This window comes from Cucurbita pepo, chromosome 15 (assembly GCF_057944985.1).
Source record: "Cucurbita pepo subsp. pepo isolate OVF chromosome 15, ASM5794498v1, whole genome shotgun sequence".
In the NCBI taxonomy this organism is placed as follows: Eukaryota; Viridiplantae; Streptophyta; class Magnoliopsida; order Cucurbitales; family Cucurbitaceae; genus Cucurbita; species Cucurbita pepo.
Window position 1 is genome coordinate 3,409,247 of NC_141812.1, and position 71,384 is coordinate 3,480,630.

The 71,384-nt window shown below is 35.6% G+C and overlaps 6 protein-coding genes across 14 annotated transcripts in view; all 6 read right to left on the reverse strand.

Annotated features, from left to right (window-relative positions):
• Positions 1–2,516, reverse strand: part of LOC111811600 (actin-7) — a 4,741-nt gene extending 2,225 nt beyond the window's left edge. The window contains exons 1-2 of one of the 2 annotated variants that reach the window (XM_087117946.1): positions 2,311–2,516; positions 1,001–1,080 (exon numbers count right to left, since the gene is read on the reverse strand). In XM_087117946.1, coding sequence (XP_086974072.1) covers positions 1,001–1,060 — 60 coding nt within the window. In that variant the 5' untranslated portion in view covers positions 1,061–1,080; positions 2,311–2,516. The remainder of the gene's footprint in view (positions 1–1,000; positions 1,081–2,310) is intronic. The other variant, XM_023698530.2, reaches the window with a different exon arrangement.
• A 15,638-nt stretch (positions 2,517–18,154) lies between these two features.
• LOC111776509 (protein SHI RELATED SEQUENCE 1-like) lies at positions 18,155–19,578 on the reverse strand. Its single transcript, XM_023655974.2, has 2 exons — positions 18,878–19,578; positions 18,155–18,731 (listed from the first exon to the last, which is right to left on the reverse strand). The coding sequence occupies exons 1-2, from the start codon at positions 19,308–19,310 to the stop codon at positions 18,361–18,363; spliced, it is 804 nt and encodes a 267-aa protein (XP_023511742.2). The 5' UTR covers positions 19,311–19,578; the 3' UTR covers positions 18,155–18,360.
• An 8,000-nt stretch (positions 19,579–27,578) lies between these two features.
• LOC111811415 (uncharacterized) lies at positions 27,579–34,537 on the reverse strand. 8 transcript variants are annotated; one of them, XR_015411966.1, is made up of 9 exons: positions 33,952–34,537; positions 31,085–33,133; positions 30,935–30,989; positions 29,580–29,728; positions 29,043–29,129; positions 28,797–28,925; positions 28,218–28,410; positions 27,990–28,076; positions 27,579–27,922 (listed from the first exon to the last, which is right to left on the reverse strand). XR_015411966.1 is itself a non-coding variant. In XM_023698251.2 (8 exons), the coding sequence occupies exons 2-8, from the start codon at positions 34,018–34,020 to the stop codon at positions 28,309–28,311; spliced, it is 2,640 nt and encodes an 879-aa protein (XP_023554019.2). In that variant the 5' UTR covers positions 34,021–34,050; positions 34,136–34,537; the 3' UTR covers positions 27,579–28,308. The 8 variants fall into 8 exon arrangements, 3 of the variants coding, with proteins under 3 accessions (XP_023554019.2, XP_023554020.2, XP_023554018.2); XR_015411965.1 differs by having other exon boundaries at positions 27,990–28,096; XR_015411964.1 differs by having other exon boundaries at positions 27,579–28,076.
• A 1,937-nt stretch (positions 34,538–36,474) lies between these two features.
• LOC111776282 (nuclear transcription factor Y subunit C-2) lies at positions 36,475–38,864 on the reverse strand. The gene is made up of 2 exons (XM_023655695.2): positions 38,601–38,864; positions 36,475–37,498 (listed from the first exon to the last, which is right to left on the reverse strand). The coding sequence occupies exon 2, from the start codon at positions 37,467–37,469 to the stop codon at positions 36,714–36,716; it is 756 nt and encodes a 251-aa protein (XP_023511463.2). The 5' UTR covers positions 37,470–37,498; positions 38,601–38,864; the 3' UTR covers positions 36,475–36,713.
• Positions 38,865–47,126: 8,262 nt separating this feature from the next.
• On the reverse strand, positions 47,127–49,232 carry LOC111811159 (UDP-glycosyltransferase 74F2-like). The gene is made up of 2 exons (XM_023697907.2): positions 48,464–49,232; positions 47,127–47,988 (listed from the first exon to the last, which is right to left on the reverse strand). The coding sequence occupies exons 1-2, from the start codon at positions 49,097–49,099 to the stop codon at positions 47,254–47,256; spliced, it is 1,371 nt and encodes a 456-aa protein (XP_023553675.2). The 5' UTR covers positions 49,100–49,232; the 3' UTR covers positions 47,127–47,253.
• A 2,623-nt stretch (positions 49,233–51,855) lies between these two features.
• Positions 51,856–54,431, reverse strand: LOC111811157 (UDP-glycosyltransferase 74F2). The gene is made up of 2 exons (XM_023697906.2): positions 53,741–54,431; positions 51,856–52,707 (listed from the first exon to the last, which is right to left on the reverse strand). The coding sequence occupies exons 1-2, from the start codon at positions 54,386–54,388 to the stop codon at positions 51,970–51,972; spliced, it is 1,386 nt and encodes a 461-aa protein (XP_023553674.2). The 5' UTR covers positions 54,389–54,431; the 3' UTR covers positions 51,856–51,969.
• Between the last annotated feature and the right edge of the window lie 16,953 nt (positions 54,432–71,384).

Here is a 71,384-nt window from a genome sequence, read left to right on the forward strand (position 1 = left end):
TCCCAACAGCTCGACATATATATCACCAACACGAAAATTCATAGACAGTTTGAAGCAATTCTAAAATCGAAAGCTCAAATTCTTGGATTTGGAAGGAAAAAAAAGCTCGCTTTCGATTATGATTCATACAGGCTTAAGTATTCAATTTCATGATTCGGTATGTCTATTGTGAGATCCCACATCTGTTGGAGAGGGGAACGAAACATTCCTTATAAGGGTGTGGAAACCTCTCCGTGGGAGACGCGTTTTAAAATCGTGAGGCTGACAGGATACGTAACGGGCCAAATCGGACAATATCTACTAACGATGGGCTTGGATTATTACAAATGATAGCAGAGCCCCCAGTGAGGACGCTAGGCCCTCAAAGGGGTGAATTGTGAGATCCCACATCGGTTGAGAGGGGAACAAAGCATTCTTTATAAAAGTGTGGAAACCTCTCCCTAGTAGACGGGTTGACGGGATACGTAACAGGCGAAATCGGACAATATCTACTAACAATGGGTTTGGGCTATTAGAAATGGTACCAGAACCAGACACCGAGCGGTGTGTCAGCAAGGACGCTGGCCCCCCAAGGAGGGTGGATTGTGAGATCCCACATTGGTTGGAGATGAGAACAAATCATTCTTTATAAAGATGTGGAAACTTCTCTTTGGTAGACGCATTTTAATATCATGAGGTTGACAGGATACGTAACGGGTCAAATCGGACAATATCCACTAGCGATGAGCTTGGGCTGTTATAAATGGTATCAGAGCCATACACTGGAGGTGTGTCAGGGAGGACGTTGAGCCCCCAAAGGGGGTGGATTGTGAGATCCCACATCGGTTGGAGAGGGGGAACAAAACATTCTTTGTAAGGGTGTGGAAACTTCTCCCTAGTAGACGTGTTTAATATTATAACGTACGATACTTATGTGAACTTGTGTTTTAAGCAGCAAATGTATCAAATTTGATATCAATTAAGAAAACTAAACTCCTAACTAATTCATTACAACACAAACCTTGACCATTCCAGTTCCATTATCACAGACAAGAGGTTGGATATCTTCACCATCTGCCATGTTTCAAACTTCACCCAAAACTGATACAACATAAACCAAATATCATCATGAACAACAAAAAAACACATGAAACAGATTATGAATAATCAAAGCAGCTAATCACTCGATCATATCGAGCCCAATTCCACGGCTGCATATATTTCCTCCATAAACACACAGGATTCTAAATACCCTGTTCATTAGTGAAATCACAAAATCAAGCAAAGCCACCAATCTAATCAGATAAAGACACCACAGATGTAACAACCCAAGTCCACCGCTAGCAGATATTGTCCTTTTTGGGCTTTCCCTTTCGAGTTTTCTCTCAAGGTTTTTAAAATGCTTCTGCTAGAGAGAGGTTCCCACACTCTTATAAAGAATGTTTTGTTCTCCTCCCAACGTCCTCGTTGGCACTTGTCCTCTTCTCTAATCGATGTGGGACCCCTCAATCCACCCCATCGGGGCCTTGCTGGCACACCACCTCATGTCCATCCCCTTTGGGCTCAGCCTCCTCGTCGCTTGTGTCTACCTCTAATACCATTTGTAACAACTCAAGCACACCGCTAGCAAAGATTGTCCTCCTTGAACTTTCCCTTTTGAGTTCCCCTCAAGGTTTTTAAAACGTGTTTACTAGGGAGAGGTTTCCACACCCTTATAAAAATGTTTCATTCTCCTCCCCAACCGATGTGGAATTTCACAATCCACCCCTTTCAGGGCCCAGCGTCCTCGCTGGCACTCGTTCCATTCTCCCATCAATGTGGAACCCCCCCAATCCACCCCCTTCAAGGCCTTACCAGCACACCGCCTCGTGTCCATCCCCTTGAGGCTCAGCCTGCTCACTGACACATCACTTGATGTTTAGCTCTAATACATTTGTAACAACTCAAGTCCACCCCTGGCAGATATATCTCTTTTTGAGCTCTCTTTCAAGCTTCCCCCTGCTAAGGAAATGTTTCTACACCCTTATAAAGAATGTTTCGTTATCCTCGCTCGCCCATCACGTGGGATTTCACAACAGAAATGATCGTGATCATGCACAAATTGATAAAGAGATAGAACAAACAAAGCGCTAAAAAGAGGATCAGATTCGATTACGAAACAAATACCCAATAAAAATCATAAAATTCAATGATCAGAACGGCACATACACAAAGAGAAACAGAATTCCAGATGCAAAAGTAAAAGAAAACGATCAAGAGAAACAAGTAATCAAGAAAAAAACATAAACCCAGATGAAAAAACAGTAAAATCAAGCCATCAGAGACACGCACCTTGACTGCCACCACAGAAACAGAGCAAAGATTGAAGAAGAAGGCAGAGAGAGAGAGAGAGAGAGAGAGAGAAAGGGGTTTTGAGAAAATGGAAAATAGAAAAAAGGGGTAGAAGACAAAGGTTTATAAAGGAGAAAGAAAAGGAAAATGCAAATGCAAATGCAAATGAGACCCAAATACAACAAATTCCATTTATGCAGTTAAAGGGAAAATTCCAAATTGGAGTGAATTGAAGCAGCCGACCATGGCTTGGCTTCAAAAAGATTCGAAGACTTTGGAGGATGTAAGAACAGAAAAGGGTAAAAAGAGAGCGAGAAAGAGTTGATATCACCACATCGGCATGGACGGCGCCACTTTGGCATGCCAGCTGCCACCCCTTCCCTAGACTTATGTCCGACTGGCTCTTCCCTACTTTTCTAACCAGACTTAGAAAATATAATATTTGGAGAATATAAAAATGAGTTATGGAACAGATATTTTAAATTTATAATTTGATTATTTTATTTTATTCTCAATATTCAATTAGTTTATATTTTCTTTATTTCTAGGGATTAATTCTTAGCTTGCATCCTATTTAAAGGTTATGAATATCAATAAATACATACCTTCGATCTCAATTCTATTTCTCATTTTTTACATGGTATTGAGCACTGATCTTGATATTCTTAAATATCAAAATTTCCTCTTAAGTTAGAGTTTGGTATTCCTAATACTCCCGGGAGTATTAGATCTAAAGCCAAACCCCAACTCAATCAACCTTTACAGTGGCAGATCATCGACTAACTCAATCAATGAAGCCTTTACCGCCACAGATCATCCAATATCAAGAATAAGTTATAAGCATCTCCAAATTTCTCATTCTTAACATAACTATTTATAATTTTAAGAAATTATTAATTGTATATGGAATGGATAAAAAATGTATGTACAATATAAAAGGTAAAAAATTATAAATATTTTTTTTAATAAGGATGCTCATATGACTCGATAATTCCAAATACCCATCCCAAACCATAAATTTTGGGTTAGGTTATATTTTTTTTGTTTGCAGGTTGACATTTTTTTGATCCAGTCAACTTGACCAAATTGAAAATATAGTTACAACCCAACGTAATTCTACGGGACTTTTCAAAAGATTTAATTATTTTTACCAATTTATATTTATATTTGATATAAAATAAAATTTAATGGAGAAAATAAAACAAAATTATAATATTGGATTCTGATTGGGTTGGAACCATTATTTAATAAATATGGTATGGGTTGAAAAAATAAAAAATATAAATTTAATTGGGTTGAGTGGTATGAATTAAGTAAATAAAATTTTGGTAGAAACAATTAAATTTAGTAGCGTATGAATTAAGTAACGTAATTAAAAATTAAAAAATGATGTTGATATGGATATTGTTTATTTATTTATTATTATTATTATTTTGTAGGGATGAATGCGAGTTGCAATTTATCTAATTCAATAATTGCCATTGTCCTACATCAATAATTAAAAATAAATTTAAAAAATTAACATTTATTTATTAAAAGAAATATTATAGATTAATAAGAATCCACCAACCCTTGATAATTTTTCTTTTTTTTGGTAAAATTTCGAACTAAAAATACTACGTACTTGAGTTGTTCATATGACTCGATAACTTATCAATTCAAGCAACAAATCAAAAAGATTGGGTTGGGTTGGATTTTTTTTTTTTTTTTTTTTCATCTGAATTGGATTGGGTTGGGTTGGGTTGGGTTGAGTTTTTGAAAAATAGAATTTGGTTCGGTTTGCGGGTTGACATTTGTTTTGTTAGGTCAACCTAACCAACCTGAAAATAGAGTTAAAATCCAATCCAACCCTACCATAATTTTTAAGATTATTACGAATATTTAACATTTGTAACCGATTTTAGTGACAGACTCCTAAATGTTTGATATTTAAATTCTATAAAATTTTAGTTATTAATATAACATGTATGATAGATAATTATGATTTTTAAAATAATTAAAAAAAACTAACCCGATAACCCAACCAAAAAATAGAGGACTGGGTTGAGTTGGGTTGGGTTTCGCTGAATATAGGGTTACAACCCAACCCATTCATACCCTACTTTTAAGATTATTGTGATACCTAACATTTTGTAACCGATTTTAGTGACGTGTTGTGACAGGTAAATGTTTGATATTTAAATTTTATGAAATTTTAGTTATTAATATAATGTACGGTGGATAAATATGATTTTTTAAAATAATTTGAAAAAACAACCCGATAACCCAATTCGAAAATAGAGAATTATGTTGGGTTGTAAAGTCTAATTGTATTGTTCGAGTCACCAATCTAAGCAACTCGAAATTTCGAGGTGGTTCAAAAGATTTTTCCAGCTCAACTCAATTCAAAACTTAAACGAAAATATAATCTTAGTGTGGTTTTTTTCTTAAATATTATTAAGTCCAAATGAATTTAGAAGTCAAGAAGTTTGTTAAATTGAGGAATAAAAATTCAATCCTTCTAAAAAGAATTAAATAATTTAAGATATTTAATTCATTGGTATCCAACATGGCGAATACTATGATTAATCAAGTCAAATTTCTTTAAAAGTTCTTGAATTTAAATTAATTCTTCAAACGAAATACTTTTCTTTTCATTTTTTTTTTATAATAATTATTTGAATTGAATATATATGATGGAAGATTAGGAAGATTCAAAGAACTTTATAATATATAAATGAAACGATCGAATCATAATCTAAATTTTAATTTTCAAACGATCTATCATTCATTCAAACACGTACCATAAACTTGTCAAATAAGAACGAAGCCACCAAAATGGACCTTGATTATCAGTTGAAGTGACAACTTAAAGCTTTTATAACACTATAGGTTAAAATACTTTATTTTAATATTTCATAATGTCTTATGCTTCGAAGATGAATAAACAATGTTAAATTACTAGTGGTCGAGCCCGGGTACATCCATTTATTAAACCCATTTAATATGTTTTTGGGATGGTTCAACATTGCTTACCTCAAAGCTCGATTTAGGTTAGTTTCTCTTTAAATTTGGTTATTTTAGAACGTATATTTTAAGGAAGTCAAATAAGTTGAGGGTCATGAAGTATGCTCAAATGAGAAATAATATTAATAGGACGTTTATGAATGTTCCTATGATAGTTGTGAGTGACTTGGAAGGTGGTTGAAGTACGTGAAGTACTCGAATGGTTTCAGATCAAGATTTTAGTGAAATTGATCGAGGTAAGTGAAGTTACTCTCGGAAGCTATAAACTAGGTTGAAGACTTGTGATATTATTTATGCATTGTGATGAGCATAATATGTATTATGACCCTGAGATTTTAATAGAATAGTGACGTTGGTTATGTATATATGTGATTCATGTCATGATATAGTGTATGATTGATGTTAACTAAGAGACATAAATCCTACAATATACTTCAATGATGGGAAGAAAATGCTATTGAAATTATCAAAAGATATTTTAATTCATGTCACATGAAGAAGAATGAAGTTTCATTATTATAAATTTTTTATAGATTACAATTTAGAGGTATTGTATTTCATTAATATATTTTAAGACTTTTTATTTCCTCTAAGTACATTTACATAATGGTTAATTAGGGTCCTAAAGTAGGAATGATAAACTCTTGGAATATCTGTAGTTTCATTTTGAGGTATATAAAGATGTATTTGTAAGTAGACTTGGAAAATATAGTAAAGGAGCATTTGTGCTTACTTCTATAAAAATTTAGTGCAACTTATTGTTAGTTTGAATTAATTATGAAATATATCTTAGATATTCGTAATCAGTTAATATTTGAGGAATATATTCATTATAAAATATATCTTAGATATTTGTAATCTGTTAATATTTTTTTTTTATGATTTGATTAGTAGTATATTTTATTTTATTCTCAAGATTTAGTTAGTTTATATTTTCCTTATTTGTAGGTATTAGTTGGTAGCTCGTATCCTATTTAAAACGTTGTTGTGAATATTAATGAAGATTGAACCTTCGATCCCAATTCTATTTCTCATTCTTAACTCTATTTCCTTGAGTAATAATATTTTCAAATCTACTCACACCATTCACACTTTTGAGTGGTAGATATTGTGTTGGTTGGTATCAGAGTCAAGTTGGTAACCAAGAGTCTGATATTATTACTTAACCATATGAATGATGGAAGTGCTTCTGTTAAAATATCACAACTAGCCCAATAGGGAAGTGCTTCTAGTTAAAATATCACAACTAGCGTACAACCCAACAATTGTATGAGTAATTATATTAAGAAAAATGATTTAGGAATTTTAGGAATAAATTTAGGAAAATGATTTAAGAATTTTAGGAATAAATTTAGGAAAATGATTTAGGTATTTTAGAAAAAAAGTTTACAAATTTTAGGAATAGGTTGACTAACATCGAGTATAAATACCTCTACCCTACTTAATTCATCATCCCAAGAAATCTCTTCTCGATTGGTCTTAATAAAGTGTGCGAGTGTTTTCGAGTTGTGTTCAACAATCTGGTATCAGAGCGAGATTAGTGTAAATTGTCGATCTCTTGGAATTCTTAGTATGCTCTGTGGTTGCAGCTCTGTCTGATCTTCCACATCAGAAACGATTTCTTGAGATTATAAGTATGTGAGTTTCTTTTGTGTCGTGAGTAGTCCGTGACTCTACAAGTCTTGTGTCGAAAGAGCTTGTTTGGTATTACTGAGGTATAGCCAACACAATGGGTGATTTTTCAAATCATTGGAGAAATCAAGAAACTCAATAACAACAACTACAACACGTGGGCAACATGCATGATGTCCTATTTACAAGGACATGATCTTTGGAGATTGTTGGCAGGTGCGAAACTACGCCGCCAGATGATGATTCTAACGTCGCCTTGCGCAAATGGAGAATCAAAGCAGGCAAAGCAATGTTTGCCTCAAAGACTACAATCAGAGAAGAGATGTTAGAGCATATTTGGGATGACAAGACACCGAAAGAAGCATGGGACATGTTCGGGATGTTCTAAAAGAAGAATGATACAAGGCTACAACTTCTAGAGAATGAGTTGTTGTCAATTTCACAACATGACATGACGATTGCTCAGTACTTCCACAAGGTCAAGTCGATCTGTCGGGAGATTACTGAACTAGACCCGAAGTCCGCCATTGTAGAATCTCGAATGAAGAAGATTATAATCCACGGATTGCGACCAGAATATAGAAGCTTTATTATTGCTGTACAAGGATGGCCCACTCAACCATCACTTGTAGAGTTCGAAATTTTTTAGCCAGCCAAGAAGCCATGGCTAAACAAATAGAAGGCATCACATTGAAGGGTGAAGAAGAAGCACTCTACACAAGTGAAAGCCGGAGCAATAATAGGTCGTCTACCAAATATGGATACAATGGTGACAAAAGAAGAAGTCACCAAGGAACTGTACAACCAGGGAGAGCTCAGAAGAACGATAACAATAACTCTCAAGGGAAGAGATTTGAAGGCATCTGCTACAATTGCGAGAAAAAATGCCACATGTTCTGAGATTGTTGGTCCAAGAAAAAAAATCTGTCGAAAGCAATGTGGCATCCTCCAACATGAAGATGGAGGAGGAATGGGATGTAGAGGAACTCTATGTCATAGAAGAAGATGAGCTAGCACTCATGGCGATGATGAGAAACCATATCGATTATGAGAATGATTTGATCATTGATTCAGGATACTCAAACCACATGATTGACGATCAAAGTGGTGCAATGGAAGAGGGGTGATCCTCAGAGAAGGAAGTATTACCAGGCTTTGAGCAAATTGAAGAAATTCTTTTGACGGGAGAGAAAATTGAAGAGATTCTTTCACAGAAGACGGGGGAGCAAGCTGTACACATTTGCTTAAGTGCTGATGTGCCTGAAGATTCAAGTGACACTAGTGTTGGTGAACAAGAAGTGACTCAACCAAGCGAATCTAGTGAAAAACAAATGGCACCTCAACAACTAAGACAGTTAGAAATAATCCAAAAGCCAAGTCTAGAGTATGCCAACGCAACTCTTGTAGAAGACAGAGTTAATAAGCTAGAGATATATGAGGATGTATCACAAAACTCAGTTTGGCAGAAAGCGATGGAGGAAGAAATTATAGCTCTGGAGCAAAATCATATTTGAGAACTAGTGCCAAGATCAAGAGATATTAATTCTATCTTTTGCAAATGGATTTACAAAATAAAGTGTACCTCTGATGAATCAATCGTGAGATACAAAACTCAAACTGTAGATCCAGGGTTCTCTCAAGAATATGGACTAAACTATGATGAAACGTTTTGTCTAGTGACGAAGATAACAATCATACAGGTTCCTACAGTACTTGCAGTAAATAAATATTGGATATTATGGCAGATGGATATAAATAATGCTTTCTTACATGGAGAGTTGGACTGGGAGTTCTACCTGAACCAACCAAATGGATTTGAGAATGAAGTTGGAGTCATTAGTCTGTACATGCGAAGTTTGAAGAAGCTTCCTTTGGATGCGGCTCGACGAACCTTAAGATATATCAAACAATATCACCATACTCGAAGGTCAAGTATCGGGTACGTGTTCAAGCTCAGTTCAAGAACAATCTTTTGTGTAGGAAAAGACAACCAACAGTATCATTGTCTATTAGAGAAATAAAGTACAAAGCAGCGACTGGAGCAGCTCAGGAAAGTACATTACTGAAACTCTTGATGGAAGATTGGCACCAGAAAATTGACTATCCAATATTACTTCATTGCGATAACCAATCTGTGATTCGCCTAGCAGAAAATTCGGTGTTTCATGCTAGAACAAAGTATGTGGAGGTACACTACCATTTCATTAGAGAAAAAGTCCTGAAGGAAGAAATCGAGATGCAGCAGATCAAGACGGATGACCAAGTGACAGACTTGTTTACAAAAAGACTGAACACTAGCAAACATGAGAGTTTTCATTGTCAGCTCAACATGGTGCAACGAATGAGGACTAGTGTTGAGGGGGATTGTTAAAATATCACCACTAGTCCAACAGGGTTAAGCCCAACCATTGCGTGAGTAATTATATTTATGTTAAGAAAATGATTTAGGGATTTTATGAATAAATTTAGAAAAATGAATTAGGTATTTTAGGAAAAACGTTGAGAAATTTTAGGAATAGATTGACTACCATCTAGTATAAATACCCCTCCACCCTACTTAGTTCATCTTCCCAAGCAATACAAAGTAGTAGTTTCTACAGAGTGTTTTGTAAATCTCTTCTCGATTAGTCTTAACAAAGTGTGCGAGTGTTTCCCACAAAGAGTTGTGTTCAACACTTCTATGGGTATAGCTATGGAAAAGCTTGTTGGCAATAATTATAATTATTGGAAGTTATGTATGGAAGCTTATCTACTCGGGCAAGATTTGTGGGATTTAATTGAAAGTGATGACACAGAAATTGCAGCAGAAACTCCCCAAAATGCTAAATTACGCCAAAAATGGAAGATCTAATGTGAAAAAACTTTATTTACCTTGCGAACTTTGATTAGCAAGGAATATATTGATCATGTTCGTGATTTAAAGTCACCAAAGCAAGTGTGGGAAACACTTCAAAGCTGTTCACTAAAAAAAATACTACTCGATTGTAATTTCTAGATGATGAACTAGTTGTGGTAACTCAAAGTAATTTTTCTGTTGAAGAATATTTCTTGAAAGTGAAAAATCTGTGTTCTGAAATTTCAGAATTAGATGCTAAGGAGCTACAAGGATGTGCAAATCAACCTACATGGTCGATTATGGCATTATCTTATCGTGGATTACGAAAAGACTTTATGCCCTTTGTTTTCTCAATACAAGGATGTGCAAATCAACCTACAATTATTGAATTGTTGAATTTGTTTTCTAATCAAGAAGTTTTGATTAAGCAAATGACAAACAGCAACGAGCTTTCCCCAAAGTCAGAAGATGTGTTGTATGTCAAAGATCAGAGGAGACAGAATTTTTATTTAAAGCCTTCATCAAGCAACGGGAATCAATTGAGAAGTGAGGAGTCGTCAAAGAAGCCATTTAAAGCTTGTTACAAGTGTGGAAAACCTGGCCATTTTAAACGAGATTGTTGGGTGAAAGTGGTGTGTCATCGTTGCGGAAAGTCAGGCCATATTAAGCCAAATTGCTGAATTAAAATGCATGAATCAGAAGCAAATGTTGTACATGAAAGTAAAAATCCTTCAGATCCATTTTGGGAACACTGTTTAACTATTGAGGTTCTTGACTAGCCAAAAAATGTGACTTCAACTGTACATCAAGATGATGTCCCTCCAGATGCTCATGCCTTTATAGACTACAATGAAGAATGGATTGTTGATTCTGGTTGTTCTCATCATGCAACTTGAAACGAAACTTTTCTATCAGATGTTCGTCCACATTGTCAAAAGAAGAGTAAAGAACCCAGTAAAGTGGCTGAATTGGAATCACGGCTTTCTCAACTCCAAGAGGAACTAAAGAAAACAAGTGATCAGCTGAATGCATCTGAATCACACAAAAAGCAAGCCCAATAGGAAGCAGAAGAAGCAAAGAAACAACTATCAGATATGTCTAACAAAGCTTGAAGAATTCCTACCGCAGGTGCTTGAGCTCTCAGCTTCTAAGGAAGATCGTGTTCAAGAACTGCACAAACTTTCTCAAGATCGCGATCGAGCATAGGAGTCTGAACTCAAAGCTATCAGAAGGAGAATGCAATGGATGTTGCTGCATTGGCCTCCACCATGAATGAAGTTTAGAGGCTCAAGGTCTAGCTGAACATGGTGTTTGAATCCGACCAAACCCTTGGTTACCAACTTGGTTCTGATACCAATTGAAGAAATGCATCCTGTGACGAAAGAAGGAGATTTGAATGATGGGAGTGTTCTACTCAAGGACGTTTATCTCATCATGCTGAATATGTTCTTTTTTGTCCTAAAGATGTTCAAATACTTTCTAATGTGAAACATGTTGCTGCTGAAATCCTGTTATGTGGAAAAAGCAAAGAATCTTTGTATGTTTTATCAACTAGTGATGAATATATCAAGAAAGTTGGTCATAATGCAAGCTCAACTCTTTGGCATGCTCGTTTGAGTCATGTGAGTTTTCAGTTGTTGCAGAAAATATCCACAAAACAACTTCTTCATGGTGTCCCTGTCTTTAATGATATTCAACATGATGAGATTTGTCCAGGCTGCCAATATGGCAAGTCTCATCGTCTTCCTTTCACAAGCTCAAAGAGTAGAGCTTCAACAGTATTGGAATTGATTCATTCTGATCTTCTGGGACCAACGTGAACAGCAAGCTATACTGGCCTTCATTACGTGATGGTGTTTGTGGATGATTTCTCTCGCTTCAGTTGGGTATATTTCTTAGAACACAAAAGTGAAACTTTTTCAAAGTTTATTCAGTTTAAGCATGTTGTAGAAAAAGAATTTGAATTGAAAATCAAGTGCTTGAGCACTAATAATGGAGGAGAATTTCTTTCAAATGATTTTATGGAATACTGTAAGGAGCATGAAATTCAGCGTCAACTGACTTGTCTAGAAACCCCGCAACAAAATGGGGTGGTTGAGCGCAAGTTAGCTCATCTTACATCAGTTTGCTTGTCTTGGTTGCATGCGAGGAGACTTCCAAGAGAGTTAGGGACATCAGCTTTTCAAACAGCTTGCCATGTTGTAAATCGACTGCCTCCATGGCCAGGGACAGAATCATCACCATTCGAGCTGATTTATCATCGTAAACCTAATGTGAATTATTTTCGTATTTTTGGGTCTATTCGTTATGTTCATGTACTGAAACATAATCGAACTAAACTTGACCCAAAAGCCAAGAAATGCATTTTTGTTGGCTATGATACTCATAGAAAGGGTTGGAGGTGTATGGATCTGGAAACAAAGAAGGTGATTGTGTCTCGTGATGTTGTGTTTGATGAAATTTCAAGTTACAAAGATGATGCAGATGGCAGCAAAAGTACAACTACTCTTGCACTCTCTCCTGATGATTCTACATTAGGGAGAAAAGATTTTTCAATTGTGACAGACATTCAAACTGAAGAGAATACAGTAGCCACCACAAATATTGAAGTTGCCACAAGAAAAAATACTCAAAGACAGAAAAAGTTACCCGGTCATTTGTCTGATTTTGTAGTTGACATTAATCAATTTTCTGTTCTGTCTTGTTTTTTTTATGGGAGATATAAGTGAAAATGAGCCGAAGTTGTATAGTAAGCTAAAGGAATTTCAGAATGGGAAAATGCAATCATGGAAGAAATTTCAGCACTTGAAAAAAATGACACCTGGGAGCTTGTACCAAAGCCTCGTGATGTCGATTTAATTACTTGTAAGTGGGTTTACAAGTTGAAAAAAAAAACCCTGATAGTAGAATTCATAGACACAAAGCTCATCTTGTTGCTCGTGGGTTCTCTCAGCAATATGGTCGAGACTATGATGAGACTTTTAGTCCGATCGCAAGGATGGTAACATTACGGACAATCATCTCTTTAGCTGCTAGTAAAGGCTAGAAATTATGGCAGCTTGATGTGAAAAATGTTTTTCTTTACTAAGAGTTGGATCGTGATATTTTTATGGAGCAGTCGTAAGGATTTACCTCTAAGGAATATCCTGATTATGTGTGCAGACTTAGAAGGCATTGTACAGACTCAAGCAAGCTCTTCGTGCTTGGTTTGGTAAGATTGCTCGATATCTTAATTTTTGTGGTTTTAAGTCTTCATGTGCTGATCCGAGCTTATTTGTTAAGAAAACAACAACTGTATGCACCTTGCTCTTACTTTACGTTGATGACATGATTATTATTGGTGATGATATTGTTGAAATTAGTAGTCTTCGAGATGCCTTGTCTGTTCGTTTTGAAATGAAAAGATTAGGTGAAGCTGATTGTTTTCTGGGTTTGGAAATTAAGAAATGTGATGTTATTTTCTCTCTAAAAAAGGATATGCATCGAGTTTATTGCAACGGTTTTGTATAGAGAATTCAAGAGAAAAAACTACTCCTATGGAACTAAATCTCAAATTAGCTAGAAATGAAGGGAAGTCATTAGTAGATGTTACATTCTTTCGTCATCTTGTTGGTAGTTTATTCTATTTAACTATCACAAAGCCAGACGTTGCTTTTTCAGTAGGAGTTGTGTAGGAGTTGTGTCTCAATTTATGGATCAACCACATCAGACTCATTTAACTGCAGCAAAAAGGATTCTTTGTTACATCAAGGACACTCTAAATTATGAACTAATGTATGAGAAATCAAAGTCATTTGTCTTGAGTGGTTTTGTGGATGCTGATTGAGTTGGTGACGTGAACGATAGACGCTCCACAACAGGTTTTTGTTTTACAGCAGGCTCTACTGCAATTTCATGGTGCAGTAAAAAGCAAAGCATCGTTGCTTTGTCAAATTGTGAAGCAGAATATGTAGCTGCTACATGGCTACTCAAGAATGTTTGTGGCTCAGGAGGCTTATTCTCGAAATGGTGACTACTCTCAATCAGCCAATTCAAATTAATTGTGATAATAAAAGTGCAATAAAACTTGCTGGAAATCCGGTGCTTCATGCTCATTCGAAACATATTGAAACTCATTATCATTTTGTTGGAGAGAAAGTGTTATCGCAGTATGTTGAATTGCAGAAAATACATACTAATGAGCAAGTTGTAGACATATTTACTAAGGCACTTGCCAATGTGAAGTTTGAAGTTTTTCATAAGATTCTCGGAGCTATTGAGAAATAAACTTGCACTAAGGGAGACTGTCAGAATTTAGTGCAACTTATTGCTAGTTTGAATTAGTTATGAAATATATATTAGATATTTGTAATCGGTTAATATTTAGAGAATATACTTTCCTTATTTGTAGATATTAGTTGGTAGTTTGTATCCTATTTAAACGTTATGAATATCAATAAAGATTGAACCTTCGATCCCAATTTTATTTCTCATTCTTAACTCTATATTGTTTACTTGAGTAATAATATTTTTAGATCTATTCACACTTGTGAATGGTAGATATTGATATTGTGTCATCTTCAACGAATGGCTAAGTTTCTTTGCAATTTTATGTAGTTTAGGTTGCATATAGAATCATTCAAGCTCGACATGATCAATCTTGCTTGTGGAGTGATTCGAATCTCAAACAAGTGTTATTGCATTGAGATATTTGATCAACAATAATCATTCAAGCTAGACATGATCGATGTTGCTTATGGAGTGATTCGAATCTCAAACAATGTTCTTGCCTTGAGATATTCGATCAACAAGGAAATCTGAATCTTACTCCCCTTGTAGTGATTCCATATCATTTGGTATCCGAGCTTCAGGCTCAAGATCGGATATGTGTTTCCTTTGCGTTTTTTTTTCTCAATATGATTTTTTTTTTTTTTTTTTTTTTTTAGTTTTTAATCGACCCAGAGTTAAAAATTCAATCTTGGCTCTATTTAAAATTTTGAGAGGTGAGAATGAGAGCTTCATCCGTGTAAATGAGTGCAATGTGGCTTAAAATTCTTTGAGCGTATACACGTGAGAGAGTGTTGTGAGGTTCTTTATATTTCCATAACTTATTTTTGCAGCAAAGTTTCATAAATAGATTCGAGGACGAATCCTCTTTAAGAAGTGGAGAATGATATGAACCAAGAAACATCAATCATACAATATATTTCAATGAAGATGTGAAAAAAATGCGGTTGAAATTATTAAAAGATTTTTCAATTCATGCCACATTGAACAAGAACGAAGTTTCATGTTATAAATCTTGGGTAGATTACAATTTAGAGTAATTTAGAGTTATTGTATTTCATTAATATATTTTACTTTTTATTTACTTTAAGTTACAATTACATAATGGTTAATTATGGTCATAAAGTATGAATTTACTACTTGGAATGCCATAATTCATTTTGAAGCTATATAAAGCCATGTATGTTGTATTTGTAAGGCGCATTAAAAAATATAGTAAAAGAAGTATTTGTGCTTTCCTTTAGCTAATAGCTAAGTTTCTTTGCAATTCTATGTAGTTTAGGTTGCATGTAGAATCATTCAAGCTCGTCATGACCAATTTTGCTTGTGGAGTGATTTGAATATCAAACAAGCGTTCTTGCCTTGAGATATTTGATCAATAAGAATCATTCAAGCTAGACATGATCGATCTTCCTTGTGAAGTAATTCGAATCTCAAACAAATGTTTTTGTCTTAAATATTCGATCAACAAGGTAATCTGGATCTTACTCCCTTTGTAGTGATTTCTATATCAATGATGTTGGTCATACGGTTGGGAATGTCGGCCATGGAAAAAATGATAACATTACATAGTCATAACGACATATCATGAGTTAGATTATACGTTCTTGTTTTATGGGAACTCACGTATGTGTGTATTCACGAGCAATGATCACGTAAGTTGAGCATAGTTCAAGGAGGCCATCTAGAAGAAGTACTACCCTATCGTCATCCGACACATGATATAGTCATAATTCGTGAAGCTTCAATAGGGAGGTCGACCAGTGGAGGTTTCTAAGCAAGAGTTCATGAGATTGTAAAGGTTCGCCTGAGAACTTGTTGACACGGAGACCAAGAAAGCCAAGAGATTTATCACGAGCCTAGATGAGTCTTGTCACCACTAGACTATGCTATTGCAATGAGAATTGTGAACTCATAAGATAAAACATGCTAGACATACAAGGGACTTTCGTTGCACTTGGTTTTTATACCGGTCAGAAGAAGAGCTACCTCGATGAGAAATTCAAATTTGTGTTTTTTATTCAGCCAAAATTGGTGTCTTTCTTATTCCAATAATTCCAATAAATTGTAGAGCTCGAGTATGATATTTTTCATGAAGATCTTAAAGAGAAGTAACCATAGAAAGACCCTCAATTTCTCCATAGAACAATCTAATTCGTGCCGTTCGTGCGGTTCGGTTTTGTCCTTGAAAAACTCATTTTAAAGGAAGTCAACCGAGACACTCGTCATCACTGTGACACACGCATGTGCATAGGGTAGCTCGCTTAGGCCACATGACCTAGGGGTGGTAGAGAGCTAACATCACGCCTCCCTCTAAGGTACATTTTGAGGCATTTTCAATCCTTCTTGAGTAGACGTCATTTTGGCGAACGGTCATACAGTGTCGTGGAGTGTCCGTTCAATGTTCGATTGACACCAAATTTGGTAAGGATTCATACTTCATATGGATGGACTTGACTCTAGAATTGCATGCTCAAATTCCTTTTAGAACCCCGACTATCAAGGTTAAGGCCTAGGGTCCTACCCAGCCCTTCAACAAGTCAATCTTTGACGCTCTGTCTACTCAGGGTCCTTATCTTGCTTATATCTCGTCTTCTCTTCAATGCCCCACTCGGTGTGATGTGCTAAATAATACATCATCCTCCTTAGTCGCATCATGACACTCGTCTAGACTCTCGCGTAGTCGGATGGACGCCACTTGAAGGAAACCATTTTGCTTGTCACAACGTGAGAGTCACAATCTACTCTCTTCACAGTACAGTAATTTAGGACAATACGTGAGTTTGGATAATGAGGTACCTAGCAATATGAGTATCATGGTAAGCTCAGGGTTCCGAACAATACGAACCAACCTAATCCAAAAACTTCATGGCTCGATTTGGTTCGGTTGTGTTTAGGTCGAAAAATTTACCATCCAAACAATTGAGTTGAACCCGATAAATGGGCCTTGTGAATAGTAGACCTTGGGCCTATAAATGGGCTTTTGTGAGTGTACAATAGAAGCCCATTTCTCATACTCTCAGCCCAAAAGAACCATCTCTAATCATTTCATGGATGTCTATTTATTATTTTATTACTATTATTAGAATTAGAATTAAATTGAGTGTGTGTGTTTTTTTATAGGCCTTTTGGAATTGTAAGCTAAAAGGGAAACAACAATGGGGAACATGCATGTGTGGGATAAAAGCAAAGGCTAATTAAAAAATTAAAAAAAAAAGTTAGTAGGGGTTAGCAAATAATTAAGCAATAATCATACATCTTAATTACTCTCACCTTTTGTCTCCATTCAAATCTTTCAATAATCCAAAATAAAATAACAATACCAAATTAGAATCTTCATGATCCAAAATAAATAAATAAATAAATAAAATACACATGTCATAAATACCCCATTCAATTTTTATTTTTAAAGGGAAGCTTAAATAGATAATGGATTGTTCGGTTGTACACTGGTTAGGTTAGGAAGAACTAACCAACCTGAACAGAGTTCACAATCCAACCCAATTCAAGCTTGATTTTCGAGTTTGTTAGGTGTATTCGATGAAAGTGGCTAATCTAGTGAATGATCATGGGTTTATAATCAACGAATATTATCTCTATTGGTACGAAGTCTTTTGGGAAACCCAAAGCAAACCCATGAGAGCTTATGCTCGAAGTGGACAATATCAAACATTGGCTAGTCAAAACACATCACTAACAACAGTAACAAATATTAAATATTCTTAATTTTCGTAATAATTTTAAAAGTAGAGTTGGATTGTAATCTTAATTTTTGCATGATCAAACAAGTGTCAACCTGCAAACTGATCCAAATTTTTAAGTTTTCTAAAAATTCAACTCTAACTGAATTTGGACAAAAAAATTCTATCTCAATCCAACTTTTTATGATTTCAGTTGGATAGTTCATATCAGTTGGATCCTTTTAGGTCTAAAAAAAATGATGCCCGACTCAATACAACCTATGGATACTCCAAGGAACCTACTCAAAGATCTATAGAAAAAAAAGTACGAACGTCCATAGTCTTCTATTAGATAATGAAAAACACAACATAAAATCGGAGAAGCACGAAAACAGTGAGATCTTGGAGTGTTCGTGAGTTGAGTTATGATATGAGAATGCAAATAGACATAAGGTTGAAATTCAATACAATTATCATAATCATACTCATTACATAAACTAAATTAAAATAAAAACAGCTTGTGTTTTTTGTTCCATTCCAATGTCTTCATTTCACACATCATAAGATCAATGAGCTTTTTTTTCTTCTAGTTCATGAATTCAACACAATCAACTTCAACCCTTTTTTCTTTTAAGTTCTAGAGGAAGGGAAATTTTGCGTACCCGTGTTGAATGTGTTGATTGAGATGGGATATAGAGAAGACTCCATAAATGGGGTTGATTTGTTACTCCTCCACTCGCCGTTCGACGCTCCGATCACCAGCTCGAGCGCTTGACTATCGTCTTCTCCGCCGTAGCAATACGAGCTCTCGCCGCCCGTGCTCAAATTCGGAGTGCTTTCAGGACCTTGGTCGTAAAGAATCCCTTTGAACATACGCCCACCAATGTTCACTGACGTTTGATATGCGAATTGTTCTTCGACATCGTCGATGGCACTGACTTTCACGCACCGAAAAACGGCTGAGGAGTTGAATTCAGCTGGAAAATTCGCAACTTCTAACCCTAATTCCAAATCAAATCGATTAGAAGAACAAAAATAATTGTAATTCTAATGAAACACTACACCCATCTCACCCTAGGGTTTGAATCATCCATCATCATCGTAATTTTTCGACTTAAGCTTATGAATTTCATCGAAAATTAATCACCTGGAGTGTCGACTGGAGCGGTCTGATCGGGTCGATCTAGTCGGGATTGTTGCCGAACAATTTGGTGACGTTGTAGCTGCCGTTCCCGGCGCTTGGTAGCCGGAACCCAAGTACTTTTGACATGAGTTTGGCAATGAAACCCTCGGCTCTTACAACAAGTTCTACATCTCAAATGGGAACAATCTTTCTTAGCTTGATTACCACAATCTTGACAATTGATCGAAAACCCTAATCTCGGGACAAACTGATTGTGACGATCGGAGGCGTTGATCATGAAGTTCCTCCGACTCGGACCCACTCCAAATGAAATGTAATTCTCTAGATTTTGTTGTGGCCATATCTCCAAGCCCTTGGACAAGAACAATTGCTGTTCTCTTCCTCTTTGTTCTTGATTTTCCTCTTGTTTTTCACTTAAATAGAACAAACCCGTCATGATCTCTACAACCCAATATTATTTAGGTCATTCACGAAGGCTTTTAGGGTTTTTAGGGTTTAGAGAGAGAGAGAGAAGGAGGGTACCGGAGGAATTTGGAAGGTGGATTGCAAACGCCGCCGTGTTAAGTACTGAGAATCGTTACAGCTAAACCAAAACTGTCTCTGTCTCTTGTCTCTGGTCTCTTGTCTCTTGTCTCTCTCACTCACTCACCCATACTCGATATAATACGATGGTTTTTTTTTTAATAATAAAAAAAAAAACATGTTTTTGGGTTTTAGAGAGAGGATAGAAGGAGTCATTGGATCTCTACGTAATCCAATTGACTGCAAATTGCTCAAGATCTTCTACAGGGAGATCGGACGGCGGTGGATTGTAAGGGCACAATGGTCATTTAAATTTAATAGTGTCAACGAGAATGTTGGGCTATGAAGGGGGTGGATTGTGAGATCCCATGTCGATAGGAGAGAGGAACGAGTGTCAGTGAGGACGCTGGGTCGGGTGAATTGTGGATTCCACGATGATTGGAGAGAGGAATGAGTGTCAGCGAGAACGCTGGGACCTGAAGGAGGGTGGATTATGAGATTTCACGACGATTGGAGAGAGAAACGAGTGTCAGCGAGGATGCTGGGTTATAAAAGGGGTGGATTGTGAGATCCCACGTCAATTAGAGAGAGGAACGAGTGTCAGTAAGAACACTAGACCCTGAAGGGGGTGAATTGTGAGATTCCACATCGGAGTTGGAGAATGAAGCATTCTTCATAAAAATGTGGAAACTTCTCCCTAGCATACGCATTTTAAGAACCTCGAGGAGAAGTTCGAAAGGGAAAATCCAAAAAAAGACAATATCTACTAGCGGTGAACTTAAACTGTTACAGTGCCAATATAGTTCTTTTTACTCAGGAAAATTTTTAGAACATTTTCTAGAATTATATTCTATGAGTTTTATATTGAAAGTGTTCTTCAAACATCCAGATCTTTGATCCACGATGATTTCCAGATACATTACGTTAATGTGTTACCACACTATGATAACTTCTCGATGCACCATTTGAATGTGTGTTTTGTAGTGTATTTGACACATAGGTTTTGGACCCTGTGTCGGGGTGCATAACCCTTTGAACGCAACTTTACGTACATGTGTAACCATATTTTGGTCTACTATGTATCTTATGATTACCCAATGCATAGTATGACTAGAGATTACTCTCTTGTACATATTAAGATTACTCTACACCAATATGACCCGAGATTTGAATACAGGTATGATGACTGTTTTTACTCGTTAATTTTATGATTTTTTAAATAGATACGGATATTATACAAAGATTTGAACAAATTTATTTAATTATATTTAAAGAGATTTGGATTTTTTTTTTTTTTTTTTTTTTTTTTTTTTTTTAATTTATAGTTGGGGATTAATTAATGATGAGCGGCGCTAGTTGTACATGTGACTTAGAATATGAATGGATATTAGTTGGTCAAACGGAAAGTCTTTGCAGAATTCCCGGCTAATAAACGCGTTCTTCCCTTTATCTTTATCTAATCATGCCTGCTTCCTTTCAACATTTTTGACCAAACAAACCCTAATACTTCAACCCGTTGCTCGACCATACACGTCGCTCTTAGTCCAACGTATACTCGTTCAATAAGGTTGGATCTTTAAGAAAAAAACGAGGAGGGTTCATATGACTCGATTGGGTTAAATATTTGAAAAACTGACATTTTGATTTAGTTCACGGGGTTGACATTTTTTTTGTTGGATCAACCCGACCAACCCAAAAGTAGGTTTATAGTCTAGTTCAACCCAACCTTACCCTATTTTTATAAATATTAAGAATATTTAACATATGTAACTGATGTTAGTGATGTGTTGTGACTTGTAAATGTTTTATATTTGAATTTTATGATAATTTATTTATTAATATAACATGTATCGTGGATAAATAGGATTTTTAAATATAATTAAAAAAAAAACCCTAATTGTTAGGATCGTACAACTCACACGGGATTTTGATAAAGAACAATAGAGAGAAAATAAAGAGAAATATATGTGAAGACACCGACTAGGGTTTAGATTATGAAAAATTAAATAGGAGAATAAATAAGATTTTATCTTAAAAACTAAGTACGAGAATATATAAGATTTCTCCAATTACTTGAGTATTAAGTTTTCTTACGTCTTATGTCAACCTAATTCATAAATAGACATCAGACTCTACAACCGAACATCGACAATCCAACTCGGGTTAAGTTGAGTTGAGTTGTGAACTTTATTTAGATTATTCGGGTCACTCATCCAATCAATCCAAAATTTCAAGTGAGTTCAAAAGATTTTTTTTCAGCTCAACCCGCATACATCCCTAGAAAAAGCGTCACATAAAGCAACATTTTTTTAGTATATGATTAAGTATACAATAATCAACCCGAACATAACTCTTTTCAAAACCACCATTTAAAATGTTTTTCTTTCAAAAGTGGTTTCACAAAATATAAGATTAGAAAATACTTTTGAAAAAAGCATGTGATTAAAGAATTTGTACTCTATAAATAGAATTGTAATGAAAGAATAAAAGAAAAATAAAGTGATAATTGAAAAATATAAATAAAGTTTAAATTAAAGGGAGACTAATTAATAATGGGTTTTTTCTTTTTCTAAAAAAATATTAGAGGTTGAGTTGTCAAAATAATAATAATTATTATTTTTTAAAAAATATTAATTATCTATGATACATATAATATTAATAATTAAAATTTTATAAAATTCAAATATCGAAAATTTACAAGTCACAGCTCATCACTAGCGTCGGTTATAAATGTTAAATATTCTTACTTTTTTTTTAAAGTAGAGTTGACTTGGATTGTAACCCTATTTCAACCCGACTCAAAAAGTCAACCTGCAAACGAACCGAATTCTCAATTGTTTAAAAATTCAATTCAACCCAAATAAAAAAATATATAATCCAATTAAACTTTTATAGTTTTGACGGGATAATTTGAATTGATCAGATTATTGGCGTGGTAATTAAATAATCGAATAAATTTTAATTTACTTTAAATTTAAATATATGTAGAAATTATGATTTTTCAAAGTTTTTTTGTTTAATTTAGTAGGCTATTTGTGGTTACAAGAAGTTACTTTATCTTTTCAAAAAAACAAAAGAAGAAAACAAGGTACTTTATCTTTTAAGTCTTTATTTGGTTAAGTTTTGTGATTTTCTTTGTTTGAAACCAAGTTAGTTGTCGAGAGAGAGAGAAAAGGAGGATTTTCAAGAAAGCCCACGACGTTAAAGATTCAAAGGATAAACTCTTGTAAAAGTGGACAACGATTGTGTTGCACTCGTTCTAACCCGGCGAACAAGTCAGTCATATGGAAATTGTTAGTCACAGATAGTTTGAATGTATGATCGAGTCTCGTTCATGTTTGAGAGAAAGTATTTTAGAGGACATGAGCGAAGAAATGCGTTAAAAACAATTGGTAAGAAAGCCATGTTATAGGCTAAAAGTAAACAAGCAACATCTACAACTTTGATGACATATGACCTAGATATGAAGAATTGACAATAGTCATATCCCACATTTTAGCCCTAGTGGGTGTAGACATGATTTTGTGAACAATCATATAACCCGTATTGACACGAAAGAAATAGTAAAGACCTAACTAGATATGAAAGCAAGTAAAAGGGATTACACTCTATGGTCCATGTGAACTAACTCTTCATAAACTCAGCGATATAGGATGAGGTTGACTTTAGGTCTATTGACGCACTTCCAACTTATCTCTATTTTGAGGAGTCTCTTCAAATCTATTAGGAATTGTTGAAAATCACTTCTCTATTCGTTGATTCTTCGCGTCTTCTCTATTACAATCTCTCCTACATTTATGCAGTGGAATTCTTCTTCGTGGCATGAGGTCGTATCACCACTTTGTGACGGGTGTCTTCTTAGTCAGAATAATAATGTTTCAAGTTATTGGTGTGGACAACAGAACTAGTCTGTATCCATAGGAGTAATTAGATACTATATGATGTCTTCCCGACATTCTGAGTGACTTTGACTAGTCCATAGTATTTTCGCACCAGTCATGGGTTCTTGCTACTTTGTAATTGGAGTTGGGTTGATCTCAGCTTGATCAGAACTCTTTCTCCATTTTGAAATTTTCGTGGCCGACACTTCCGACCGACTCTTCTCTTCATTTGTATAGATGATCTTCCTAAGTAAACATGAGGTGTTTGGGAGGTTTGTCTCTGCCTCCCCCTTTAACGAAGGTGTTGGCTTGGGGTCTCTCCCAGTAATTAGGTGACCACTAACAAGAGTCTCTATCGATCTAATGGACTCGACTTTTAACAGGTCATTTAGCTGTTGGTGAAACTCAGCTAGCTCAGGTGGAGTCGTATGACACACATTTATGGCAAAGGATCTCGCCCCCGACATAAAAGCAATCTAGTGATCTGTCTACCCAAGTAGAGATAAATCCTTTGTCTGACTTTTTGGTCTTGTGTTGTGGTGTTTCTGTAGCGACTAAGAGATTTCTATTGGAGTTAGCTCACTCGAGCTCTCCTCTTCAACTATGGCAATGCCAGCGATCGTAGGTTCATCATGGCTAAGATCTCTTCTCAACGTAGTGTCGACATCATTTTCACCCCTTTTGGTTGACAGCTGTTGGTAAGAAATCAGTCCAAGGAAAAGCTCTGATACCAAATGATATGGTAATCAGCCCAAGGGAGAGCTCTGATACCAAATGATATGGAATCGCTACAAGGGGAATAAGATTTGGATTACCTTGTTGATCGAATATCTCAAGGTAAGAACACTTGTTTGAGATTGAATCACTCCACAAGCAAGATCGATCATGTCTAGCTTGAATGATTCTTGTTGATCAAATATCTTAAGGCAAGAACACTTGTTTGATATTCGAATCACTCCACAAGCAAGATTGATCATGTCAAGTTTGAATGATTCTAAATGCAACCTAAACTACTTAGAATTGCAAAGAAACTTAGTCATTGGCTAAAGAAAGCACAAATGCTTCTTTTACTATATTTTCCAAGTCTATTTACAAATACAACATATATGATTTTATATAGCCTCAAAATGAAAACTGTTAACCTTCCATGAATCTTTACAAGAGCCGCAACTTTCATACTTTATGACCATAATTAATATGAACCAAGAGACATCAATCATACAATATGCATCAATGAAGATGTGAAAAAAGTGTTGTTGGAATTATCAAAAAAATATTTCAATTCATGTCACATTGAAGAAGAACAAATATTCATTGTTATAAATTTTTTGTGGATCATAATTTAGAATAATTTAGAGTTATGATGTTTATTTAATGTATTTTAAGGCTTATTTACATAGTGGCTAATTATGACCATAAGTATACATAGTGGTTAATTATGGTCATAAAGTATGAAAGTTACACCTCTTGGAAAGCTAGAAGGTTAAGAGTTTTCATTTTGAGACTATATAAAGCCATGTATGTTGTATTTGTGAGTACACTTTGAAAATATAGTAAAAGAAGCATTTGTGCTTTCTTTAGCGATTGACTAAGTTTCTTTGCAATTCTACATAGTTTAGGTTGCATGTAGAATCATTCAAGCTCGACATGATCAATCTTGCTTGTAGAGTGATTTGAATATCAAACTTCTTGCCTTGAGATATTTTATCAACAAGAATCATTCAAGCTAGACGTGATCGATCTAGCTTGTGGAGTGATTTGAATCTTAAACAAGTGTTCTTGCCTTGAGATATTCGATCAACAAGGTACTCTGAATCTTACTCCCTTGTAGCAATTCTATATCATTTTGTATCAGAGTATTCCCTTGGACTGATTTCCATATCATTTGGTGTCAGAGCCTTCCACCCACTGGGCTGATTTCATATCATCAAACCTACCCAGAATAGAAATCTACCTAAGTTGTTTTTAAAAGAATAGGTTCTATCATACTGCAACTGTTTGCATTTTTCGATCTCAACAATAGGGTTAGTTACTAAAATACTCAAGTCACGTGCAACTCTTATTTTTCAAGTAAAGGTAAGGCACCCATGTACGAATGACAACGTCACAATAAAAGACATGGAACTAATATTAGGGTAGTCGCATTTATATTTGTTAATCGACTCTTAGGTTAGTTCAAGCTTTGTTTGTTTAATTTAATTTATGACATTCATTGGTTTTAAGGTATTTATTTTGAATGTTCCGTCCGTGACACCTTTCATGAAATATTTTAAATGTAAGTTTTCCCTACACATTATGCGTTACAAAGAGATCGTATGTCCCTCCATAAATTATTTTTAAATGATTGATAAAATTATTTTTTTACCATGAAAAATAAAATTTTAAAAATAACGAAAAGGAAATCAAACCACAAATAAAATACAAATAATCGAAGAAAAAAAAACAAACAAACAAACAAAGAATCTTTGTAAGCTAAATGAGGATAGGGACAACCTGCTCCATGTACCTTGTAATATTTTTTTTATTGTCTTTATTATTATAATAATTATAGCTACATAATATTTAAATTTTAAGTTTTATTTTTTTAATTACGGGATAATTTTATATGTTTGAACCATTCAATATTTTAATTTTAGGCATAAAATTTCTCTTTTTTCCGTAGGAAATTAACCATTTAAATTATTTTTCGATGCAAAACTAAGTATTTAATTTATTTAGAAACCCATCCATTAGAATTTATTGAATCGAATTTATTTTTGTTTTTTTTTTTTAAACTAAATTAGGATTAATTCTCTCGAGAAAAAAAGAAGTGATTCGTGTGAGTTTTTATTCCGATTAGTATAAAAATTAATCTAGAATTTTGCAATAATGGAAAATGAAATAAGAAGAGATAAGGATGATGAAGTCATCTCCGACTCTACTTCACCTATGAACATCCTTAGGTCTGTATTTATAGATTTAAATTTTAGGCTAAATGGATAAAAAAATATCCTTCCACCTTTCGAAAGTTTCAATAATACTTTTAATTTTTTTTAAAAAAATATCTCAAAAATACCATTAAAATTTTAATATTAAAAATATTTGTATCATTAGTTTTGGACGAAAACGTTGCTTCAAAAATATTTTTTAAATTTTTAAAAGGGTTTTAAATGAAAATCATTAATATTTTGTTTCAAAAATATCCTTAAACTTTTAAAAGAGTTTTGGAGAGACTCTTTTAAGTTTGAAAAGTGTTTCAAAAATACATTTGCCTTTTCAAAAGTTTCTTAATACTCTTAAAAAAAAATTAAAAACTTCAAAAACTTTGACAGTTTTAAACATTTTTAAAAAATTTCAAAATATATTTTTCATTAGTCACTTTCAAAGATACTCATGAACTTTCAAAAGTAATATTAAAAAGTTCGGAAATAACTTATGAGGTGTCGATATATGTTTTTTGTCCATAAAAAGACGGTAAGAATTTTTTAAGCTTCGTTTTTATAAAAGTAAATCGTGTTAATGCTACCTCTCAAATTTCTTAGGTACTTCTTAAACACAATACCAATGATAAGAGTAATTTTAAACCTTTTAACGGGATTTTTTAAACAGTATTAAAAGTCTAAAGGTATCGAAAAGTAAGAAAATTATTTAAGTTTACCAATATTATTAAAATAATTTAAGTTGGGAATATTTTATTAATTGAGCATAACTTTTAATAGAAATAAAGACAAAATTTTGAGTTAACTCATTGAAAATAAAACCAGTTATATATTACTTAAACCTGATTATTAAAAGTAAAATTGGAATATAATGGTCTAAGCCAAATTTAAGAAAGCTTAAACGTTTTAGTAAGTTTAAAATATTAAAAGTATCTAATAAATTTTTAAATTCTTTATTTTGCATCTAATTGGATCGATATACAACGTATTTGAAATAAATTTGAATTTTAGGTTAATAAAATCCTAAACTTTTAATTTCGTGTCAAATAAATTAATAACTTTGTAGAAATATTGGTTACGTCAATGTTCTATTAAACACAAAATTTTATAAAAAAAAATACAATAAAGCTTGGCAGGTCGAGTTTGACCTTAACACATTACCGAATCATTTTTGGCCAATTCCCGATTGTTTTGAAGCTTGAAAGCTACGAGTTTGATCTTTTAACACATTCGAAGAACCTCTTGCCAACATTCATCCTTTCATTAAAGCTTGGCTGGTCGATCTTCATATGAAACTCCGAGTTTTCTTGACCAAACGAACCATTTCGATTCTTCCCTCGTGTTCTTGTTGGTCGTCTCGAACGATTCATGCTTTATCGGTCATTTTTGCATGTCAAACACTAAAGACACTTCTATTTTGATTTGCAATGAGCTAAAATAGCTTGTGAATACACATTTATAGGCCTTTAGGAAGCCATAACAAACCAAATAGTCAAATCCTAAGATCTAAACTTGGACTGCGGTTAAATAACATTTAACCACGCCTAGACTTCAAAAGAAATATAAGAAAGTCTCAAAGACTTCCTACATCAATTACCTCCAATTTGACCTCAAGCTCTATCCAAGAAAATAGCAACTTTAGCTGCTGGGCTACGAAGTGCAACGATGGGAACAGTACGGTGACACTGGAGGGCCTACCGAAACCACTCAATCGTATATCCAAAGGGCTAACCAGAGTGAAGGTTCGAGTCAAGTGTGGTAGCCAGGATGGGTAGAGAATGAGAATCGATTTACCTATATCTTCGCACTTTCGTTGGACAGTTCCTTGCTGAGGTTACTGGTCGAAACGATCACCGCGAAAGTGTTGCTATTGTTTCTGATCTTTAGCAGTCCAAGGAAACCTCATTGAGAAGAAAGACGTTGAATCACAAAGCAATATATGAAATAGTTACTGGAATTACCAAAACAAATAGAATTTGAATTTCTAATCGCATACCAAAAAAACAACTTAACACAGCATACCTAAAGAACCCATGAAGTGCAGAAAAAACGAGCACCTTCGAATAAATCGAGGTATGTTTCTCTGTTCATGCCACTAGGGTGTCGTCTATCATCATGATTGATACTCCTGTTTGTGAGATATCTTGCCTACGTTATCCACATACTGCTTCATTCGAGTTGGGTTTGACTCAAATATAAATGGCATTCCCCTTATCTACAAATGAACAAGATGAAAAGGAGAAAACATTCAATTCTCAAGCATAGACGTACAGTCCAACATGATCGTGTCGAAAATCCAGAGCTCCAACACTTCCAAGACTTCAGACCCCATAAAAATAGTAATGTAACAGATACAAAATATGGAACCGCTGTATCTTCTACACACTATTTTAAGCACAATGTCTAGCTTTCAATAAGTAATAGATGGGGAGAGTGCATGCATTCTCTTTACATATCTAAGGTCATTTTTCTCGATTGTACCAAAATCATTAAACAAAAAAATACATCACGACCAGTAAATCATGAGATGTGAACCGTTCTCACGAAAAGCAAACCAGAAACATTAGGCATTATTCCTTTGTAGTAACTAGAGCAACATACCTCAATCAAGCAGCCAGAATTAAGTCGCAGGCAGTGACCAGGGGCTACATCCTTGTTATTTATAGAGATTGAGCATTTACCAAGATTCTTCAGGGAGAAAAATCCATCCTGATCTAATTTTATAATTGCCTGGAAAGAGAATATGGGTGGTTCATTTCGATAAGGACACTATTTGAACAGGAGACGAATAAACGTGCAAAAGATATGATAACAATATAATCTGAAAAAAGATTGAATCAACTCTACCTGCCGCCGAGATATTTTGTTACCACTTCCCTCCCTTCCCAAGTCAATGTCCACAATGACATCCTCAGTTGCTCTACCTAATAGAACCTGCAAACAAATGACACTTAATATGCAAAACCAGATAATTTTCCTTTAAGAACAAACCCACTTGCAGTGCTTGCCTTCAGTGCATTTAAACTAGCCGGCTCTAAATCATCGCCAAAGTTATTATATTGAACTCAAGCACATCCTTCTCAATTAACAAGTCTGTTCAAGACACTAAGGAAATCCTCTAGTGGGAATCACAAGGACAGCAGGACAATGGAGCACAGGGAAGGGAATTCAAAAGAGAGAACAAACTGCCAAAGGAAATTGACCTAATACTCATATGCTTACTGGACAAAACCATCATATCAGTGTTCTTTGTGGTGGCAAACATCTTAAATTTTATCCAATTGAAGTCATCCAAGAACCTCATAAACTACCCCCCAAACAAGAGATCAGCGATTAATCCACCCGATAAATTGGCTTAGTTGAAATTATAAATCATTGAAATACCTCTGATTTCTTAATGTAATGCTTCGAATATCGGCCATATAGAACTGCTAATGCCCCATGAGAAGCAGTAGATCTTTGCATGTAAGCATTAGCCCCTTGCTCCAGTCGTATGATTCTCTTCTTTGTGTCCACATGTTGATATTTTAAGACTACAAATTAAACAAGAATATAAGAATATTGCATGGCGAACGCCACATTTAACCAAAACAACATTGGAAATATCATATAAGCATTTACATACAAGGATAAAAAAAAAAAAAAATGTTATTCAAGGGGAGATAGAACTGAAAAGCTAAACTTGGATATCAACCACGTGTAACATATGCAACAGTGTGGTCGAGTAATGTCAGAATAATATTCAGCCAATTGTACGCACACTATGGCTGGACAGCAGATTATCAGCTAGTTCTTGCCAAAATGCATTAAGAGCACTTACAGGCTATCAAAAGCCAGCTACGATTCAATATCAATACTAAATATGGAGACGTGGCTTCTTTCAAAAACCAAGTTTGGAATATATAGTAGCTTCTGTACAGGGGATATCAACTTTCCATACAATATTTTTTATATTGTAACAATTTATAGTCTCTTTTATGAATAAATGGACTTTCATTAAGAAAAAAAATGAAAGAATACGAAGGCAAACAATATATTTTTTATATTGTCACAATTTATAGCTAGTTCGCACATTACACTCATGCATGCCTAAATACATTTCTTTCCAAACATTTAAAAGACTGAATAGAAACAGTTCGATGATGCAATCCATTGATGGCAGAGCACCAACCAATATAGAACCAAGAAAGTACCAGAATAGATATTAAATGAAAGGGTTTAGAAACTATGACGTTCATTATTTCATTTCAAAGAAGATAACAAGGAATAATGCAATTAGAAGTTTTGTTAGAATGTTTACTAAAAGTGACAAGAAATTGCATAAATTGTCATTTTATCCTTTTGATTATAACCTGAGAAGGAAAGCTAAAATATAATGATTTCAATGTATAATTCACACTTGAACCATGCAAAATCTAATAATATCAATTTGGTAAACTTTAAACCAAAAACCGAATTTAGAAGCACTTCTGATTTCAATCTATTTAAATTAAATGATCACAAACAAAGAGTGCTTCAATCCTACATATGATACCAGATCTTCTGAAATCCCATGTGCAACATTCAAACACACACCCATGCACAAAGGTAAATAATAATCTATTGATACTTCATCCTCACAAGGCAAGCACCATAGGATTTCTATTAGCAAGGCCGCAACATAATTAAGAATTGATTTAACCAGAAAATACATTGATCAAAATTACGCATTCAATAATAATAAGTCATCTATATGTTACCTTCTTCACTTGAATACAAATCCTGATCTTCTGGATCCAAGTCCATATCAAGTATCTGAAAGAGAAAGTTTTAAGAAACTGTAAGAGACAAATAGAGCAAGAGATACAAATAACTATCTGTCACTCAACTATTTATCATAGAAATCTTACCATTGCTTCAATATCTGAAAAATGAGGTACATCATCTTCACTGTCAATAGATAACTCTTCTTGATCAGATGTCGAAGATAGTCCACCTTGTTCAACACCAAAAGTACCTCTAGTACCCCCTTCCTGTGATAAACGATGATCTTTCAAAGAAGCCAATATATCTGGTTCCTGTTTAATGTCACAGGCAGCACTTGGTGGATACATTCTAACATTGTCAGAATCAAAGCCTGGCTTATCTGCATGAGCATTCAAAAAATTCTCACCAAGATGATTTACCCGGGAAATTTCATTGTTCTCTTCCTTGAGCACAGCTGGAAGGGCAGCATCACTATTTCCATTTATGGAGCCAACATTACTCACAGATGGCAAGTGTCTGGCGTTGCTATGGGATGATCTATAATTAACACCAGCTCCACCAACTGGATGCTTTTCACCTCTTTCAGAAAAACCATGCAATCCCGATAGAACACGAGGTTGTCCATGATTTTTCCTCTCCCTAACAAGGTTTTGAGTCTCACCAGATTTCTCATTATAAGTGAAATCCTTGGTAGATGAAAAGGTAGTATTGATGCAATCTTGAAAATTGTATCCCATCGTAGCCATTGTTGACAATGGAGGTAGGAAAACATCATCATTGCTCGGGATGTCTGGGTCTTCTGTGTTCAAAGTACAAAAAAGAGGTTCATCACCTTTTACAGGACACTGACTGTTCAAAGATGCAGATGGCGAAGAATGAGCTTCAGAAGTACAATCCAAATGTCCAACACCACAGTCGGATCCTTTTTCATATAACCCTCCAGAACATGCTGTGGGGGGATCTACCATTGTATCAGTTGGTAACACTGTTTCTGCATTAATTGCATTAGTTGTTTGATCATGATTGATTTCATTTGGTGAATTCAACAAAAGCGAGCTCAAACCATCATAATATGACTTATCAAGCGCATCCTTTCCATCAACATCCATGAAAAGTAGCTCGTCCTCATTGCTCATGTTCATAAGAGAATTGGACAGTTCTGCAAGATAAACTTCAGCAGTGGCATTTGGACTTTTCAAATGATCTTGCTCAACTTCAATCTTCAACTTTAAGTCAGAGTAAGCATCATAGCCTGCTACTCTTGCATTTTGAATGTTTTTGTTCCCATCATCATCAGGTAGTTCAAAAGAGTTACTTGTAGGTATATCCTTATCTGCAAAGCCAACATCAATTGGCAAGGCTGGTACTGAGGCATTTCTCCATATTGGCATACCAGGAAGCGGAGATGAGTACTCAACATTGTGAAATGATGCACCAGATTCAGAAACAGGAGAGTTAAAGACATTGTTATCCTCTAGTTCAGAGCCCATCACTCTCTGATCATTGCTCAGTTGCCCAAAAGTAGAAGGTCTTGCCTCCAAATCATTTTCAAAGATACTATGGACTGGAAAACCAGTCGATGGAGCCAATTCCTCAACATGAGAATCAATTGCAGAAGGAGGCAGACTCTCTCTCATACTGTGAGAAATTCCCTCCTGTCCATTATCCAGATTCCTGGGAAAATGCTTTTCAACTGTACCTTGACATCCAGATTGAAAAGTGTGCTCCACATCATCAGTATTCATCACATTCTGAGAGAAATCACATGGCAAGATCCCCATCTCTGAGCTCTGAAGTCCAAAATCATCAGATATTGGAGGGATACAATTTCCGGACATAGGCTCTTCAACAACATAGTTACTATTACTGGGTCCAACAAGAAAATTCAGGTCCATAGGGTTATTAAATGGTTCATTGCAAACTCTTTTACGCAAAGCATAGTAGCAATGGCGTACACTCCCAGATTTTCTCTTCCCACCAATATATTTGGTTTCTTTTGGATTCCCAAATTTGTTGAACTTTGACGGAAGAATGGAAGAAGAACGCTCGAAGTCAATCATGGACATAGATGCATCTTCGGATACAATTGGATCATAAAGTAAAGAATGCCATCGTTCTTGCAATTCTCTTACTGTGTATCTTCGAGAAAACTGCACAGCACCTTTGGCAAGGGACTCCAAGGAAGCACCTGCCTAGATGTTTAAACAATTAAAATGTGTACCAAGAAGCACCAATACACTAGTTCTCTTGACAGAAAAAAAAGCATTGGAATTCGTCCAAAATAACTAGCACGTATACAAAAAACCTGAAGCACAGTCCCTTCAGCGACATTAGATAAAATAGGAAAGAACCTGTAGCATAATCCATGGTCTACTAATTTGTGGCTCACGAAGAAGAAGAGAATTCACCACTTATGAATCAAGGTGCAAGAAACGAAATCCTATCAAACCTCTTGCTTGCTTTTAAGAACACTGACAATTCAATTGTTCTCTTACATCCTCGACTCGAGAAAATGAAAGTTACATAACATAGCATGCCTTAAGAGTGCTTTAAAATCGTAGACGCATCTTCGGTAATTAAACCTGTTCTTCATATATAAATTTTGAATTATAACTTCCAGACAGATAAGGCAGTTAAAGGCTTTCTAGTTATAAAAATGAAAGTTCCTATTTGAACAATCCCATGGATTTTCTAGCACAAACATCCCGCCTACCATAACTTGAACCTCAAGTGATAGAGACTACGCAGTGAAGGAGATGGTCCCACAGTTTAACACAAATTTTCAACAAGAACAATACAATATCATAATCACCATGAGGAAGAAAAAATTTAAGGCATTCAACAGTAAGGAACAAAACGGCAATCAAATTTATAACAATTCAGCAGTAAGAAATTCAATTCGCCCGATTGACTTAGACGGCCACAATTGAGACAATCAACCGCGAGTAATCGAAAGTAACAGTCTACGGATGAATCTTAAAAATGGCTCAAAAGAGGGAAATAGTTTTACCTCAACTGCGTTCTTGAGCAGAATATCATCTTCAGGAGTCCAAGGCGCGACGGGGGCAAGAGCTCCCATCTCCCTAAAGCAACAATTCCTTACCAGACCCTCTATAGAAAGCGTGGACTGTTGAAACTAACCGTAACAGCGAGAGAAGGAAGACGAAAGGTATGAAAATCGCCACTAGTTCTACCCGGCAGCAAGTTGTTCCACCGTGGCAGTCAAAACGCACAATCCCTGGTTGTGAAGAGGTCCGTCGCACACACCGCCATCAGAAAATCGTGTCGATCGCAGCAGTATGCTCGTGGTGGCAGCACACTGCCCGTCGCGTCACTACGTACGGTACCGCCTTACGCCGCGTGTAATCAAAATGACGTGGCGGTTAGTGAATTTAGGCTCGCCGGTGAAGAAAACAAAAACGCTGGTCAGAGTAATCGAGGGCCTTCCCACGCCTGAGACTGCAGCGATAGCGTCGGAGAGGAGGCGCAGTCGCCGGAAATGAAGAAGACGAGGGCGAGTGTTTGGCGGCTCGAACACACGTGAGAGGGAGCTGGAAGAAAGAGGATGGGGCTCATGGGCCTTAGGGTTTTCTTTAATTTCCTTCCCTTTTAATTTATTTATTTATTTATTTATTTTATTTATTTCATAGGGAAAATGGCACATAAATAAAAGAAAAAAAAAACTGACAGTTATTGTTTTTATATTAGTTTAAAATTTTCACTAATTAATTATTTTAACATATTTTTAACAAAATTAATTTAATATAGTTAAATTAAAATGGAATATTTTTTCTCATAACTCAAATGTATAACTAAATTAAAAATAAAAAATTGTATTTCTCCTCCGATATAATATTTGGAGAATATATTATAATAATTAGTTATGAAATATATCTTAGATATTTATAATAAGTTAATAGTATATTTTCTCTTTATTTTTAAGTATTAGTTGGTAGCTTGTATCCTATTTAAAACGTTACAAACAGATCGCACTTTCGATCCCACCCCTATTTCTCGTTCTTAATATTACTTTGTAAAAAAGTTTTTAAAAAATTTTAAATTGAGAACATTTTAAAAAAAATTGTACCTAGATAGTCTATCGGCATTTGATAGATTATCTCTTTTTAATATTACTTTTTAAAATTTATGAGTATTTTTTAAAAGTTGTATTAACGGTAAGAGTATTCTTAAACTTTAAACACAAATATCAATGGTCATAGCTTCCTTAGGCTCGGGTTTCAGCAAAAGATTAGAATTCACCTTTCTCAGGAAGATGAATTTGGTGAATATTGATTATGAACATGTTTTCGTCGAAACTAAAGGGTGGAGGAATTAGTTTGTGTTGATGCGAAAATCTGGTAAAAAAAAATCTCACCTGAACATTCACCTACTTCAATGGTAAATTTATAATTTGAAAAAAAAAATAAGTGACGTGAAAAATAGAGTAGAGGTGTGCACGGGTATGATGCTTGCTACACCGACTCTAATACTTTAGCTAGAGAGGTTGACTGTAGCAAACTTAGCTTTTAGAGAACTTTTAAAGAATGAAAAAGAAATCGAAAGATCAAGCTATCTGATATCGGTTAAAATGATGTATTTATAAGAAAAATAACCTAGGGTTTCTCTTTCCCTCTTAGGATTAAGATGCGAGTTTTACGCTCAATAATGAGTTGACCCATAAGTCTACTTTCGTTCGGGATTTATTTACTAGTCTTTTCCTAGCTTTTGACCTATTTGTCGGACCCAATTTTACCAACAATAGTAGTTCCCAATCCCAAGTTGGGGTTTATGGTTTAACTCGGGATTGTCATAGTGCAAAATTTATGGTGTACTCTTCTCTTTAACGACATGTGTAACATATCAAATTAAGCCCTTCGATGATTCGAGGAAGGGCCCAAATCATGAATTCTAATGGAAAATATAATCAAATCATCTGTGGATTTAACTAATTTATAGATTTAAACCCAAATCATTGAAGTCGAGTTAGGCATGACTTATACCGTGCTTATCTTCTACGACGACCTTAGGCATATGTTCTTAGTTCGACTTGGGATGGTCTCTAGATTTTGGACGTTGATTCTGGAGTTGACTTTACCTTAAATTCAATTATAGGGTGACCAATCTCAAGTGGTTGACCAAATATTTTCATTTGGAAAACTATCGAGTTCCGACTTGATTTTCCAATGACAATTTTCTTTCATCTCCTCATCTTTGAAAGTTTAATACTCCGCTCATCACGTTCGGGATCAATTCCTACCATGTCTTCATGTCACCTATGTCATTGGTTCTGAAAATACTCTACCCATCCTCTAATTTGATCTCGATATTCCTACCATGTCTTCATGCCACCTATGTTATTGTCGTGTAGAACTATTTCACGTGTCGTTGACATCACAATTCACCAAACCCTAAACCCGCTTCATCTTCTTTCAAGAAAGCTTTTTAGCAAGGGATTTTTAGCTCAAAATCTTCATCCTTTCTGCTTTGAACCTAAAATTACAATTAAAGTTGTTTTTTTGGCAAAGTTGGATCCTCTTCTTCCACATGCATTGTTGTACATTACAGTAATAGACAGTCAGAGTAATAAGAGATGAACACCCTCTCATCATACAAACTCAACTGCCCAACTTCTCCTCATTCACAAGTCCTCTACTAAGAGATCTTCTTTTATGAACTAATCTACACAGTCGACATCGCCTCTCTATCGATATATCACGACTGTCCTGAAAACACGTACTACTTTTTTACCTACATGTCGCTTTGCTGCTGAGTTCATTGCTGCTGCTGCTGCTGCTGCTGCTGCTGAGGTTGAGTGTGCGGCCATGGCATGAACGGCATAGGTGGTCGTGGCTGTTGCGCAGTGGCACCGTACACGTTCGCTTGATCCAATTGCTTCCCCATGATCATCCCCGTCGCACCAACTGGATGCTGCGAGGGAACATAGTAATAAGGAATATCAGCTGGGGAACCAACTACAGGAATAGAGGCTTTAGTGATTCCGAGGCCTTCCTCTTTCAGTTCGTCTCTAGGAATAATATCAACCAAGAAATCGAAGACATCGGTCCTCGAAATTGCAGCTGCGATATCGTTCTTCTGTAAAGTTCTCCTTTTGTTCTCTTCTGTATGAATCCAGGATCGTAGAGTCAATTCCAAGATGAACATTTCACACGCCTTTGCGAATACAACGGGTGCTTCAGCTGAAATCATTCGAACGTCTTCATCCGCTTTCATTATCTTCTTGATTCGAGCAAGGGGGAGACTATGGTTCTTGAAGTCAGTTGTTTGTTCAATCTCTTGCATTTGGTTTGCCCAAAACATTTGGTGTTGTTGTTGCTGGTGGTGGTGGAAGTGCTGAGCCTGCTGAAAGGCAAGCTGAGTTGGGGGAACTGTAATAGCGGGTGTTCCGGAAGCCACCAACGGAGCTGTTTGGTAAGGATTAGAATATGTGCCTGCACCGCCCGCACCGCCCACACCGCCTGCAGGCTGCTGTGATTGTTGCTGATGCTGTGAACGCTCTGATTGATCCATGGCTCACAATACTTGGTGTATATTCCACACTGTTCATCAAAACACAATTTCTATCATGCTTAAAGAACATCATAGCTTTAATCATCGATCTAGGTAACCGCTCAACCTCACCGCCAGCAGATATTGTCCTTTTTTAAATTTTCCTTTTGGGTTTCCCCTCAAGGTTTTTAAAACACGTCTGCTAGGGAGCGGTTTACACGCCCTAATAAATGGTGTTTCATTCTCCTCCCCAACCGATGTAGGATCTCACAATCCACCCCTTCAGAACCCAGCGTCCTCGCTAGCACTCGTTCCCTTCTCTAATCGATGTGGACCCCCCAATCCACCCCCTTCAGGGCCTAGCATCTTTGCTGGCACACTACCTCGTGTCTTCCCCTTTGGGACTAAGCCTCGTCGCTGGCACATCGCCTAGTGTCTGGCTCTAATACCATTTGTAACTGCCCAAGCTCACCACTAGCCGATATTGTCCTCTTTGGGCTTTCCCTTTCGGGCTTCCTCTCAAGGTTTTTCCTCTTTGGGCTTTCCCTTTCCTCTCAAGGTTTTTCAAACACGTCTAATAAAGAGAGGTTTCCACACCCTTATAAACGGTGTTTCGTTCTCCTCCACAACCGATATGGATCTCACAATCTTTTCCCAAGCAATTAAAAAGAATTGGGGCGTGGCTCCATGCCCCAAAATAGAACCTAGAAAACACTCATATATCCACTCACAGAAAGAATTTGTTCAAGCTAAAAAAGTTCATCAGGAGTGAAACAGAGAGTAATCATTCAGAGAAAAAGAATCATCAAAAGAGTAATTATTAAAGAACTTCTCAGCTCTCCAATCTGCCCTAACTTCAAACTCAATTGAATCCTACTGGATCTCCAACAGAACGCCATCGAAAACAGGAATTCATATCCAGAGCTTCGATTGTATGAATTGCTTAGCCATGGATTTCAATTTCAAAAGCATAAAATTAACACAAACGAAACAGTATTGAAATCGTTATCATGCAGCAGAGAAAAACAAAACTCGATCAAGGCAGAATCAAACGAAAAGAGGGAGTGAGTACCAAATAATCGATGGCCATAATCCAAAACACTAAATAAAAAGCAAAATAAGAAGAAAAAGAAGAAGAAGAAAGAAGATCACCTATGATTTTGAAATCCGAAACCGAACTCCACCAAAGTTCTTCAGTAGCAGAGAAGAAAACCTAAGAGAGAAGGATTAACAGAGGTTGAAAAGAAGGTGTTGAGAGGGAGAGGGATGATATAGAAGAGAAACGTGTCGAGGCGTGAGAGCTATGGCGGAGGGCAAGTGGCGGAGAGAGAGTGGGCGGGGGAGACGGAAGATGGTGAAAGGGATGTTTTTCTGTAGAAAACAATGGCGTATCTGTGCTCTCTCTGTCTTTCCTGAATGGCCCATTTTCCTTTTTCTTTTCTTCTTGGTCCAAATGGGTTTTTTTTTTTGCGTTGCTCCTACGTCAATAACAACGCACCACGTGTCTACATGGTCGAGTCGGGTTGGGTTGAGTATTTTTTTTTGACCCAATCTAAAAATTTAGGTTAGTTGTATGGATAACCCAACCTAACCCAACCCAACCCGAAAATTTTCATAACCCGAATTTGGGTTGAGTTAAGGTTCATAACTAACTTCTGTAAAAAAAATGTCACGAACCAACTTTGGTAAAAAACAATGCCACAAAATTGCCATTTGTTAAAAAAAAAAAAAAAATGTCACCTGACATAATTAATGGAGTGCAGAGCACAGACTGGAGAGATGCAGAGATAGTATTAGTGGAGAGTGTAAAAAATGTCATCAAAATACTTTCTCATCCACTGCTTTTCAAATCAAAATTTCCTTACTTCAGTCTAAATCCGAGAGATGAGAAGGAGAGATCAATGACGAGAAGGCGTGACAAACCCAATGAGAAGGAGAAATCAATGACCAGAAGGCGTGACAGCCCAGCCCAACCCAACCCAACCCAATCCAACCAGAAAATTTTCACAACCCAACCCAACCCTCTATTTTTAGGTTGGATTAAGGTTGTTCCAATTTTCTTTTTTAAATTTAAAAAACTCTCCTTAAAAAAATGTCACATAACCAACGTAACCAATCATCTATCATAAACAAGGCCACATAATTGCCCTTTGTCAAAAAAAAAAAACGTCACGTTTCTGGCCATAATTAATGGAGTGCAGAACACAGACTCAAAAGATGCAGAGATAGTATCGATGGAGAGTATAAAAAATGTAATCAAAATACTTTTCTTTCACAGTATTTCAGTTTTATTAAATCAAAATTTCTTACCACTTCGGTCTAAATCTAAGAGATCGAGAGACAAAAAGGAGAGACCAACAATGAGAAAGAGATGATATTCGTGGAGAGTGCAAAAAATGTCATCAAAATACTTGCTTCATCCACCGCGTTTCAATTTTATTTAACCAAAATTTCCTTACCACTTCCGTCTGAATCCGAGAGATCGAGAGATGAGAAGGAGAGACCAATGACAAGGAGGCGTGACAACCCAACCCAACCCAACCCAACCCAACCCAAAAATTTTCATAACCTAATCCAACCTAACCCTCAAATCCTCTATTTGAAAGTTGGGTTAAGGTTGTTCCAATTTTTTTTTTTTTTAATTAAAAAAACTCTCTTTAAAAAAAATGCCACGTAACTAACCTCTGCCAAAGAAAATGCCACATAACCCAACTTTGGTAAAAAAAACAATGCCACATAACTGCCCTTGTCAGAAGAAAAAAAAAACTGACATAATTAATGGAGTGCAGAGCACAGATAACCCCAACTTTCGTCAAAAACAATGCCACATAACTGCCCTTTGTCAAAAAAAAAAAAAAATGCCACCTGACATAATTAATGGAGTGCAGAGCACAGACTGAGAGATACAGAGATAGGATTCGTGGAGAGTGTAAAAAATGCCATAAAAAATACTTCTCATCCACTTTATTAAATCAAAATTTCGTTACCACTTCAATCCGAGAGATCAAGAGACGAGAAGGAGAGATCAACGATGAGAAAGAGATGGTATTTATTCGTGGAGAGTGCAAAGAATGCCATCAAAATACTAACCTCGTGTTTCACTTTTATTAAGTCAAAATTTCCTTAGCACTTTGGTCTGAATCCAAGAGATCGAGAGATGAGAAGGAGAGACCAACGACGAGGGGGTGACAACCCAACCCAACCCAAAAATTTTCACAACCCAACTCAACTCTCTATTTTTTGGTTTGATTAAGGTTGTTCCAAATTTTTTTTTTTAAATTTAAAAAACTCTGCTTAAAAAAATGTCACATAACCAACAAATAAAATGCCACTTAACCAATCATCTATCATAAACATTGCCACATTATTGCCCTTTGTAAAAAAAAAAAAAAAAATGCCACCTTTCTGAACATAATTAATGGAGTGCTGAGCACAGATTGGAGAGATGCAGAAATAGTATTTGTGAGAGTGTAAAAAATGTCATCAAAATACTTCTCATCCACAACATTTTAGTTTTATTAAATCAAACTTTTCTTACCACTTCCGTCTAAATCCAAGAGATTGAGAGACGAGAAGGAGAGACCAACGATGATAAAAAGATGGTATTCGTAGAGAGTGCAAAAAATGTCATCAAAATACTTACCTCATCCACCGTGTTTCAGTTTTATTAAATCAAAATTTCCTTACCACTTCAGTCTAAATTCGAGAGATCAAGAGATGAGAAGGAGAGACCAACGATGAGAAGGCGTGACAACCCAACCCAACCCTCTCCTTTTGGGTTGAGTTAAGGTTGTTCTAATTTTCTTTTTTAAATTTAGAAAACTCTCCTTAAAAAAAATGCCACAGAACTAACATCTGTCAAAGAAAATTTCAGGTAACCAACCTCAGTACAAAGAAATGTCATATAACTGCCTTTTGTAAAAAAAAATGTCACCTGCCATAATTAATGGAGTGCAGAGCAGAGACGGGAGAGATGTAGAGACAGTATTCCGTGGAGAGTGTAAAAAATGTCACCAAAATACTTCTCATCCACACCGTTTCAGTTTTATTAAATCAAAATTTCTTTAGCACTTCGGTCTGAATACGAAAGATCGAGAGATGAGAAGGAGTGACCAATTACAAGAAGGCATGACAACCCAACCTAACCCAAAAATTTTCACAACCCAATAAAAACTCTCCTTAAAAAAATGACACATAACTAACCTCTGTCAAAGAAAACCAACCTCAGTAAAAACAATGCCACATAACTACCCTAGAAAAAAATGCCACCCGCCATAATTAATGGAGTGCAGAATAAAGGCAGGAGAGATGCAGAGATAGTATTCTGGGAGAGTGCAAAAAATGCCATAAAAAAACTTACCTCATCTACAGCGTTTTAGTTTTATTAAATCAAAATTTCCTTACCACTTCAGTTTGAATCCGAGAAATCGAGCGATGAGAAGGAGAGACCAACAACGAGAAGGCGTGACAATCGAACCCAACCCAAAATTTTGATAACCCAACCCAACCCAACCCTCTATTTTTGGGTTGGGGTAGGGAGAGAGTTGGGTTAAGGTTGTTCCAATTTCTTTTTTTAAATTTAAAAAACTCTCCTTAAAAAAATGATACATAACCAACAAAGAAAATGCCACGTTAACGAACCATCTATCATAAACAATACCACATAATTGCCCTTTGTCAAAAAAAATAAAAAAATAAAAAATGTCATCTATCTGGCCATAATTAATGGAGTGCAAAGTCGGGAGAGATCTCTGCAGAGATAATATTCGTGGAGTGTAAAAAATGTCATCAAAATACTTCTCATCCACCGCTTTTCAAATCAAAATTTCCTTACCACTTCAGTCTAAATCCAAGAGATGAGAAGGAGAGATCAATGACAAGAAGGCATGACAACCCAATGAGAAGGAGAGATCAATGACCAGAAGGCGTGACAGCCCAACCCAACCCAACCTGAAAATTTTCACAACCCAACCCAACCCTCTATTTTTGGGTTGGATTAAGGTTGTTCCAATTTTTCTTTTTTAAATTTAAAAAACTCTCCTAAAAAAAATGTCATATAACCAACAAAGAAAATGTCACATAACCAATCATCTATCATAAACAATGCCACGTAATTGCCCTTTGTCAAAAAAAAAAAAAATACCACCTTTCTGGCCATAATTAATGGAGTGCAGAACACAGACTCAAGAGAGGCAGAGATAGTATCTGTGGAGAGTGTAAAAAATGCCATCAAAATACTTCTCATTCACAGTATTTCAGTTTTATTAAATTTCCTTACCACTTCCGTCTAAATCTAAGAGATTGAGAGACGAGAAGGAGAGACCAACGATGAGGAAGAGATGGTATTCGTGGAGAGTGTAAAAAAATGACATCAAAATACTTGCCTCATCCACCGCGTTTCAATTTTATTTAACCAAAATTTCCTTACCACTTCAGTCTAAATCCGAGAGATTGAGAGATGAGTAGGAGAGACTAACCAACTACCAGAAGGCGTGACAACCCAACCTAACCCAAAATTTTTCACTAACTCAACCCCAAATTTTCACCGGCCAACTCAATCCTCTATTTAAGGGGTTGGGTTAAGGTTGTTCCCATTTTTTTTTGTTTTTAATTTAAAAAACTCTCTTTAAAAAAATGTCACGTAACTAACCTCTTCCAAAGAAGCCAAGTAACCCCAACTTTCCTAAAAAAACAATGTCACATAACTACCCTTTGTCAAAAAAAAAAAAAAAAAAAAAAAAAAAAAAAAAAAACTCCTGACATAATTAATGGAGTGCAGAGCACAGACGGTAGAAATGCAGAGATAGTATTTCGTGGAGTGTAAATAATGGCATTAAAATACTTCTCATCCACAGCGTTTTTAGGTTTATTAAATCAAAATTTCCTTACCACTTCAGTCTGAATCCGAGAGATCGAGAGACGAGATGGAGAGACCAATGACGAGAAAGAGATGGTATTCGTGGAGAGTGCCAAAAATGTCATCAAAATATCTGCCTCATCTACAGCGTTTTAGTTTTATTAAATCAAAATTTCCTTACCACTTCAGTCTGAATCGGAGAGATCGAGAGATGAGAAGGAGAGACCAACTACGAGAAGGCATGACAATCCAACCCAACCCAACCCAACTCAACAACTCGAAAATTTTCACAACCCAACTCAACCCAACCCGTAAATTTTCACAACCCAACAAACCCAACCCTCTCTTTTTGGGTGGGTTAAAGGTTGTTCCAATTTTCTTTTTTAAATTTAAAAAACTCTCCTTAAAAAAATGACACATAACTAACCTCCATCAAAGAAAAAGCCAGGTAACTAACCTCTGAAAACAATGCCACATAACTGCCCTTTATAGAAAAAAATGTCACCTATCCTAATTAATGGAGTGTAGAGTACTGGAGAGATAGTATTCATGGAGAGTGTAAAAAATAGCGGTGTACACTGCCCGGGTTGGGTTGGGTTGAGGGATTTTTTTTGACCCAACCCAACCCAAAACTTTTCACAACCCAACCCAACCCTCTATTCTCGGGTTGGGTTTGGGTTGGGTTGTCAATTTTTTTTTTTTTAAGTTTTATTAATCCACAATTTATAATCATTCTGATCGAATCTTCGATAAAATATATTAAAAGTTCACAAACAAACACAAATCAATTTATAATTATTCACAAAAAAAAAAAAAAAAAAAAAAAAAAAAAATTCAGTAAAAAACAATGAGCGAAAATTCTAACGTATTAACATAGTCCAACATTGTCATCAAACTAAATACAACTAAATACCGATAATTTTTTTAGGATGGGTTAAAATAACAAAAATACAAGATAGATCATAAAATTAAAAAAACAATAAAAATGATTAATTTAAAATTATTGTATATAACAAAAATAAAAAATATATAAAAATATTTGAATTGAAATATGATTTATACATAACCTAAGTCCTAAACTATTAGAAAAATAAAAATATATATTAATTGGTATATAATAATGTTACAACAAATAGATAGTAAATACATTTTATTTATATATATATAACAAAATAATAAAAATAATAAAAATAATATATATTAGACTGGAGTTGAACACAGGCTGGCTCAGCCTAGACCAGCCAAAGTACAACTCTGGCAAACCCATTAATACTCTAGGCTTTTTAATATAGTTTATATATTTTATTTCAATCGGGTCGCTCGGGTCAACCCGAGGGTTTTGTCTCACGAACCTGAAACCGAACCGATTCAATTCGGGTTCAGAAAAATCAACCTAACCCTACCCGAAATGCTAATCCAACCCAACCCAACCCAACCCTTATAGTTCGGGTTGGGTTGGTCCGGGTTGTCGGGTTGAATGTACACCCCTAGTAAAAAATGCCATCAAAATACTTCTCATCCACAGTGTCTCAGGTTTATTAAATCAAAATTTCCTTACCACTTCCGTCTGAATCCAAGAGATCGAGAGACGAGAAGGAGAAACTAACGATGAGAAAAAGATGGTATTCATGGAGAGTGCAAAAAATGTCATCAAAATACTTGCCTCATCCACAGCGTTTCAGTTTTATTAAATCAAAATTTCCTTACCACTTCAATTTGAATACGAGAGATCGAGAGATGAGAAGGAGAGACCAACTAAGAGAAGGCGTGACAACCCAACTCAACCTCAAAATTTTCACAACTCAACTCCCCTCTATTTTTGGGTTAGGTCAAGGTTCTTCCAATTTTTTTTCTTTTTTTTTTTAAATTAAAAAAACTCTCCTTAAAAAAAATGCCACGTAACTAACCTATATCAAAGAAAATGTCAGGTAACAAACCTCCCTAAAAAATCATAATTAACGGAGTGCAGAGCACAGACTGGAGAGATGCAGAGATAGTATTATGTGGAAAGTGTAAAAAATGCCATCAAAATACTTCTCATCCACATCGTTTCAGTTTTAATAAATAAAAATTTACTTAGCACTTCAGTCTGAATCCGAGAGATCGAGAGATGAGAAGGAGTGACCAACTACAAGAGGGCGTGACAACCCAACCCAACTCAAAAATTTTCACAACCCAAAAATTTTCACAATCCAACCTAACCCAACCCAACCCTCTCCTTTTGGTTTGGGTTAAGGTTAAGGTTGTTCCAACTAACCTCTATCAAAGAAAATGCCTAATCCAAAACAATGCCACATAACTGCCATTTTTAGAAAAAAAATGCCACCGGCCATAATTAATGGAGTGCATAGTACATACTGAAGATGCAGAGATAGTATTCTTGGAGAGTGCAAAAAAAAATGTCAACAAAATACTTATCTCATACCCACACCTTTCAGTTTTAGTAAATCAAAATTTCCTTACCACTTTAGTCTGAATCCGAGAAATCGAAAGCAAAAAATGTCAACAAAATACTTACCTCATCCATAGCGTTTCAGTTTTATTAAATCAAAATTTTCTTACCACTTTAGTCTGAATTCGAGAGAATGAGAGATGAGAAGGAGAGACCAACAACGAGAAGGCTTGACAACCCAACCCGAAAATTTTTACAGCCCAACCCAACCCAACTCTCTCTTTTTGGGTTGGGTTAAGGTTGTTCCAATTTTCTTTTTTAAATTAAAAAAACTCTCCTTTAAAAAAATGCTACATAACTAACCTCGGACAAAGAAAATGCCACCTAACTGTCAAAGAAAATGCCACATAACTGCCCTGTAAAAAAAAAATGCCACTTGCCATAATTAATGGAGTGCAGAGTAGGGACGGGAGAGATGCGGTGATAGTATTCTTGGAGAGTGCAAAAAATGCCATCAAAATACTTCTCATCCACGACGTTTCAGTTTTACTAAATCAAAATTTCGTTACCACTTCAGTTTGAATTCGAGAGACGAGAAGGAGAGATCAACGATGAGAAGGCTTGACGACTGCCGAGTGCCAGTGACGAGAAGAGATCGAGATCGAAACTGAGACAGAGAGGAGAGTTGAGACCACAGCGTCGCGGCGTCGCAGAGAGGAGAGTCGAAGAGTGAGACTATGAGAGGTTGAGAGCTGAGAGACTCAAAGTGAAAGACTAAGAAAGAGATAAAGAGTAAAATGTTAGAGAAGTTGAGTCAAAGTCTCGGACTCATGGTCAAACAACAGACGCCAGACGCTGTTAGAGAGAGATAGTACGACGTGGACTTCAGTTTTTGGGTTTTGGCCCCGTTCAATCGTTTGGTTGGGGCTGTTGGGCTCTTTTTTCTTTTTCTTTTTTTTTTCTTTTTTTTTTTATTTTTATATGTTTAGGGGTTGGGTCAAGTTGACCCAATCAATTTCTTTTGGAACCCAAACCGGATCGAGTTCAAAAATTTGAACCTAACCCAAACCCGACATCCAATTCAACCCGACCCACCCTATAATTCGGGTTGGATCAGGTTGAGTTCTCGTGTTGGGTGTACACCCCTACAACGCACCACTCTTCCTAAGTGTGCTTTCTTTTCCTCACTTGCTAACCATCCAATCAACACCCAAACCTCCATCGACCTAGCAATTTAGAGTAACTATATGCATTAACTTACACGAAACATGTCGTTCTTGTCACACAAACGACTGGAGTTCGACTCGACGAGTAAGATCAAACTAATACTGACCAAGGATATGTAGTGACTTCAGCTTACACCAATGAGATAAGTGATCTTACTGTTAGAACGCGTTCGATCTAGGTTAAATGAATTGAATGTTGCATGAACTAATGATGACTTCGTATCATATTTTCCAACCGAATTGTTTTCAACTACATGCATAATAATATCAATACATTTTGGACACCAATGTTGAATGACAAAGACATAGACAAACATAATTAAAAGTCTATTAATCAGCTGATATCTTCTCCCTCAAGCTGGAAACGAGTTGATCAATGTTCTTCATAGAGCTGCCACCTTGTTGAAGAGCTTCCAAGCCAAGCTGTTTCCATTTCAAAGCATTTTGTTTGAATTCAATGGCTCTATCTCCCTCCATCACTGTTCTTATACAAGCTTTGATCTCATCTTTCCTCACAATCCCATCCTCACCTACCTTCACTCTCACGCCCACCTTCCAAACATCCTTCACATACTTAGCGATCGTTGGCTGATCGGTCCACTGCGGCATGCCCAACATCGGCACGCCCAAGCACAAGGCCTCGAGCGTCGAGTTCCAACCGCAGTGCGTGAAGAAGCAACCAATTGCTTTATTCGAAAGCACTTCTAGTTGGGAGCACCACTTCAATGTTAGTCCCTTCTCGGGCGCGAAGCCTTTAGGAAGTTTTGCTTCTTCCGATGCCCTAATCACCCAGATGAAGTAGTAGTTACTTTCGACTAATCCACTAGCAAACTCTGCCATTTGAGTTATATTTAAGTTGGCCATGCTACCAAATGACACGTAAACAACCAAGCCATTTGGTTTGGTTTCTAGCCATGTTCTTGTTAAATATGCCTCATCTGCCTCGACTTTGAAGAGATCCAACTCGTATTTCTTGTCGTTTTCATTAGGATTCCCTAGGTAGAAAGATGGAATAGTTGGCCCTATTGTCAGTGTTGGACCAATTTTCGATAGTTCGTCTCCCTCCTGTAATATACATTAAAAAACATTGGTTTTGACCTTCGATCAAACCACACCAAGACAAATAACCAAAACATAACGAAACATTCACAAAACACGCGGTAATACTTGTAATGCTCTACAATTAATAACTTCTCATAGAAATGCTCTACGATTAATAACTTCTCAATGCATGACTGTCACATCCCCTGATTCCAATGTTCGATTTTGAACAAATCGAGCTTAGTTTGCCCGCTAGTGTTGACCAATTTTTAATAGTTCATCCCGTTCCTATAATATATATTAAAAAAATTATTTTTTTTCTAGTGAATTGTTAGGCCTCTTGGCTCTAATTTGACAAAATAATGCTATTACTATTTATTTTTACTTAAAAAATATACAATACGACCAACAATATTTGAAATTATATATAATTTGAATTTTGAATTATTTAAGGTGGTCGAAAATAGTCCAACTGTGGATAAGAGACAAAAACAAGAACCTCAGCCTCAAATTCATGGATAGAGTTGACTAGGATCCAATCAGCTCCCTCTGTGTTGGACCACTGATTCAACACCAATTGGAAGTACTGTGGGTAGCAATCAGGAGCTGAGAAGAAGGACGGCAAATCCTGCAGCTGAAGCGGCGGCAGCCCGGGGATAGTCACCGGCGATGAGGGCAGACTCAGCCACCCCACGTGTGAATAATAGTAAATAAAGTTGACGGAGCAAGGCTGAGTGAAGAACGCCGCCGCCATAAGGCCGAAGCCCTTGGCGACGTCGAGAGCCCAAGGCATGAACGAGTCATACACGACACCGTGGATTGGATGATCGGAGCTTTGGCGGCGGCGTATGAGGTCTATTAGGGTTTTGGTGCCGTTTGTTTTGATTTGAAAGAGATAGTCGTCGATGTTTCTCGCTGCAGCGAACCCGCCGTCGTCGAAGCCATCGGAGATGGTGTCCCACTCGAACGACGTAGTCGTCGATGGTTTGAAAGTGTTGAAGATGAAGGTGGTGAGGGCTACCGTGGTATGAATTCCTTTGGAGGATAAGGTGTTGGAGAATTGGAGCATAGGGTTTACATGGCCTTGGGATGGATAGGGAATTACCAATACATGGGGTTTCTTTGTTCTCTCCATCTCTCTCTCTCAAATGAACAAATGGAATCAACTAGTTAGAACCACCATCAATTTGAGAATATCTAACCTTAAAAAGATGAATAATTCGTGTCCAAATCTATGTTCACCCTGTTTAGAGCACTTCTACGAGCGTAGGTTGCCACGTCGTGCTCACTCCTCTCATATCACTTCCATCTTCTTAATTAATTGATGGGTAAGACTCTTCTCGAGCCTTGGTTCTGTTGGATGATGAAAGTCCCACATCGGCTAATTTAGGGAATGGTCATGGGTTTATAAACAAAAAATACTCTCTCCATTGGTATGAGGTTTTTTGGGGAGCCCAAAGCAAAACATGAGAGCTTATGCTCAAAGTGGACAATATCATACCACTGTGGCGAGTCGTGTTCATCTAACATGGTATCAAAGCAGAGCCATGTCCTAAACTTAGTCATGCCAATAGAGCGAGCCTCCTTGAAGGCATAGTAAAAAATGACTAAGACTCACATAATCAATTGGATCAACCCTAGAGCCTACTGACGGATCCTTGAACTTCCATTGTGTTTTTGGACAACCTTAGCTAAATCAAACGTAGAGCCTAGTGATCCTTGAGCTTCCACTGCGTTTTACTTTACTTAGATTTCTTGAGATTGCTTCGAATGAAAAACTTAATAAGTGAAAGGGGATTTGTAGCCATTGAAATCCTTTATTTAAGAAAAAACAAAACCAAGAATTAGAATTTTCAAAGTGAATAAGATGAAGAAAGCGACACGAGGACGTATTGCAACTTTTCTTGAATGGTTAGAAGGTGTAGCAAGTTTCTTGAAATATATGAACAGCCATCGGAAAACGAAGGTGTACCAACTTTTCTTCTCGATGGGATCGGTTGGAAACTAATAGACAAAGATATGGAAATCAAGACTTCTAACCATTATAGTCATTGGATGTAGGTGTATGTGGTCAGAGGAAAAGGAGAGACATGATGTGCGTTCAAGAAATTCAAAAGACGCGTTGAATACGGGTCTTATCACAAGTTAAAGTTTTTGGGAAGAAGAAGGTATCAAGCATCAACTCATCGAACCATACACTCCACAAAAAACGGTGGGGTCGAGCGAATAAACCACACCATAATGAACACTATAAGAAGTTTACTCAAGAGCATGCAAGTCCCAGCGATTTTCTAAGGCGTGGCAATACGACATGTGGTTTATTTTCTAAATTATTTACCGACAAAGACGTTGTGCACTCACACCCCCTATGAAACATGGTTTGATAAGACACCACACTTCAACTATCTAAGAGTCTTTGGTTGTACAACACATGTTAAGAGTGCAAAGTCAGATATCAAAACACTTGATGACAAATGCCAAAAGATGTATTTTGGCATAGAGGATGGGACGAAGGCACACAGGTTGTATGATCTGCAACATGAGAAAATTCATGTAAGTAAAAATATAACATTTGAAAAAGAGAAGAAGTGAGATTGGTGCAGCATCGGTAAAGAAAAACAGACTGTTACGGAGTTTACTGTTCTAGAAGAAGATGGAGATGCGACTGACCTAAAAAGTACACCGACAACGACATCAACAAATCAAGGCGTGATGAATTCTCTAGAGCAAAAGAGCTCATGCGAGAGTACATGTGGATCCACAACAGAAGGTAGACAAAAAAAGTTTCGTTCTCTAGCTGAAATTTATGCAAATACACTTCAAGAACAATTGAATCCCAATGAGTTAGTGTTGGTCGCAGTCGAAGAGCCAACAACTCAATTAAATTAAGTTATGTTTAAAACATTTAAATTTTTAAAAATTAATAATCTAATAAACATAAAATTTGAATTCTTTACAAATGAAAAATGGTTTGATAATTTGAATTCAATAAATAAAATTACTTAGGAAAGAAGGTGATTGGAAAGTTGGCGAAGGGTAAAATAGACCTTTCCTTTCAGCTCATTAAGTGCCTTTTGTCCTTATGTTCCTCTTTCATAATCAATTCTCCGACACATTTCCCATCCACTTGGACATTTTTGTCCAATAAATTTGATTTTTTTTTTTATTATATGTATTTAATTTCAAACGTTTTATGTTTTTTTTTTTTTCTATTTGAGTTGGGTTTGCATTCTTTAAAAATTGAAGATTCAGTTTGATTTGCAAGTTGGATTGCATTGACAGATCCAACGGTGAACAACGGACCAAAAAAATGACCTAGAAATCTAAGGACCTTTAGTACCCTATCTTACCCTCAGGGTAGAATCTCCCCGGAGAATATAAGGTTTTATGAGGCTGAACTTGAGCCACCGTTCAAGCACGAATATCTTCGTTTAAGAGTTTTTTTTTTTTTTTTTTTTTTTTTTTTTTTTAATCTCAATTCTACGATCTTTTCCATTGCACTAATTTCCAAAAAAACGAAATTTTTTTTATCAGGTTAACTTGACCAACCTGAAAATAGTGTTATTTACCGACTTAAGCCTATCTTACCTCTAAAAAAATCAAGATTATTAAACGTCTTTAAATATAAAAGATTTTATAAAATTTTAGTTATTAATATAACTCTATTTGAGTTGTTCAGGTCATTAACCCAACTAATCCGAAATTTCTGAATTTCTAATTCTATTCAGGTCATCAACCCAGCTAATCCGAAAATCCGAAATTTCTAGTTCTATTCAGGTCATCAACCCAACTAATCCGAAATTTTCGAAACTTAATCTAATCGGTGTACCCGTGAATCGATTTTCTTTTTTCTTAAGGTATAATTATTCTGTTACTACTGAAACAAAGGGCTAAGATTAAGATATTTATTAAGATATAAGACAACTCCTCGAAATATTAGAAAGAAGCATTACAAAATATAGAAACTTTTAAACCAAAAACAAAGTAAATAGACGCTAATGTGTCTTAAACAACCGCTATTTTATCCATCACACCGGCAATAAATTCTTCGATGTGGTTCGAGGAACTGCCACCTTGTTGAAGAGCTTCCAACCCAAGCTGCTTCCATTTCAAAGCATTTTGTTTGAATTCAATGGCTCTATCTCCCTCCATCACTGCCTCTATACAAGCTTTGATCTCATCCTTCCTCACAATCCCATCCTCTCCCACCTTCACTCTCACGCCTACCTTCCACACATCGGCTACGTACTTCCCCGTCGTCGGCTGGTCGGTCCATTGCGGCATCGCCACCATCGGCACGCCCAAGCACAACGACTCGAGCGTCGAGTTCCAACCGCTATGCGTAAAGAAGCTCCCAATCGCTTCGCTCGAAAGCACTTCTAGTTGGGAGCTCCATCGTAAGATCAAACCCTTTTCGGGTGCGAATCCTTTTGGAAGCTTTTCCTCTTCGGAGGCCCTAACTACCCATATGAAGTAGTAGTTGCTTTCGATTAGCCCGGCTGCTAGTTCCGCCATTTGGGTTGTGTTTAGCTTCGCCATGCTACCAAATGAGACGTAAATGACTGAGCCTTTTGGTTTGGTTTTTAGCCATGTTCTTGTTGATGATGCCTCCTTTGGCTCGATTTTGAATAGATCTAGCTCGTATTTTTTGTCGTTTACGTTGTTTTTGTCGATGTAGAAAGATGGAATCGTTGGTCCTATTGTTAACAATTTTGGGCCGATTTTTGACATTTCATCCGTTTCCTGTGAAAAAATTTAAACTTCGTCAAATAATTCAGATCCGATCCGTACGTTCAAAATGAATAATTTCGTGACAAAATTTATTGGGGGTGAATTATTTATGATCAATACTTAAATTTCATTCAATTAAAAAATGGAGCCGTTGGACCTAACCAAGGAGGCTCAATAAACAATGTTGGATTGTTTCAAAAGAAATAATAAAAAAAAAGGTAACTACTGTTGTACGTTTTATTAATTATTAGGTTAGGTAACCCGACCCGCAAAATATCTGTAGCAGATATTGTCTTATTTGAGTTTTTTCTTTCGGGCTTCCCCTTAAGGTTTTTTAAAACATGTCTGTCAGAGATGTTTTCTCTTTCGAGCTTTCCAACAAGTTTTTAAAACGTGTCTACTGGGGAGATTTTTCCTTTCGAGCTTCTGCTCAAGGTTTTTAAAACTTGTCTACTAGTGAAATTTTCCTTTTTCGAGCTTCCCCCAAGGTTTTTAAAACATGTCTGTTTGGGAAATTTTCCCTTTCTCTCAAGGTTTTTAAAACGTGTCTGCCAGGGAAATTTTCCCTTTTGAGCTTTCCCAAAAACTTACAACGTGTCCGCTAGGGAGATTTTCCCTTTCGAGCTTCCCGTCAAAGTTTTCAAAACGTGTCTGCTAGGGGAATTTTCCCTTTCGAACTTTCCCTTAAGGTTTTTAAAACATGTCTACTAGTGAGATTTTCCCTTTCGAGCTTCCCCTCAAGATTTTTAAAATGTGTATGCTAAAGAGATTTTCCCTCTCGAGCTTCCCCTCAAGATTTTTAAAACGTGTCTACCAGTAACAGATCTCTACACCCTTACAAAGAATAAGAATGTTTCGATCCCCTCCCTAACCCAAGTGGGATCTCACAATTCCCATCCATAAATCAATTCAACTTTTCGATTTCATCAAATCCAATCCATCTTCTACGACTCGAGTTAAATTATATGAATACCCACCGATTAAAAATCATTTAAAACATTTAAAAAACAACGAAACAAAGAAACACGAGAAGAGAGAATAATACCAGAGGTTCAAACTCCCGAACCGAGTTGACAAGAATATAGTCGGCTCCCTGAATATTGGGCATCTGATTCAACAGCAAATACAAATACTGAGGGTAAGAATCCGGCACATAGATGAACGACGGCATATCCGGCGGCATAAGCGGCGGCAGGCTAGGCAGGCACACAGGATACGACCCTTCAGCCACCGGCAACCTAAGCAGCCCTTTATCAACATAGTAATAAATAAGGTTAACAGAGCAAGGCATAGTAAAAAACGTAGCCGCCACAAGCCCAAACCCTTTGGCAACATCCAGCGCCCACGGCATGAGCGCATCATACACAATAGCGTCAATGGGCCGCCCGGACTCCCGGTGGCGCTGGATGAGCTCCGTCAGAGTCCTCGACCCAGCCGCCTTGAATGTCTCGAGGTAGTGCTCAATGCCAGTGGCTGCAGCGAACCCACCATCGTCGAAGCCGTCGGAGATGGTGTCCCAGTGGATGGAGCCGTCGTGGGGCTTGAAGGTGTTGAAAATGAAGGCGGTGACGGCGACGGTGGTGGTGACTCCTTTGGAGGCCAAGGACTTGCAGAATTGGAGCATGGGGTTCACGTGACCTTGGGTGGGGTATGTCAGTACGAGCACATGGAGGTTCTTTGGTTCTGAACCCATTATTGGCTGTGGGGGTTTGTGTGCTGTTCTTTGTGGGTGTGTTTGTAAGTATATATATATATATATATATATATAGAGGTTTTATATACCTACCACCTTTTTAATTTTATTTAATAATAATCATTAATATTTTATTTTATCTTTTTAAATCACCACGTGGTATGACAACCGGTGAACACGTAATTAAAAGTTTAAAGATTCAATTTAGGGTTTGTTCTTGTTTATCGTTTTTGGAAGAACTCTTGAATCTTTGGGTTTCGAGTCAAATTTCTATATGAAATCAGTGGAGGACTTTTCTTAGATGAATACGTTAAGATATTAGGTCTCAACTTGTAGAGGTTGGTCTCGGATCGGAAGAAAATATTCAAGAACTTACCTTGTAGGTTTCTCTCGGTTTTTGACGGAGAACGATGTGTTGGTCTCTTGAACAACTTGGAATTGGGTCTTCCTTCTTTTCGCACTATTACAGATATGAAAATGAAAATAATAGGTAAAATTGGATTCAATTATCAACTGCTCGTATCGTAAATAGGATTGACTATGGATTCGAGCCATAGCACACGGTTTCATAAAACCGTACGATTTTTTCGATCTATATAAAGCTAGTTTTACATGAAGAAGATTTGACTGAGCGTGTTCTATTCGATACGGGTAGGAAAAGAACCCAACTCGATATTATTAAAAAAATAGAGAAATCAGAACCTAGTCAAGATGATACCGATCCCCCTTCTTTTTGTGTCAAAGATCTACACTGAGAGTGGATTTTCTGCACGTGTTTTGATTGGGCAATTGAGGATCTCTATAATGGATGGAGGGGTAAAATGACTCATTTACCCTCGATATTTTTTTTTAGTGTTACTAACCAAATAAAATTATTAAACCTTTTTCAAAATGAAATGAGTGAGTAAACAAAAATTTAGTTATTAAACTTATAATTTAACGTAAATTTTTTGTTTTTGAGATCGGAATTTATTTGTTCTATAATCTATTAAAATTAAATGAGACCTTTAATCTTTGAGATTTGAGTTGAGTTGGGTTGGGTTGTTTCTTTTTTAGAACCGATCTGGTTCGTTTTGGTTTTAGGTTCAGTGAACAAAATATCGAGTTGACTCGATCCAACCTGTATATATTTAAAAAAATTATATATATAAAAGTTTTTACTTTTTAGGGTTTTACTTTTTGTCTCCATAGAAGCATATCTCCTTGCCTTCCTTCATTCCCCGCGCGACGTTCCAACAATATCTCTTTGACTTCACTCTCGTGTCTCTAGCGACGTCTATGTTCAACTTGACACAATATCTATCACTCAAAAGTGTGAATAGATCTGAAAATATTATTACTTTAAGGAAGCAATACAGAGTTAAAAATTTATTCATATTCATATTCACCACGTTTAAATAGGATAGAAGCTACCAATTAATACCTACAAATAAAAAAAATATATAAACTAACTAAATCTTGAGAATAAAATAAAATATACTACTAATCAAATGAAGAATATTAATATTTAAGATATATTTCATAACTAATATATTCTACAAATATTAACTGATTACGAATATATACACATTTATAAAAAAAAAATTAAAAAATTAAACAACCTGATAATCCGATCCAACCTAAGAATAGAGGGTTATCAACTCAAACTTTTGGGTTGGTCCAAAGAATGTACTCAATTCAACTCAACCTGTCCTGTGTACACTATATGAGCGTTTGCTCAAGAGATTTCTTGTCTTTGACCAACATCTTGTCATTACATGAAAAAACAGTTAAATAAAACTCTAGGATGAGTATAAAATACTCGGTGAGTAGCTAGCTACTTAAAGACCGATCATAAGGCATGTATATGAGGGTTCATTCCAAAGTTTCGAGTCCTTAATCAATCCATGTTTAGGACCTATCCTATGTACCCACGTGGTCTCTCGTCCCTCTCAAGACAAGTTTATAGAAAATGGGTCCTATTTTGAAGCCCACATCCATTTTGACACTCAATAGATAGTCATAAATTCTGAATCTAAGACACTCCTTTGGCTAGAGCCCTCTTAAGTCATATGGTCGATAGAAAAGTCGTGGTGCTACTCATTAAGAAGCAAGGACGTGCATGGCATCCTACCATTCATGACAAATAGCAGGCATCACACCGACTGAGATGAGAAAGATGTGAACTCATGGCATACAGAAAAGGTGGGAGATCTAGAGTGACTTACGAAAATCACAAAGCTAGGTTGGATTCATTTCGTGTGGTGGTACTTAAGTATCAAGGTGTTATGTTGAACTTGTAATCCTCGATGTGTCACGTCATGGATTCAACCTACTTGACTTGACCATACTCTAACAAACTTACCAAATTATTACCCCATTGCTTTTTTTCTCACTCAATATTTAATTAAAAAAAATAGGACAATTTTATTAAAAATTAGAAAATTACCCTTTTACCCTTTTTTTTTTTTCTCGAGCATTACAAATGTACTCAATTTTTAACAGTTTAAATATATCACGAATTTTTTTTTTAAAAGCACGTGGCCGAAAAATAAAACATACTAAAAGAATACTTGTTAGTATGTATGGGCAACTTTCACTAACCAATGGGACATTAAGGTCACATGGAATGCAAGAGAGCACGGGACAATCATGTACAATATTAAATTTTAGAATCTTAGGTCGTAGGTGGTATACATCGCATTAGAGTAAGCTTATCCCGTCCATGAAAAAAAAAAAATACAATAATGTAACAATTATTCAATTCATTATATTTGTTCAAAAAATTATTTACGTGTGGATATAAAGAGAAAAAAGAAACATCGACTAAAACACCAGAAGTACAAAAAGACTAAAAGGCCCTTTTTGTCATCATCGCATTGTTCCATGTCATCGTCTTTTATCGAACATTTTAAAAGACTTTCAGTTCAATCGTAGTTACGAAAGGCGAAAAATAAAGTAATAATTTTTAAAAAAATTAATACGAGAATTTCTCGAACAAATTTTATAAATTAAAAAAAAAAAAAAATACATCTCTACCTACCACCGGCGAAGAAATAAAATTTAAATAAAATATTAAAATTAAAAGATTCTTCATACCTACCACCATCACTTAAACAAGGGGGAAATTGAACGGACAGTAAAATGTGTGGTCCGCTTTTAATGAAAATGTTGCAAAAAATAAACCAAAGGGTTTTGTCAGCTTGTGGTCTACACGTGATTTGAAACGCCAAAAAGCTTAGTTTTATAACTTTTACTCTAAATTATTGAATCGATTCGCTGTGTATCCGTGTTGGAACTTGAATCTTGTTCTCGTTACCCGTTCTTCTCTTTTGTTTTTGCATGTATAGATAATTGGTACGATTCTGTTTGTTATCTGCTGAGGTGAAAATTTACACTATCGAGAGTAAATAAATGTGAGAGTTAAGTTGTTAATACTTGAGAGATAGTCTAGAGTGTGAGCCGATGTTAGTAGTATGAGTTAGAAACATGAACAAGAACTAATAGCGAGATCGAGAACTAGGAGTGAGGAACAAGAGAAAGGAGAAAGGAGCGAGATGCGAGAGGTAATAAATTTTTATTCAATTAATAAGGTGGTACATGGAATGAATATGGTAAGTGTTATAGAAAAGGTCGATGGAAAGGGATTTTCATGCGAAACATGACGAGTATACTAAGAAGATGGTAGGTTGTGACTTCTATGTGCAGACCGACAAGGAGCATAGGGCCCAATAGATCATGTGAGGGTCGAGATAGAAAAATGTCATGACAATTGAGAGGTTGTCACTGAGCATTCCTAGTCACACGGGAAGAGAGGTCAAATGGCAAGGCCATATGCCCGTTTGGCTCCTCGCGGCATCGGTGCGTAGCCTTCATTCTACTACGCTACGCAAAGGTTACGCCCTTGGGTCCCCTGGTCCCTCGCATCGTAATAAAGGGAGGAGCAATGAATCTTGAGTCTTGACTTCCGAATTACCCCAAAAAGAAAGTCTCGATGAAAGGAAAGGGGAGACAGAAAGCGAGGAATGAAGGATTCGAAAGGCATACACATAAAGCTCGAGATTTTCGTAAAAGAAAAGAGGAACGAGGGGAACTGCCTAATCATTTCTACAACCTTCAAGCTCCAATTCCTATAAAAAGAAAAAAGTATTCCAATTATATCCCGGTTTCAATATCTGCCCTCAGATCCTCTGACCATCCACCACCATCAGAATAAAGGTCCTGCGGTGCCCATAATTCACAAGAACATTAAGGGAGGATTGTGTATTATCCAATGCACCAAGAAGAGTATGCATGATATCCAAGTTGAGGCATAAGTAAGATTAGAGACAACAGTGTCATCATGAGTGTTAGATACAGGCTCAAAGGGGTCAAGTAAGGTAGGGTTCCAGGCCATAACCTCAAAAGTCAAGGTTTCGATGTGTATTTCAACATGCAACTTTGTAGTCAAGTCTGTATATATAAAAGATAAAAGCTCGCCAATTAGGTGTCAATCAAACTAGATAGATGCTCCACAAGGCCATATGACCGTTTGTCAAAATAACGTCTACTCTTTCTAGAAGAAAATTGCCTCAAATTGTACTAAATGGGGGAGACATGGTATTAGCTCTCCACCATCCCTAGACCCAGTAGTCTAAGTGAGCTACACCATGACACATGCGTGAAGCATGATGTAAGTGAAGTTGAAAGACGAGTGTCTTGGGCGTCTTTCTTTAGAAATAGATTTTCAAAGACAATATCGGATGACACAAGTGTGTTAAAATTGTGTCCCATCTCTCGAGTTAGAGGTTGGTATATAGGGTTGTTTTTTGGGAAGGCTTGCAAAGTACTCAACATAGATATGATAGGGTTCACGCCTCAACAATACCCAAGTCTTGATTAGCTGACTCATAGATTGGTTCTTGAAAAGTGTGCTCGAGTGAACTGCAATAGTCGATAACATTCTAGATCTTAAGATGACATCATGAAGTATCGGTGGGACTCAAGAGTTCTCGGTTAGCACTATACTGAGTTGATATGTCCTTATAAGCATTTTAATGTCCTAATAAGCTTTAATTTGTATCAATATGCTCGAGTGAGATTATAATGTCTCAATAAGTTCCAATAAGAGTTAGGTCACTCACTATGCCTTGATAGAGTGTTTTAAGGCCATTTTGACCCAACGTTCCAAACGCATTCCAACGAAGGTTTGAATTAGTGTAGAAGCATGTGAAGACAAGGTTGAGCCTCGGACATGGCCTAGAGTAGAGACAAGTTGGCTAGAGATGTAACATATTAAAAATACATGTATAGGCGATGTATTGGGTCAAATAAAGCTTTGTTTTTTTGCATGTGTTAAGTTCGATCGGTGAAAGAGAATTTCGCCTAAGGTTTGACGAAGCTACAAGGCGGCACAAAAAAAGTATAGTAAGGTTTGAGCTCTCCTTAAGACTGGTCATGATTGTATCAAAATCATGATCCCACACCGTTCGAAAACTACGACCATGATAGTTGGTATCAGATCCAAACTTCGTACATGTAGTCAAACAAGAAAGTTTGAAAATGAACTCGAGGGTATAATGAAGACTTCACGAGTACATCAAGAGTGCCAGTTTGGGTAGAATAACTGATAGTGTGAGCATTTGAATAGTTTGGTGGGTTGAAGTTAGACTCTTTAAAATTCAAGAGTGTCGTGTGTCGTCACGTCATTGAAGAGAGTCTTACCCGTCATGAAACAAATACAACGCTTTCACACTCTCATTAATGGATCGTCCTTTTAAGTTCAACTATAATAGAGTCTAAGCTAGGCTTCTATGCGTCGCATATCTATTGGTTGTTGAGTTGGATGCATAGGCTAAGGTCTTTAGGCTGCTGGGCTGGACTGAAGCTGGTTGTGGGCTATTAGGCTTCTAGGCTGAGGAGTTTGGGCTGTGGGCTATTAGGCTTCTAAACTATGTTGAACCATCGGGTTCTTGCAGCTGAACATGCTTTGGGACATCCCTCGTTCGAGGGAGCCAGAGAATGAATAGGAAGGAGCAGTTATCTTTTACTGTTCAGGCAATGGGTTCAACCCAACCGACAGGTGCCCATAATAATAGGAAGGGCATCTCGGTATGGGGTTGGATCATCATAATACCATCAAAGTCCGTTCCCTTCATCTAGCAGCCCCGGTTTCATCTTCTTTTCTTTTCTTTCCTTCCTGTAAACCCTGTGACTAGATCGTCCTGAAGACGGATATTCAATCTGGTTCAGTAGTTTAGGCAATGGAATAGTGCAACCCTAGTCAGGAAAAGGTTCCTTCTTTCATGAATTTACTCTCCCGTAAAGAAAGAAATGTGGTTGCCTTAGCCCCCTTTTACCAAAAGCGACCCAAGATTTTTCAAAAGGCCTCGTGTCAATAAAGATGTATTACTTTACTTATAAACCCATGATCATTCCCTAAATTAGCCAACATGGGCTCACTCCGAACAATCCTCAACAATCCTCCCCTCGAACAAAGTATACTATAAACCTCCCTTGAGACGTATGGAGCTCTCGAGCAGCCTCCCCTTAATCGAGGTTCGACTCCTTTCCCTAGAGCCCTCGAATAAAGTACACCATTTGCTCGACACTTTAGTCACTTTTGATTACACTCTTTGTTGGACACTTTAGTCACTTTTGATTACACCTTTGAGTCTCACAATTCTCTGTTCGATATTTGAAAATTCTATTGTCATTGCTAAATTTAGGGAGGATATGAAAGGAATTCAAAGATAAGTGAATAAGCTCATTAGCTCTCGAGCATGTAAGGGAGACTTAGTCCACTATGTGTGATTTGCTGAGCCATTAACAAACAAATATGAAATATCGATGTTGATAATGATAAATCAAACTTACGAATGTATTAATGAATATTTCGAAGAAAAAAAAAATACCTTGTTTAGCTTTTCAAAACTTTAGAACAAAATTATTTAAATCATAATAGAGTATTTTAACCAAATATATTAACATATTGTATTAAATTACGTCAATTAAATATATTAACATAATAGAGTATGGAGTGTTAGACGAACACGACTCTCCATAATGGTATGATATTGTCCACTTTGAGCGAACACCTCCCCTCGAACAAAGTACGCCTCCCCTTAATTGAGGCTCGACTCCTTTTTCTTTTGGAGTCTTAGTCATTTTTTACTATGCTTTCGAAGAGGCTTGACTCCTTTTCCGACTCTTTTTCTTTTGGAGTCTTAGTAATTTTTTACTATGCCTTCGAGGAGGCTCGACTTCTTTTTTTTTTGGAGTCTTTTGTTTGACATTTGAGGATTTACCAATGTATTGACACGACTAAGTTTAGAGCATGACTCTGATACCATGTTAGGTGAACACGACTCTCCACAGTGGTATGATATTGTTCACTTTGAACATTAGCTCTCATGGCTTTCCTTTGGGCTTCCCAAAAGGCCTTACACGAATGGAGATAGTATTTCTCGATTATAAACCTAAGATCATTTCCTAAATTAGCCGACGTCGAACTTTCATCATCCAACTTGGGGGAAAGATTATGCATGTATGCTTAATAAACAATAAAAAAAAAATTGATATTAAATATTATTTATGGGAGCCCTAATGGGTAGACAACTTGACAAGGAGGAAGTCGCAACTAACCACGTGGTTTGGGCCTTAAATTCTGTGAGAGATCGCAGTATTTATGGGTCAATGTCGGGCGCTTCACCAAATCAGTGTTGACTCATTTATTCAATTGGTTAAAAAAATATGGTTCTTTTATTTGTTTTTATTTTGCAAAATGAGCCATTAAAGCTGTTCATAGGGCACGAGCTGTTCATAGGGCACGACAGGAAAGTCTTCTTGTTCGTGTCCTTGCCTCTTATTTCAATCTTCGTTAAAAAAAATTGTGAGATCTCATATGCGTGGAAGAGGGGAATGATGAAAACCTCTCATAACATACGCATTTACAAACCTTGAGAGGAAGTCGAGAGAGGATAATATCTAATAGTGGTGAGTTTGGGCTCTTATAAATTATATTAGAGTTAGACACCGTGCAGTGTGCCAACGAGGATGTTAGGCTCTCAAGGAGAATAGCTTGTGAGATTTCACAGGGTGTGGAAACTTATTCCTAGTAGATAATATATATATATATATATATATATATTCATCCATAAGATTCTATAAAGTGTTTTAAAACATGAATCACATTATTAATTTAATTTATCCTTTCATTCAAGCCTATGTTCATCATACATTCAAATTCAACTCAAAAATTTTAAAATAAATAAAAAAAATGAATTATTAGAGTTGTTAGAGATTAAATTAAAATTTTTCCTTCAATTATTGTAGTCAACATTAAATCTATCGACTAACATTTTATATAGAAAAATTAATAAATTTTCGTACAAATTTGTTTATTTCTCGAGTTTGACAATTCTAGTCTCATTTGATTATTTTTAATTTTATTTTTCAAAAACAATTTTATTTCCGTTTTTTTTTTTTCTAAATTAATAAACATACTTATAAACTTTTAAAAATTAAACTTAATTTTTTCTTGAAATATTCTTACCCTAATTTTAAGGTTAAATGTATTATTTAAAATGAATTTTGAAAATTAAAAATATTAATTTTTGAATTTTTTTTCCTTACTTGAGTTAAATTACAATTTTAATCCATAATTACTAGAGTATTATAATAGTAATCAATTGGTTAAGATATATAAATTTAAATATATCTATTTAGTCCATAAATTAAAAATAAATTTTCTTCCATAAATATTAAAAAAAGAAAAAAAAAGGGATTCCTTTAACGGCAACGGGCTATTAGATTTCGTGTTTAACACGCTAGGAGAGTGGGAAGCACGCGCGTTGACGTGGCACTCTCTTTAAAATCCTTCCGGTCCACCCTGTCACTTGGCCGACATGACTCCTTTAAATTTTCAATTTTATTTACCAAAAAAAATTAATATGCTAATATTTTTTAAAATTAAAAGAGTTCAGTCAATCTTATTAATATTAGTTACAAACGTCAAATATTCTCAATTTTCATGGTAATTATAAAAATAGGATTGAGTTGGGTTCGGTTGGATTGTAACCCTATTTTTCGAGTTAGTTGGGTAGGTGGGTTGACTCGAACTCAAACCGAAAGAAAAAATCTAACCTAACCCAATACAACCCTTTATGATTTGGATTGGATAGTTCGAGTAGATCGAGTTTCCAGGTCATTTGGACACTCGTATCTCTAATAATTATTAGTCAGTTGGACGTTGTCAAAGAGATCGATGATAGAGTATTAAAGAGGTTCGAAATGTAGGTGTGATGAGTTGAATGGGGGAGCAAAAGAAAGAAGATGGTAAGAGACATGAAAGTTGGTCTAATTGGTAGTGGGTGATTGTGAGTTGATGTTGCCCACTTAATTGGCATCTTGTGAGCTCTAGACTTGGTCATCCAGATGACACATAACAATCAGATGTTAATGTTTTTAAGAAAATATCCTAACTTTATTATTAACTTCCTATCATATATATATATATTATATATATTTTTTTTAATTATACTCGGGTTTATGAATTTGTTTCTCTTCGGGGAAAAAAATAATAATAATAATGCCATGGTAGTGAGTTTTTATGTAGTGTTTATGGATCTGGTTTATAAAATCTTTTGAATCCGAGCAATCCAAATAGAGTTCACAGCTCAACCCAACTCAACCCAACCTTTTATTTTTGAGTTGGATTGGGTCTTTCGGTTATTCTTTTTTTAATTATTTAAAAAATATATATTTATCTGCGATACATGTCATGTTAATAACTAAAATTTCATAAAACTCAAATATCAAATATTCATAAGTCACAAAGCATCACTAACCGTCAATTATTCTTCATTTTCATAATAATCTTAAAAATAAAATAGGTTGGGTTGGATTGTATCCCTATTTTTGGGTTGGTCGGGTTGACCCGACAAAAAAATGTCAACCTGTGAACTGACATGAATTTTTCGATTTTCTTAAAAATTCAACCCAACCCAACTTTTATGATTTGGATTGGATAGTCTGAATTGATTGGGTTCTCGAGTTATATGAACATCCTTATCCTTAACTTAACTTTATGACACTCGATCATTCTTCTAAACCTTATTCGTATTTGCCATTTCACAAATTATTAATTATATTTATTTAAAAAATTCATTAATTCATCGATATAAAAACAATAGTAAATTTTAAAACGAAATTATTATCAAACTAATCAAACTGGTAAATGTCATAGTCCAATCATAGAATTCAATCAATTTAACTATTTGGTTACACGAAAAGAGAAAAGAAACTTTCGGAAAAAAAAAAAGGTTTTATCTATTCCTTCAAACTTCTTGAGTTACACGAATTGACTAATATTGATCAGGTGCAATTGTTCGAATCGAGATCTCTGTTGAGATAATTTGTGCATCTGTTCGTATATCGATTATAAAATCAAAAGTATGATCTAACCGTTTAGATGTATTTGTACGAACACATCCAAAAAAATTTAGTAACATTTAATTATTTTGTTCTTCAATTTTATTGGGTCATACAAATTAACTGATATGCTAACCGAAAGACCTCTTCAATTTCGGATATTCATTTAGAAAAATGGTGTATTCGTTCACACATGAGTGCGATCTAAATCATAGATATAAAAAAATCACAATCTAACAATTTTCATATATCAATATCGGTAGATAAAAAGTCAACTCTAAAAATTGGGTAGTTGAAAATTTTTAGTTCACGTTATTTTGTTATAATAAAATATAAAGTTTATATACACGTGTACACGCACACGTGAGTAATATTTTTATAATTATATAAAAGACTAAAATCAAGTAAGTTTAATTTTTTTAAAAAAATTTAGTTAGTCGCTTTTAGTGGATATAAATATTGTGTGATAAATTTATATGATATAACGTTATTTAAATTATAAGTTTTGATTATTTAATATTATGTGTTGATGTGTTGAGTTGGGTTGTGAACTCTAGTCGAGTTGTTTGGGTCACCAACCCAACCAGCCTAACGGATGATGTATAGGCTAGTGGTGGTGGGATCAAGACAACGAATCATTTATGGTAGGAACTATAATACAAGAAAATGCAAGGAATATTGGGGAGAGAAAGTATTTTAGGCATATAATCACACTAGCAAAGATAAACACGACAACCAAAGAGAATAATTCATCTGACCCAGGCGAGCATGCCATAAATCATATGAAGCACGTAGAAATTTATTTTTAAGGAAAAAAATAAAGGCAGAGTTTTTGTTGGATCGGTATGGCAACCCTAGAGGAGGGGTGAATAGGGTTTTAACGATAAAAGTGTTTAAACGTGATTAATTTTTCTAATGATGAAACTTTTTACAAATAAGTAAAAGATGATAATTACTATAACAAAGTAATTCAAGTCAAAAAAATAATCAAGTAGAACATGCAATAAATCACAATAATAATTTTGAAATTAAATAGAAAAGAGTCAGAGAAAATGACACCGTAGTTTTATAGTGGTTCGGTCAAACTCGACCTACTCCACTCCCCAAGCGCCTCTTGGGAATTTGAATAAAGAACTTTCTCGACTCTTTCCACGGATCTGAGTCAAACCGCTACACCGCTCTTTTTACGAGTTCAAGAGCAAACTCAATCCTTTCCACGGCGCAGGATCAAACCGATACAAGTATTTGAGTTTGATAATAACACACCACAACTCTCTCAAAGAGTAGATTTACAATTTGGGATACTCACAACTATTTCCTCACAATACAAAAATAATCCCTCTCAAGAATAAGATGAAAAGAAATAAACTTGTAAGCTTGGAGAGAGCAACAAACAATGAAGACTTTGAACAAATGAGGATTGGAGAATGTATGTAAGTTGTATATTTTAAAATGTGGGAAAGATGAGTTTATATAGAGGAGAAAAGTGGCAAAATGTAGGATTGAATATTGACCATTGGATTGTGTTAGGAATAATGGAAGGTGGAGATTAAAAGTAAATAAATAAGAAAATTTTCTAAATTCATTTATTTCAAAATTTTAATATAATAGTAATATAATATAATAATAATAAAAAGTTATGTGAGTAACGGTCAAATGAAATTCAAAATTTATTATAAATATAATAATATAATAATAATAAAAACTATGTGAGTAACAACCAAAATTTTAAAATATAATAATATAATAATATAATATAGTAATAATAAAAATCGATGTGAGTAACGGTTAGATTCAAATTTATATATTGTAAAAATAACTTTATTTAAAAAGATAGTAATAAGAAAAACTCCACCATTTGTTACTCTTCCAAAATCATAAATGTCATACTTTGATATATTTTGATTTGTCCATCATTTTGATTTTGCTGCCACATCATCACGTCGGGTATGTTGTCTCGACTGTAATTTCTTCGTTTTAGCTCTGATTTGAGTAATTGAAAAGTCGTTGAAATTGTTATTCCCGACCTTATACTGTGGACAGTTCAAAATACTGAAAATAATTAATAATTAAAAAGTAGGTTTGTTATCATCAAAACATCAATTAATTGATTGAAATTAATTAAAGTGAGATCAAGGCCAAAAAGCCAACAGTTTTCGTTCTCTAGCACAAATAGCCCTCCATCCCTTTTACCAGTCGCCACTACCCTTATTGTTTGACGATTCTGGACAGTAAAAAAAATAGTAGTAAATGTAATGGAAACAAGAAAATTCCGACCTTAATTTAATAATTGAAAGAAGATTTTTAGTGAGATGAGGGACAACCAAGACATCTAACGAGTGAATATTTGGGACAAGAGAAAAAAGTACCAATGTGGGTAATAGGTAGGGAGACACTGTTTCCTACGATAATAGAGTCGTTACCAGTGTCGAGTCCACGAAGGAACCAATGCATTTTATCAATGTCCTCGACGGGTCTGCCAATGGCACAAAGTTGGTCACATCTGTTTTGAAGGTACGAGCATACTCAGCAACAGATTTGGTGCAGCGTTTCATCATTGCAAGTCATCCTTGAGCCTAAGCTCACAGGCTTTCAAATGATGATTGAATGTAATCTCCAACCTGAGCCAATCATCACGGGCAATGGAGAGACCAACGATGACAACAAAGGCTTCCTCGGTGAGAGAGAAGAACAGGAGATAGAGAAGTCATTGATCGACTACTTTCCACGTCAAATATTTGTTACTGACTGTGGAGGAGGTTGTTGGTTCAAAGCGAGGTGGTGAAACCAGAGTTCCATCAACATAGCACAACATGTCTTGACTGTCAAGGAGAGGAAGAAGTTGGTTTTTCCAAAGAAGATAATTAAAAGATGGTGATCATATGTATTAGAGTATTGAAAGGAAGAAAATAAAAAGATGATTCAAAAGCCATGAAGAAGAAATGATCGGGGTTGCTAAACCAGACGAGCTCTATTACCATGAAAATATTTGCTAAAACCATGACATTTAAATGGTAGTGAAAGTTCTCTCTTTATATACCCTACTTACTCTTATTCTAAGGGTGTAGGTCAACCATCGGGGTGTATTCAGGTTTTAGGGTGTACTTAGTCTCTCATTTTCTACTTTCTAAGGTCCATCGGGTCACTACGGAGAGTTAAGGTTATATTGTAACCCAAATGGATTATCATATTCGATCGTTAACTAGCCATTTTAATATGGAGGTTAGGTGTGTATTTACCTTGTAGAGGTTAAGGTTGTCAAAGACTATATAAAACCTTCTTTTCTTTCTTTGTAACATCACATTATGAATCGAAAAAAATAAAGTTTCTATTTTAGCTTCGTTGAGAACTAAGTTTTTTACTTTGCAAGTTTTTGTGTTTTAGAACTTGCGTGCTAGAGTCATTCAAGTGATATTGATTAAACCTCTTACGTAGTGATTCGAATTACGAATTTAGAAACAAATTTTCTTTACTTTTCTAAGAACAAAATGTCGATCATATAATCTTTCCAGATGTTTGGATTCCGGGTTTAACATTCATTAAACCGCCAAACTTTTATTTTACTAAGTGTTTGCGTGTCGGTTAGACAGACACAAACATAAACATAAACATCACGAACACTCAAAACTAGATCGAATGAAAACAAAGAAGCATTAACCCCATGATTACATAAATGTTGTCGTCTCTAATCCTTACCTAAAAAGTAATTGTTTCATATTAAAAAATATCGTAATAAGTGAAAACATTGAACGAATCGAAAGAAAGTCAACTTTGAAGCTTTTCTTTTTTCTTCATTGATTAGGTCCTCTCCTCCTTCTATAGGCTTCCTTCTAGGAATTTAGAACTAAATAGACCACTTAAGGCACGTGGTGTAACTATTCATGACCAATATGAGTCATTCCAGTGCGTTTTATAATTTCCCGTACATCACCCAACATAAAATGGCTCCAAGAAAAACAAGATTAACTCGGGAAGATGTACCTTGTGGGTATAGATAGTGACTTTTAATTCTTTTAATTTTTTTTTTTTTTAACTATCATATTCTCCCAGTTGCTTTAGTTTTGAACTATATAAAATATTTTTGAAATTGGGTCTAATTAAAACGTCAATTTCATAATTTTATCAATTTAATTAAGTTTGCAAGACAAATTATTCCGTATTTTTTATTAAATTTGTAGAAAATAGAGTAAGAAAAACAATAGAAAAAACGTCTGTGAGATCCTATATTGGTTGGAGGGGGAACAAAACATTCTTATAAGAGTGTCGAAACCTCTCTATAAGAGATGCATTTTAAAATCGTGAGACTGACGAAGATACGTAACGTGACAAAAGGGACATATCTAGTAGCAGTGGGCTTAAACTGTTACAAGTGGTACTGTTAGATGAACACGACTCTCCACAATGGTATGATATTTATTGTCCACTTCGAGCATAAGCTCTCATCATCTAACAGGTACCAGCGAGATCACTAGACACGAACTAAAGTTGTAATGCCCCCTACCCAAGATTCGAAATCCAGATCTACTTCTTAGTTCTAAGAGTGAAAACTATTCCCAGAAACCAACACAAATTCTTTTAACACGTTTTGTCCTCACTCACGTACACCCTAGAAAAAATCCCGAAAAGTAATCCAATATGGAACTGTTCTAAGCAAAAAAAAACCCTTAATTTTAAATTCCTTTTTAAGTTTTTTTTCGTCATTTTATCTTCAGGATTGTTCTCATTCGAATGTGGTGTCGGTTCAGCTGAGAAGACGCAATAATTAAGTTAAGTTAAGAAATGGATAACTAGTCGCCCACTTATAATAGAAACCATCATTAAAGTGAAGTAATGGAAAATAAAATAATTAAATTTATGAGATATGATGAAAGTAAAAAACTAATAATATTATTGAGACCATCTACACCATAGCTTAAGGTATTATTTATGTGTTAATAAATTGTAATTTAATTGAAAGCTACTACATTATTCATTTTGAAAAAGTCAAAAATAATTTTAAGACAACGTTATCTATTTATTATTTCAATATTCTTTGAAAGAAAAAACATTTTAAAAAATCTAGATTTTTTTTCTTTTATTATTTTATTTAAATTATATGGTATCGTATTTTTATTTTTTTCGTTTTTGATAGGAACGTTCATGAATTGAGTTGAAATAATCTTTTGAATCAGTATCACAATTTGAACTGATTGAGTTGGTGACTCGAGTAACTTAAATAGAGCTGATATCCAATTCAACCCTGTATTTTTAAGTTGGATTGGGTTGCCGAGTGGTTCTTTTATCTATTATTATTTAAAAAAGTTATACTTATTTATGACATTCATAACTAAAATATCATAAAACTCGAATAATAAATATTCACATATGCCAAATATTCTTAGTTTTCAGAATAATTTTGAAAAATATGGTATGTTGAGTTGAGTTTAACCCTGTTTTTGGATTGGTCGTGTCAACGGGCAACAAAAAATTTAACTCAACTTGAATCGGAAAAAAAAAAAAAATTAACACTACCCAATATTTATGGTTTGAGTTGAATTATTTGGTCAGAGCAAGTAGAGATGTCCACGAGGCATTTCTACCCCGTCCCGACTACCTATTTCATTTTTCGTCTTTGAAAAAATGTTCATTTATTTTTGTGGAGTTGGAGCGGAGATTCACGCGAGGAATTCATGAGGATCGGGTTCCCTGCAGGTAATTTGTCTGTTTATTATTCTATTAAAAAAAAATAAAGTTTTCGTTTTTCAATATAATATTTATAAAAACAAATGGTAAAAAAGACCTAATAAATCAACTTTGAGTTTAACCCTATTTTTAGATTGGTTGTGTCAACGGGCAAATTAACCTATATTTTTCACCTTTCCAAAAATTTAACTCTAACTTGAATTGAATTTTTTTTTTAACACAACCCAATATTTATGGGTTGAGTTGAATTGTTTGGTCAGAGCAATTAGAGATGTCCACGAGGCAGAGGCAGGCAAGGACATGTAAGCATTCCTCGTCCCCATCCCTACTACCTATCTCATTTTTCGTTCCCGAAAAATTCCTCATTTATTTTTGTAGAGTTGGAGTAGAGATTCATGCTAGAAATTTACGGGGATCGAGTTCCCGTGCAGGTAATTTTTCCTGTTTATTATTCTATTAAAAAAAATATAAAATTTTCATTTTTCAATAAATCTTTATTAAAAAAAATTGTAAAAAAGACGAATAAATCAATATATTTCATAAGTAAATATACATAATATTTTATCAACATAGTTTTTAAAAATTCAAATTTTAATATTACAACGTAAACTTTAACAATTAAAAAAAAAAATCAAGAAATTGAGCGAGTAGAGACAGTTAATATAATTCCATCTCGAGCCCCATTTACCAAACAGGTAAAAAAAAAAAATATTTCCCACTCCCCCCATTCTCCATCTATACAGTGTATTCCCTTCCTATCTAGGGGACGAGTCCTTCACGAGTAAAATGAACATCTCTAATATTAACACGGTTTTTTTTTCTAATATTTTATAAATAATTTAATTAGAGAAAACAAAAATAATTCCCACCATAAATAATATAATTTCTAAATATCTTATAAATGTTTTTTTTATTATATATAAAA

What these genes read in the sequence shown, in the direction of transcription:
- LOC111811159 (XM_023697907.2), bottom strand. Translation starts at nt 49,099, where the DNA reads ATGGAGAGAACAAAGAAACCCCATGTATTGGTAATTCCCTATCCATCC. An exon ending in TCCATGAATTTGAGGCTGAG is followed by an intron (nt 47,989 to 48,463) that starts GTTCTTGTTTTT and finishes TGTATATTACAG; the next exon opens with GAGGGAGACGAACTATCGAA.
- LOC111811415 (XM_023698251.2), bottom strand. Translation starts at nt 34,020, where the DNA reads ATGGGAGCTCTTGCCCCCGTCGCGCCTTGGACTCCTGAAGATGATATT. An exon ending in TGCTCAAGAACGCAGTTGAG is followed by an intron (nt 33,134 to 33,951) that starts GTAAAACTATTT and finishes TTAAACATCTAG; the next exon opens with GCAGGTGCTTCCTTGGAGTC. An exon ending in TTTGTATTCAAGTGAAGAAG is followed by an intron (nt 29,729 to 30,934) that starts GTAACATATAGA and finishes TTTAATTTGTAG; the next exon opens with TCTTAAAATATCAACATGTG.
- LOC111776509 (XM_023655974.2), bottom strand. Translation starts at nt 19,310, where the DNA reads ATGACGGGTTTGTTCTATTTAAGTGAAAAACAAGAGGAAAATCAAGAA. An exon ending in CGCTCCAGTCGACACTCCAG is followed by an intron (nt 18,732 to 18,877) that starts GTGATTAATTTT and finishes ATTTGGAATTAG; the next exon opens with GGTTAGAAGTTGCGAATTTT.
- LOC111811157 (XM_023697906.2), bottom strand. Translation starts at nt 54,388, where the DNA reads ATGGGTTCAGAACCAAAGAACCTCCATGTGCTCGTACTGACATACCCC. An exon ending in TTCGGGAGTTTGAACCTCTG is followed by an intron (nt 52,708 to 53,740) that starts GTATTATTCTCT and finishes ATTTTTTCACAG; the next exon opens with GAAACGGATGAAATGTCAAA.
- LOC111776282 (XM_023655695.2), bottom strand. Translation starts at nt 37,469, where the DNA reads ATGGATCAATCAGAGCGTTCACAGCATCAGCAACAATCACAGCAGCCT.